Source organism: Macrosteles quadrilineatus, unplaced genomic scaffold (genome assembly GCF_028750875.1).
Source record: "Macrosteles quadrilineatus isolate MER2022 unplaced genomic scaffold, UCM_ALF_1.0 Scaffold_2__2_contigs__length_208266976, whole genome shotgun sequence".
In the NCBI taxonomy this organism is placed as follows: domain Eukaryota; kingdom Metazoa; phylum Arthropoda; class Insecta; order Hemiptera; family Cicadellidae; genus Macrosteles; species Macrosteles quadrilineatus.
In genome coordinates this window covers 202,355,640-202,427,728 of record NW_026542595.1, presented here as the reverse complement: position 1 = coordinate 202,427,728, position 72,089 = coordinate 202,355,640, and the positions used below count along the sequence as shown (strand labels likewise).

The 72,089-nt window shown below is 31.3% G+C and overlaps 5 protein-coding genes across 5 annotated transcripts; 3 read left to right on the top strand and 2 right to left on the bottom strand.

The window, feature by feature from the left end:
- Nucleotides 1-26,319: 26,319 nt before the first annotated feature.
- On the top strand, nt 26,320-30,380 carry LOC128985291 (peptidoglycan recognition protein 1-like). Its single transcript, XM_054404682.1, has 4 exons — nt 26,320-26,332; nt 27,454-27,703; nt 29,767-29,894; nt 30,224-30,380. The coding sequence occupies exons 1-4, from the start codon at nt 26,320-26,322 to the stop codon at nt 30,373-30,375; spliced, it is 543 nt and encodes a 180-aa protein (XP_054260657.1). The 3' UTR covers nt 30,376-30,380.
- Nucleotides 30,381-32,776: 2,396 nt separating this feature from the next.
- LOC128985290 (peptidoglycan-recognition protein SC1a/b-like) lies at nt 32,777-34,641 on the bottom strand. The gene is made up of 3 exons (XM_054404681.1): nt 34,398-34,641; nt 33,702-33,832; nt 32,777-32,901 (listed from the first exon to the last, which is right to left on the bottom strand). Exons 1-3 carry the CDS (start codon nt 34,598-34,600, stop codon nt 32,777-32,779), a joined length of 459 nt encoding a protein of 152 aa, XP_054260656.1. The 5' UTR covers nt 34,601-34,641.
- A 320-nt stretch (nt 34,642-34,961) lies between these two features.
- On the top strand, nt 34,962-42,612 carry LOC128985289 (peptidoglycan recognition protein 1-like). Its single transcript, XM_054404680.1, has 4 exons — nt 34,962-35,021; nt 35,906-36,171; nt 37,110-37,237; nt 42,365-42,612. The coding sequence occupies exons 1-4, from the start codon at nt 34,962-34,964 to the stop codon at nt 42,610-42,612; spliced, it is 702 nt and encodes a 233-aa protein (XP_054260655.1).
- A 9,280-nt stretch (nt 42,613-51,892) lies between these two features.
- LOC128985288 (peptidoglycan recognition protein 1-like) lies at nt 51,893-59,789 on the top strand. The gene is made up of 5 exons (XM_054404679.1): nt 51,893-51,977; nt 52,433-52,486; nt 57,732-57,965; nt 58,883-59,016; nt 59,611-59,789. The coding sequence occupies exons 1-5, from the start codon at nt 51,943-51,945 to the stop codon at nt 59,787-59,789; spliced, it is 636 nt and encodes a 211-aa protein (XP_054260654.1). The 5' UTR covers nt 51,893-51,942.
- A 207-nt stretch (nt 59,790-59,996) lies between these two features.
- Nucleotides 59,997-63,392, bottom strand: LOC128985287 (peptidoglycan-recognition protein LF-like). The gene is made up of 4 exons (XM_054404678.1): nt 63,385-63,392; nt 62,551-62,799; nt 61,624-61,757; nt 59,997-60,132 (listed from the first exon to the last, which is right to left on the bottom strand). Exons 1-4 carry the CDS (start codon nt 63,390-63,392, stop codon nt 60,008-60,010), a joined length of 516 nt encoding a protein of 171 aa, XP_054260653.1. The 3' UTR covers nt 59,997-60,007.
- Nucleotides 63,393-72,089: the final 8,697 nt, after the last annotated feature.

The window sequence follows — 72,089 nt, the reverse complement described above, 5'->3', positions numbered from 1 at the left end:
CACGGTACTTACTATTTCACTCATAAACCTTTTTGTGACTGACAACCTAAAGTTACCATTTACCACATCAAATAGCAACATGACAAAACCATCTATGAGCGGAAGAGGGACGGCTACGTTAGTTTAATTTTGTCATCCAGTCCAATGTATTTCAGCTACTGACAATCAAAGCCATTGAAGTGTAATTAAAGAAAGGAAACCGATTCATACTTTAACGTATAATTGTGCATAAACAATATATTAAACTTAGTTTTACAGAAACTATGGCCAAAATCAACCAAAAAGACACGTGATGTTTGAAACAATACTAACCAAGCAACATAACAATAGTAAAAAATGTTCAGGATTGCCAAAATTCAGTGGTAAATTTTACACTTTTATTGACGATAAATATAGATGTAGAATATTAGTGTTGTGAAAGAAAATCCCAAATTCTACTACTAGAGAAGCCTGCTTCCTAAGTAATGGACTAATATCTAATTTCTTTATACAAATATAGTCTAAAGAACCCAATGAATAACTAACCACTTTTGATCTAGTGCCCTAAGAAATCTGGAATATTTGCAAGTGCTGAATAAGAAATTCTTTTTTACAGGATCTGATTTAGATAGTATCTGATACTATCAGATTTGTTTACAATGTGACGTTAGTTTATGTCATCACACTTGAAGGTCTAATAGTTTAATATAATTGTGGACACGACTCTTTTTCAAAGGTAATATTAGTCAATTAAGAACTCTTTGCATTGAGAACTTCCCTCGAGCTATTCTAGGTAAGGAAACGTTTTTTTTTATTTATCATTCAGTGAAATAATCATGAGTCAATTTTATGTAAATAATTTTAGAATAGTATAGGTATGTATCTAAAGTATATGGCATACAGTAAACGCAATTATATCTGTCGCCAGACAAAGATTGTTCGTACACCTCGGGTTAGAAATGTATGAGAGTAACAATCTTATACTAAGCCCCGAGGAATTCACTGCTTGATATAAATTGTGCAGTACAATAAAAATGGAACGGGATCGTAGGGACAGAATCGTGATACTGTCTGGACACTGTAAAACCGTAATGTATTTTTATCAGTGGAATTGGAGTATGTGAATATTATGATTAAGTTTTACAACAAACATTTATGTATTTTAAGATTCTTTTAGGCCATCATTCTGCACTTTACATGAACATTTCACTGTGTTGTCATCATGTCATACGAAATATTCCTTTTTAATTCTTCCATACTTATTGCTTACAGTTAAATTAATTTGGTGTTACGAAATGTTAAACGAAACCACTTTTAAAATGTTTTATGAATATAAAGAAATCGGTGGACGTTTCTTATAATGAAGGAATCTTTTGAACATGGGTTTTCAACTCATTATTGCTATTATGAATGCTATATATTACCATAAATAAGAATTTTCACATTTTATGTCTCATATTTTCACTCATACAATCCAGTTGGGACAAGGTATAAGAAAATATAATGTTATTCAAGTCTTATGTAGAAATGCAGTATTCTACCATATGTGTATTGAGATTTTTCCATTTCAATATATCTCATGTACATGATGTATCCGATTTAAAAAATTCAAAGGTATCAACCCAAATAACTTGTTTTTTCTTAGATAAAGACTATTTCAGGAACCATTTAGTTACGATGGAATATAAAAAATTTGAAACAAAATTTACTATTTTAAATGTTTTCTGGTTTGTGTTAGTGGTATGGAAAGACTTTTCTTCCAAAATAGGTTCAATGTGTACCTTAATCCCCTGATAGTGAACTTTTCCTGCAATATTTAAAAGTCCCTTTGCCCTTTCATGGTAAACAACTTTAAACTAAAGTCGTTTATATAGACAAGATAACTATGTAAGATTTGTTATTTTATAATATAGTATTCTATTATATTAAACTTTAAATTTAAGATTTTTTGTTTTTACTCTCTAGATCTTCTGGTATAAATTGTAAAAGAGTCCTGGAGTACAGCCTTTGTCCTAGGATGTGAATACCGGACAAAAAAGATCTATTGCTAATAACATGTTTACATTTTATTGAAATTCAGATGAAATAAAACTCAAAATTAGGTAAATCACAGTAAAATATATTTAAAATTCACATTTAAATATTTAATGCTACGTATTACTGAATTGCCTGATCTTAGTGTTGTTTTACTGGGAATTTAAACCATGAGCATTTGATGTCATTGCTGAGCTTAGAATTGCCCCGACATGTCAGTGTTGAGTGAGTTATTGGGAGAAAAAGTCTCATTGTTGAACAGTCCAGTCATGTGTCAAACACGAAATTGCGAGGAATTAAGCATTTTTTGTGAAACATGTATCCACATGTATCCAAACTCTTTTGGTAACAGAGATGGTATGCAGTTTGTCTAATGACCAAACAAGAGCGTTGAAATATTAAATATTATTTAACAGTACAATATGTTTTACATGCTATGGGGAAAACGATTAAATATTTGAAATTTAAAAGTAATTATCGTTGACGTTTTATAAAAAATATAGAAACATTGCATATGATAAACTAAAAAAAATAATAATATATTAAAGTAAATACTTTTTTATACCAAACTATACTTCACCTTCATCCTGCTTTATCGTTGTATACTTGGCAACGAAAAATTTAAATCGTTGGATATTCATTATAAAACGTGATTTTAAAGAATAAGAATTTAACATAGCTATTATAAAGATTTAGAGTTAGAATTAAGTCATGAGCCATTTATGAATTATAAATATTAAGCCTTCAATTTGTAATTTTTTAAAAGAACAATGATTGTGGTTACTCCATTACTAATTCAAGGTGACTAAAGTATTTTAAATTAAGACTGTTTTAATTAATTAACTATCTAAATCTCGTGATAGCCTTATTTCTGATAGTTCAGCTATCACCAACATTTTTAGAACTATCAATATATTTTACAAGGCTTGGTGACAAAATTAAATTTTTAATTTTGTAATAGTTTTGAAATATTGATCATGAGGAAATTTTACTGTTACTTATCTGTCTTTTGAGAAAATGTTGTCAAATTGGTTCTGTGTATTGATTCAATGATGCCGTGAAATTTTCAGAACGAATATTATTATCAAAAGTTTCTTATTTACATAAGTTTTAATTTTTCCATCTTTTTGACCTTCATCATATTTCTATCAAACCAGGTCTAATAATATCTTCGTTTGGTTAATGTTATTTATTTATTTAACGGACAAACCATAATATAACAAGATCATAATACAACTTTTATATACAACTATAAAAGGTATAGTTGGTAAGGTTTGTAGTTATAGTTGGTGTTGTAGTAATTGTGGTAACCCAAGATAAAAAAAATACTGCCATAAAAACTTTTTAATACCATAAATGCGTTAAACAAACACTGGAAAGAATGATAAAATTAACTAAGGTAAGAATCAGAGAAATTTAGTTAAAATAAACTTAGCTCAGTTTTTTTTTAAATAAAACTCGATTTAAGTTGGAAGAAAAATAAAGCATGGATGCTGGGGAAAATCTGGTTTTGACAAAATATTCTGTTCTTTATTGATTTAGTTTGACCAGCTGGTGGACGTAACTTGTCATTCTGACATCATAAGCTGTAACTTGTTGACATCTGTTGTGACGTATGAAGTAACAACAGAGCTTTCTGAATGTCAATGATTATTTAACAGTTGGTTTTTTCTCTTTTTTGTGAAACCGTCTGTTAAGTGTCAATTGGTTTTATTTCCCATCCATACCGCTGCACATAATATTCGTTTTAAAGTGAAATTAACACTTTTTAACACGAATTATTTTTTTAATTATTTATAATTTGATATGCCATTAGTAGGATTGTTACTACAATTTTTATTTTTTTTTATGGAATACTTACAACTTTTTAGTAGTTATATAATTTCTTAAGGATTTACAAAAACCTCATGTATGATATGCATTCTATCTTCAAATAGTTTATTTTTCTTTATTACAAGAATGAACGATTTTAGAAATTGTCAACATCATGAACCTTCTACAATCGACCATTCTCCTTTTAAATTGTTTATTTGACAGTAATTTTATGTTATTGGATTCAGCACAGATAGTAATGAATGTGAAGGAACATTTCAATTTAAAATTGTTTACTATTCTCAATTTTTTCAGCAATGGGAAGAGTTAACTTCATTTATACGTAAACATCTAAAGAAATTATAGATGTAACTAAACTATCTAAGAAACATTGTATACACTGTTGTAAACACTTGTTATATAAGGTTAATTACTTATGATCTAATTTATTTTGAAAGTAAATTTTATTTAACGAGTTAAAAACTAGTAAAACACACTAAAACTGTTATTTTAATGACAAAATACCCCTGATTACGAAATACCAAATACAAAAATTCAAACTAATAACTTTTAACAATAGTCTATATCGAATTTATTATTTATTAACTAACTGAACTAAGTAAAAAGGAAAATAATTTTATCTTTGAAGTGAATATAGTCAAGTACCACACCATCAAATGACGTAACAGCTGGTTGTGTTGCTGAACATCGTTAGTTGTCACATATTACCACATAAAATGTCATGAGTTATCTTACAACACCAGATAAGGAGTTTTATGGTTGTGCAGAAGTGTGTTAACGTTGTATAATTTTCCAGGGTAGTCTTTGTAGTGTTTATCTGACTCTGATGACAACCAACTAACGACATCATAGCTTTCTTCTTTGAACATAAGCTACTATTCCTTTTACCGGGGAAGCGAGCTGGTCTAGTGGTTAGAGTGCGGGACTTCAGTCCCTGAGGTCTTTGGTTAAAATCCCGCAAAATCACCAATGGATTTTATCCTTGTGATAATTCCGCAAACCCTAGGTCTAGCCTGAAGTAATGTGAAACAATCCTGGCTCGTGCCTAGCATCCTACGACAATAGCAATTAAAACATTTTTTTCAATAGGGCTGAATCCTGACATAAAGTATTGGAAAAACTCTGTAAAAAGGATTTGATTGTTTGATAATTTCGATTGACGTAGAGACTGACGTATGGACGTTTCACTCTGACTTTTCACTCTAAAATTTGCAAGCTGTTACTTGTTGACATCTGTTGTGTCATATGAAGCACATGAGAGTTTTGTGAATGTAAATGCAAATTCTACATTCGGTTATATTTGTAGCTTGGGAAAGTTTAGGCTGTATGTAAACTGTGTTAAACTTTCCCTAAATTCTGACCATTTTTTAAACGTTCGTTAGTTGTGGATATAATTTTTTTTATTTTATTTAGTAAGCGAGAAACCTTATTTATTTGCTATGAACTTAATGTAAGACTAAATGTATGCTAATTTGCAGTAAAATAATGTGGTGTTTGTTAAATTTGACAAAAGGCCCAAATAAAAAAGTAATTACATCAATAAATTATTTAACCCTAAGATAAAACTTTTATTCACATAAAAAAAACAATTAAAAAAATACAAATTGGTCGGAAATAAGAGAATGCTGCATATTCAAAAAAGTATATTTTAAGCCCATGGTGCGAGTTACATATACTAGAAACCTAAAAGTTATATCTTGACCTTATTGTAGAAAATGAATATTTGCATTAATGTTTGTAAAATATACTATTCTATCCCACTCTTTTTTTGTTAGGATCCTTATATGAATATTGATAAAATATACCGTACAAAAACCTTAAATGGTAAACATTAAAATAATACCAAGTTTTCCATAAGATAATTCCTAGCATATATTAACATTTTCTCCCAACATCTTATTATAGTACATATAATAGTAAATTCGGTAAAGATTAACGTTTCCTAATAAATTACTTTAAGGTAGTGTGTGTGCTCCAAAAGAAACATCTGTTAAAACTGAGCTCTTAGTTACTTGTATCGATGATATATACTTCGAAGTGCTCTAAGTTTGACATGATTAGGCCCTAAATTTACAGATGACCATAAACAATAGAAGTTTGTGATTAGTAATTCCATGTGATTAGTTATGGTACTTTATGGATTCGTCAAACCCAAAGAAAATCCCAAGGCTATATCCCGATAATTAATAGCATGTCTCAACATGGATCAAAATAATCCTTGTGTGCTTTTTCAAACAGGCTCTTCAATAAACGTGTCCCTGTTCTTGACCTCCCCCCCCCTAAAGTACCACCCACTGTTCTAGTATCGTTCAATGAAGTTGTTTGAAGGCTATATACAAGGCCAAAAATAGGTTCTTTGTGTTGGTATTTATTGACAAATTATGTATAAAGTGGTACTTGTTTTATTTTCATTTATATCGTTGGATTATTGGTTAAAGATTAAAATAATATATTTTGTCGATTACAGTAATACAACTTATAACCTTTGGTGCGGAAATGTGTAATGGAAAAATAGAACAAAACTAATCATGGTTAAAGACCAATATTTGTACAAAATGTTTACATTTTGTGTGTTCTTGTTTAAAAAAATTTCTCTCAATGTCAAATGCTAGTTATTTTCTAGTATATAAACATTCTATACTAGGTTGGTGAGTACGAATTATAATTGTCAATCAAATCATATTTGGCACATTTAAGTTGCAAGTAAAAGGCATAAAAAAATTGAATAGTTTTTTATGAAACTCTAATTTTACGTCTTAAATAGATTAAAACCTTAATTCCATTACTAAAAAATCTTTTCGACAGGAAATACAGGTTTTATTTCAGTTATACGAATGTACGCAGCTATACTTGAACAACAATAATGGAGCTATTTGATCAATAGATAATCATATCTTTACCTTTTTAGCTTTTGAGACACATTTACATTTAACATAAATAAATCATGTAAAAATGCTCGTATACCGAATGCTTATGCAGCTAGTCAATATTCTACAATCTGCATTTGTAAAACACCATTTTAATGTTCTAGACCAGTTTCTTTGTACACCTTACTTAGCAAGTCAGCTTGTGTTCCTGACTTGAGAAAGGAACTGAAGTGCGATGTAAGCAGTTGAGTTTCACTCGATGAATACAGATCAGACGTCGAACTTTCAATCGTCAAAACTTCTAAGTAATTTTCTTTACAGAATATGTTCATAACTGAACTATAAGAGAAAACATAAGTAATAACCCAAACGAAAATACCCGATTTCAGTGAATTTCCCTATGTAGGCCTATTAAGGAAGTAGCTATTGCCGTAGGTGGCATTGTAAGACCTAGGTACGGGACCGATTTACTTTTTCATTTTTATGTCCCCAGAGGCCAAGAACACAATTCGTAAAAATATTTATATATGTATGTATATATGTGTGTGTCCGTGAACGCGATAACTTGAGCAATTTTTGTCAGATTTTGATGAAATTTGGTTTAAAGGCGTAAGGCGGGATAAACTTGAATGATCTCGCAAACCAGCATGATCGGACCATGGGAACGGGGTTTTACGGTGGGTTCTGTGGGGTAAAAATGGGTTTTCTCATTTATTACCCTTAATACACAAATTTTCCCAATTTCTCTTTAGACCCTTTTAAAGAGCTTAAAAAACAAATAATTTAGTATATCAAAGTGTTTTTGTACGGTTATTAGTAACAGGGAATAAAAAAAATTAAATTTAAAATTCCCATGTTATTCTTATGGAGAATGTTGTACATTTTTTTTAGTTTGCTTGTTTATGAATACATTTTGATCAAAATTGGCCAATTCATTTTTTTTATACTAAGCTATTATTATTTTACAAAAAAACAATTTATTAGTTCCCTTGTAGCAGCAAACCTAGGTACTCGTTAAACATAATGTTATTTAAAAAGATTTAAGTGAAAATCAATTTAGCCAAATGAAAATTCGCTTAGTTGGCAGGCTCGCTGCGGCGAGGGTATTTAGGTTTTAAGGGATTTCAAAGATACTCGACTAAACATTACATTTTTATGGTGCAAGCATATTTTTATGCTGTGGCAAAACCATTTGGATATGTTTTTATATAATGGTAACGAGTTGTTGTGTTAATTTTCCATGAAATATTTCTTTTGTTAGAGAGTAAACTTTACAGTATGCATCTTATTTTTGGCTTATATAGTACCCGGACTAGCCGCAGTAGACAAAGTTAATAATTTTAGCACATACCCAGTTGTGACTTTGACCAAGTAAGATGTGTTTATAAAAGTAAATATGGGCACATTTAAGGGTTACCGATAAAACATACATTTAAATTATATTTAGCTGATCTTCAAAGAAAGGCTCTGAATAAATTATTTAAATGCGTATGTCCAAACCCCCTCCCCACTACACACTGATTCAATTAATTTAGTATTATCGGTAATTTAAGCCAAATTAAATATAACTTTATAACAGTTTGAAGCATCTCCTTCAGGTACTAATTATTAGCTACCCGTAAGCTATCTATATCAAACACAAGGTGATATGGTTGATTACAGATTGGCCAACACAAACATGTGGGTGTACATAACATCAATCAATGCCTTATCTACACAACAGCTGATGACATTGATACTTGGTAATCTCGCAGGAAACAATAATTAGTTTTTATTTTGTTACATTTTAAGGAGGAATAAATAAGATTAAGATTACCTATACCTACTGAAGAATGGATTTAATTTTATGTTTGTACTCGTATAATAAAAATAATTTTGTTTGCTCCTTCCTAGAACACACAAATAACTATATTACGATACCTTATTTATCAGTATAAATATTTCTTCCCAGCTAAATAAAAAAACAACAATAAACACCTTTTTAGTAATAACAGTATAAGGAGAATGTGTCTGAAAATAAATTTACTATCAATTATGATCCTACTTAGCTAAAAAATTGTCTCGTACGCCATAGCATAATAGCTTTGAAGTGTGTTGTAACAACCAACGGATAAACAATATGGATTAGCTATATTTTTTAAGCCGGAAAAACTTTTTAAATAAGTATAAACCTAAGTATGTATAAGTGAGTCAGTATAACACTAAAAAAACCTGTAGTATGCTATCGGAAGTCTACTATTAATAACGACACAACCAAAGGGCACTCATCCAAACATACGTTCGAAAATTTGAAATTGGTTGTGGTAAATGCCTTCGAGTTAATCTACATGGTAGAATATTCGTCATAAGCACAACAGTAAAAATGCATATTTTCTATAAATCACTAACGTTAGAATCACTGGCGCTGCCCTTGATATGCTCTTTGATTGTTACAAACTGTTAAATAAAGAAATCCTTACGGTGGTAGGATAAATACTAACAAAATATACTCTATAGTTAGTTATTTAATTAATAAATAATGATTTATCATCGTGATTCTTATTTATTTTCCTACAGTTACCTAACAATGTACATGTACATTGTTAGGTAACTCTAATTACTTTGTCTCACTCCAGATTTGCAACGTAAAGGCACGAAATAGTGAGCGCGTAACATGCAGACAAGGTCGCATGCGCGCGAAATACGTTGGCAGCACTGGCTGTAAATCAGCTGGTCAGCTGTTGTACCGTTGTATTTGTCACAGCATTAAATGTCATATTAAAAGTGTACTTCTGTGTAAAAATATGTTACGTTTCTTTACCAGTTTATTTGTTTTATGTTAACTGTAGGAAAAATATAATGTGCAACTCGAGTGCAAAGTGCAATCGCCTCACTCGAGAAACCATTAGTTGCACAAATAACTATTTCCTCTTGCTGTCCCAGTTTTTAAATATACCAAAAAATTATAACAGTCTATCATATTTTTATTTATGAACGTGTTTGTGAAAAAGTTTTAAAATCTAAGTGTTTAATCGTATTCTTGTAACCCTTTATAATCTTCCCTCAGGGAACTTAAACATCAAGGGAACAAATGCTACAACTGTTTTATAACACCCAAGACAATGCCATGGTTCTTTCTCTTCGTTCTTGTTCCATTTTTATTGTACTGCACGATTTATATCAAGCAGTAAAATTCCCTAGGGCCAGTAGAAATCTCGTTACACTTATATGTCTCTTTCACAAGTACTTTTGAGTCCAGTGGAAATGCAGGATTTTTATTGTATAAACTAAAGTTTTATACAGGGATAATTATTAAACACGGTAACAGAAATAAAAATGTTTAAAAACAAAACTTTGCCCTCCTGAAACATGTGTACGTCTTTTTGTGTTTAAATTCTAAAACATAAAAAGTCAGGCAATGCACTATTTTGAATTTAAGGTCGAATACTAGGTGCATTTCCTAATATCTCTTAGGTGGACATTTTATTATATGTTTTGAGTCTAACAAATCTTCGTAGGTAAGTATGGTTTTCCATGTTTCAAGTTAGCAATTTCAAATTTAAGTAACATTTCTCCATTCAACCCAACTTAACTGGCGTATGTGAGACTTTTATGACATAATAAGTGCATATACATCTTTTGAAGACAAAACTATTTAGCATATTATTCACTTAATGCTTTGGTGTTTACTGTTATTTACAGCGTGTAAAGCAAAACTTTAAAGTTTCAACACACAGTTTAAACACCTCACACAGTTTAAACACTTATATTCCAAGTGATATGTCTAATGGCTTATGATCCCATAGGTTAGAGCATCTTTTCATATGGGAGGCGTTGCCTAGGAAAATCAGACTGATGAAAGACAACTTTTCTATAAGGTTAGATTAATAACACCACAATTGTTTTGCTTTATTCTTGTTAATGTAGATAATAATTTTATTTTGGGAGCCAAATAGTTACTATAACAAAACGTTATAATTATTGAAAACGTTTACATAAAATTTATATGTATCACTTTAATAACATAATATATATAAACCTTGCATATAATAAATGGAAAATGTGGCTTCAAAAACTGTACCTCATACGGTTATTTTGCTGACTTAAAGTGCAAATTGAATATATTTCTAACCTCAGAACTCAATAATATATTTACTTTTACCTCAATCCAACTAAATGTACATTACTTAGTTTCAACTAAATAACTATAGTTTTTTATCTTAGAATTGCCCATGTTGTTAATAGTTTGAATTGAATATAAATATAAATTATCGGGTACCACAATAAGAAAAGAAAATATTTTAGAACAAATATACCAACTTTAATTTTGAGGCACTTATGTCAAGCGTCTAGTAAACACCTGACTATGCTAGATATTATATAGAAAACCCTAGTTATATTAATAGTGGTGAGCTACTTTGCTCTTTTATCTGAGACGAGTTATGACCCTCTACCAGCGTGTAACAGCCAACAGCTGCCTACGTCACAACAACATCGTAAGTTGCTTCGTTGTTCCACATAAAATATGACATTTTATGATAACAGGAGATCAAGAGTTTTATGCGTGCACATAATTGTGTGTGTAAAAAAAAAATTTATAATGCTACCCAGTAAGTAAGTTCAGGTGAAGCGTTTTCATTTTAGTTTATATGAAGTGAAAATATCTTATTTCCTCAATACATAATAGTGTAAATCAAAGCCTATGTGCCTTATATGAGGTATGTATTAAAACAATAAATTTATATTTTTATATTAATGGTTTAGAATTATAATATTGTTCATCAGTATATTAAACTATTGTTCTTATACTATAAATTTCGGTTAAATCAAAATTCCACTAAAGTCACCAATGTTTTTTTTAAACCACAAAAAGCACATAAATTTTGTTAAATACAATATTGTTTTCTAATGGTTTCGTCCAACTAAGGCTTTTCTAAGAAATAATATTATTGTTTGTACACGTTTATGAGTTTTTTTTATAGAAATTGTACATGACAGTATACAGCACACTTAATATATGTTCTAAAGTTTTTAGGGTATTTATTAGGTCATAACGAAATATAAAGGCATAAACTTAATTTATAGCAACGCTTTCTAAAGATTAAGTACAAAATAGATATATTTTTCAACTGTATGATATATTTTTAATGCTAACTTTTTTATGGCCTTTTCAGATTGGATTTTGAGAACATAAAATTCTATGCATCCTGAATCAGATCGTAAACTTGACGTATAGGTTCAATAAACGATAAACTTCATGAAAGCCAAGATCTTGTCTTTTTTGGCAAAGCAAATGTATGTACACATATAAAACAACCAATAATTTAATGTTAAGGACACTTCAAAGAAGCAAATAAAGTATGTAGGTTTATAATTAAATACTCTCATAAAAATATTGCATAAAAAAAAAATTACAAAAAAGGTTTCTGTACAATAATGATATATGAAGTGTTAATAAAAGTATTGATTTTAAAATCTCTCCCACTCGACTTAAGTTTGCAAGGCATTTGGCAATTTTAAGTTGTATATTGTCAGACTTGTATCTTAAATAAACACTTGGATTTTTCTTTGAGTTCACAAAAACAAAGGTAATTTACACAAACACAGCTTAAGCATCCACCCCAAGAACGTCCTTCTGTATAAATCTCCACTAAAGGTAATCAAATGTTTCATACAAATATTCTTACTTTTGCAAACAAATGCATGGGTGGTTATAAAATCTATTTCAGAACTTCATTTAAGGCGATGGAGCTTTGATTCATAACACAGGAGTAGAATCTAATAACTGTATTTCCGGAATTAATATAGCTCAATGTTATCCTTGTTTACTTCTGAAAATAGACTATTCAATAGACCTGTCTTTGTACTTGACATACATAGATTGATAATATTGGCTTGTAATAACCATCAGAGTGTTTGAAGGCATTATATAAGGTCAACTGTAAGTACTGTGTCAAGGATTCAAAGGTTAGGATCTTTCAACGATAATGAAGGGTTTCATCCACTTGTGATCACAAAGATGCAATCTAAATATAAAACCACAAAATTACTCTGAGTAAAAGAAAAAAAATATTTACAAAAAAAAAATTTTTGGATTTTATTTCAGGAAAATAAACGTGTATGAATTTTAATCAAATTATGATTCATGGCATTTCTTTCTTTGGCCAAATTAAATACTTTTACTACAGTCGTAATTTACCAATCACAATAAATTCGTTAAACATTGGGTTAGTTAGTCTTATGAACATTTCTTAAGGCTATCTATAAGCACATTAGGTTTTTGAGTCAGAAATGGGCAGAATAACTGTCTTACTCCGAATCATCTAGCAATTTGCTTAATCATATTTATTGTGATTAATATATCTGTTAATGATGCTTCCAAAAATACCATTTAGTATTGAATTAAAATGTACTCAGAAAATAAATTTATAAATTATAAAAAATAGTTTTTTATTCAACCACGTATCAAAATATGTAACTAATTATACTAAATTTGAAATTAAATACTTTCCTGTATAATTGTATACCCAACATTATTTTACAGCTCATAAATTTACTCTTAAGGTATTCTCAATCTTATAACTTGTACGAACAAATTCCATTTTTAATATAAAACTACAAATATGGTTTAAACTTATGATTTACCCTTCATATTGTTTAGGAAACCATTAAACAGGTTTACATTTTAATCGATATGCAAGGGTGGTACCGCCATGCGCACATTCTAACGGCAACTTGTTGAACTACATTTGTCAACAAGGTGGCCGGTTGAGTTGAGGTTATTGGTTACCGATAGATTTAATAGTGTTGTTCTGACTCTTTCTCTCTCCCATTGAGAAAAATGGAGCCTGTTCAAGGTGCAAGGATTGAACTAGTGGCTCTTCTAACTTCTGAGAGGCTTCTACAAGCTGCTTGGAAAGATGTGACGAGGATTCTGCTAAAGAATACCAAGGATTACGGGAAAACAGGGAAGAACCAATGAACAATGAAAAATATTTAATTGTATGTAATTGTTGAGGCACAGGTTGCACGTATGTTGAATGTTTTCTTTTAAATATTAAACAAAATTTGAGTGATTGATGTACAATTTACAATAAGTTGTGGCAAGAATTAAAACGTTTATGAGAGGGTTAGGATTCCGGCGATTAAGCTTAAAAAGTAAAATTTTGCATTAATTGTTCCTTGCAAAAATAATATAAAGAAATTTTCAACATTTGATTAATCCTATTTTGAAAACATGTACTGTACTGCTGATTCAAAAGCAAATTTATCTAAAACGTAGGAAAAAAAGAATACAACATGATTTTTAGTTAGAACTCAAATTAATGTGATTTAAACAGGTTCAGCTTAGAGATTTAAACTATATTTTTATTATAGCCAATTGAGTACGTAAAATATTATTTTATCAAGCTTATCCATGTAAATCTAACAAAATAATTTAGTTCAAATATTTTAATGAATTAATTTATGTACTATGAAAGTAATTAATTCGTTGACAAGTTGTTATTTTTGTAAAATATATGGTATGATTAAATAATTAGTTTCTAAAAATAGTTTTATTTTACCTCCAGCCAATCAAATATCAAATATTCGAATTTTAATTTTAATATTATTAAATGCCCTAAAGATTTTAAATGATGATGAATTTGTATTTGAACCTTTTCGTGTGATCAAAGTTTTCTCATAGTTTATGAAACAGAACTTGTAGGAAATATGAATGAGTTTAACATATTTGTAATACGTTTTTAAAATAATCGTCTATCATTCTATAACAATGTTGTCATAAATTCCTTTGTTTATCAATACAAGTAGGGTGTTAATTGTTATGCTGGACTTTGTTAATTGTTATGCTGGAATTTATATCAGCATAGAAAGTTACCTAAGGTTCTTGATTCGTTTGAATTAATCTTCTTTAGAAGGAGTGTTATTTTAAAACAGTTTGATTAGTTTTTTTATCAACATATTTGTTAGCCTTTAATTGAAAAGAAACTATTTCCGTAAAAGTTAAAGGGCGTATAAGAAGCATGAAAAAACTCCTTAACAATGTTGCTCGGATCAAGTATTTTCAACATAGAGTATTAATGCGTATATTCTGTTTTAAATCCTGTAATGATGCATCTAATACAAATAATGGCAGTTATCATTTTATGAACTGTGAGGATTATGCAGACAAAAAATACTGACCTTGGAAGATTATGGTATGGAAGATATGGCGCATGCAACAGGTACTGCCTTTTTCTAATTTGAGAATTGCTCATGGATCTTTTTTTGAAAACCCTGTACTTGCTCCTGATACATAATATCGATTCGTTTTAATATAAAACCCCCTATAAACTGCACCAGTTTAATCTTTTGATAGATTCTCTTTCAGACCAAAAACAATAACAAGTTTCATGATTATGAATTTAAATTTGACACACATTCGTAAAGCATCACATGATTCAAATACGCCTTGGAATCACTTTTATTTCCAAACGTTCTTACTCAATGTATATGTATGTTTCTAATAAATAATAAATTGATAATTACGATCAGATTTACGTAAATTTGACCTAGAAACAAACCTTCTTTGCAAGGATGAACTAATGAAAAATTCTCCCAGACCAACGTCACGTTATAATTTTACAATGTTGGAATATGATGATTAGATTTAAAGAAGCAAGCAAGAGAAGCAACAGTGTGTAGCGTTATCTGTTAAAAGCAGAATAATAAATTGTCAGAGTTTGTAAAGTGGTCGACACTGCCACCAGTTGCGCCACCTGTCTCGACGATACCTCCCTCTCTCTCTCTCTCTCACTCCCCCCTATATTTTTGTTTCTCTTTCTTACTATCTTCCCCTCTATCGTAGTCGTTTTACTCAGTATCAACAATACACGAAATTTTAAAACAAAAAAATAGTCTAGTAAAAGATGTTTTAAAAGTCAGTCGGATAAACGAATAAGTGTCATTATTATTACTTAATTAATTTATCAGTGGAATTTTAATAAGATAACACTACTTATGGGGAAAATGGTCCAAATCCCTCAAAACAGCAAAAACTTTAGTTGACACGGGTAGGAGTCGAAGACGATTTTTACTCTGCTAGCAACACACCCCAGTTTTATCGCTTATAAAAAATATAACAACTAATTTCTCATTCTTAATTAATTTTATTGTTTACATTTTATGAGTAAAATAGTCTTAATTTAAGATAAATAAACTATATTACAATCGACTTGGCGTTAACTGTGAACAGATTAAAAAAAGTGGATGGAAAATTCAGATAATATTTAAAAAAAATGCTTAGTGATTAGAATAAAATATAGTATGATTGTGAATTAAATGTTAATAAACTTTATTAATACAAAGAATATGCTGGTAGAATTAAATGTAAAGTTTTAACTTCAAAATTTAGCAAATAAAAACTTTAAGTGACCTAAAACTATAAAAATACAAAAAACTAATGTTTGTACGAAAAGTAATTAAATAAAGTATCAATTCAAATCCGCATGGTATTTATAAATTGGAAAAGCTGTATAACATGTTTTGATCTGTCCTTAGGTCAAAACAAGTTTCGTTTTTCTGTCGATAACTGTGTTACCGTAATTCCAACGAGAGATCGTAAAGCATATTCAATTGTAATGGTCGGGAACAAAACATTTTCCAAAAGTGTATAATTGATTGAACCACTATTCAATTGAATACGAGTTCATTTGCTTCTCTTTGGTTTGCCAGGCGAATGAATTTATCGGTTTTCGTTCGAATGTGAATAGATCAACCATTTTACTCGGGTTTTGCACTAAATTAGATTTTGTAAGTGGATGTTCAATGTGTTGTTTTAATAGCATTGTTAGTGAGATAATTTAATTGATAGTACTACACTCGTGTTTAATTTTTGTGCTTTGGTAAAAATGCAATATGCTGTTGCCAATTAAATTGTGATAGTGCAATAGATTTCATATATTTGAAAGAAACGAGGAAAAAGTAAATATTTTTAAGAGTTAGTAAAAAAAATATGTACTCATTTAATATACACATTCATTTTATAATACTGTTGAATAAAATACCCTCACTGCAGCGAACCTTTATACTAAAGATATTCCAATTTGTCAGATTTTTACCTAAAAATGTCCATGAACTAAACATATTTATTTCTCATTTAAATAACATAAGATTAAATGACTAGGTTTGCTGCTACTGGCAAGGTAAAAAGTGTTTTTGATCAAATGTTAATAGTAGTATGGAAAAATAAGAAGATTTTCCAAATTTGATCAAAATATGTCTATAAACAAGCAAATTACAAAAGCTTTCTTTTATTCCAAAAGAATCTCATGGTAATTTAAAACGTACATCTTTTTTAACATGTTTCTCCGTAACCTTTAATTGTACAACAACGCTTTAAATATACGATTTTCTAAGCACTACATGATGGTTGGATTAAAAATTTCCAAGGCTTAAGGGTAAAAGTTAAAAACCCCATTTTTCCCCAAAAGCCCATATTACCCTGTTCCCATGACACGATATCACTGGTTCGCGAACCCATAAAAGCGTATTCTGCCATACACATTCGAGTTGAATGTCATTAAAATCGGACCAAAAAATTGCTTGAGTTATCTTTTTAATGGATATTTATACATTTACATTGTATATCTATATTGTATAATGGCCTCTCGAGGTAACCAAGTTAGTAATACTCTGGTTACATTACCACCGACAAAATGTTTTTGTTTATTACACAACATAGTAATAGCGTAACCATGACCCCAGTAAGAGTTTATAGATATATAATGAACATAGTAAAACGACAACGTAACGAAATTTGGAATACAACTTAAGGCAAGATACAAGATACGGCAAAACATATTTAAATATTAGTAAAGAGATAAAACACGAAAGAGGCATTAACGAAATGAGCACGTATTTAATTAGTAGCAGCCCTTTTCTTTGTGAGGGAAAATAAAACAAATTACAGTCCTTTTACGTTAAACAAAATTATTCTGTTCAAACAACTGACAATTAATTATGCTTCGGAAACTCAGCTCTATTTTAAGACCAATATATTCTAAACCTATTGATACTGTGCGTACTTAATATTTAATAGGTGCTTTATCCGTGCTTTGCAACGGTATGATGACACAGAGGAAGAGCATTACTATTATTTTTCAATCTAATTTAATAGACAGTTAAATAAAAAAATACTACATGTAAATTAAACATAGTTGGGGCCTGAAACAACTGAAATAATATGACATATTAACTATTTGAAACTAGTTATTGTCGTTCTTATAACTTACTGTATATGCATTAGGGTTTATTAACTAATAGAAAAAAAAATTGTCTTATACTTAGGTAAATATGTGAAAGAAAATTTGAATTAATTTGAGAAATTGTTTTGTTTCTTTATCTGGTTCTTTGTGCGGCAAATTCTAGCAGCACTATATACACTTAAAAGCTTCGTTTTACCCCACTGTCGTAATTGCGTAGTGTGCTGTTACCTAGTAAACTTAGTCTTTGGCACCATTTTAATTTAAATAATTAATTCGTCAACCTAATGATTCAGAACTTTTTGTATTTATTTTAAGCAAATCAGTAACTAATTAAAAGCAGCAGTTAAAGTGTGTGTGAGCTTTGTACAAACAGGCGTAATCTGTTGTAAAACACTGGATTCTGTCTTTTGTCCCAGAGTCGACAAAAGTTAAACACTAAATCCACCAGATGTTTGTTGCTGCGTTCAAAGTAACAGTCTTTTGAGTTTAGGAGCTGTAAAAGTAAAGTGTGTGGCATTGTTCACAAACCGACAAGACAAAAGCATTGTTTCATCTGTAATTAAACCCCTGGCAGATTTTTGTTTTACGAACATTTACTCGCATTATCCTTCAACTGTAATGTAAAGTTTTATTTATTTGTAGGGCAATTATTTGAGTTGGATTATAACCTTTACAACCTAAGTAGAGATATATATTTAATAGTTTAGATACTTCCATCACAGTCTTATGTGTTTTTTGTTTTAATGTTTTTTTTACCAAATCGTCCATATAGGAAATTAGCTTTTACTGTAGTTTTACTTTTTCGTTTTTATGTCCCCAGACGTCAAAAATGCAATCTGTTCAAATGCATATATAACGTATGTCCGTTAGCACGAAAATTCCAGTAAAAACCATCCGATTTTGATTTAATTTTTAAAACGTGTAAACAAGCCAGCACGATTGGAATATGTGAACAGGTTTATGGGATATAAATTGTATTTTTCCATTGTTCCTCGAAGGAAAAATAGAAAATCAATTCCTTTTATAACCATTTTGTAGAGCTTTAATAATCTAATATTCTAATACGTTGAAGCATTCTTGTATGCCAACCGGTTGTAAAGGAAACTAACAAAATACTTTACATTTATAATTCCCATTATGTACTTATGAAGAAAAATAAAGTAGATAATCCTAACATAATAACAGTTTGCTGGCTTATGAATAAATTTCTTTCGAATATGGTGAATTGGTTTTTTTCATACTAAGTTATCAACGTTTCAATAAAACTACTCCTTATTACCTTTCCTGTAGCAGCAATCCTATGTACTCGTGAACCCGCAGGTTTGCTGCGCGGAGTTATTATTTTTCAGTTTTAATTCATCCCAATTAATTTTTGTCTTATTCTAATTCCCTCTGACTTCTAATTCTGCAATTGCCTATTTAAAGCGAAGATGGTTGGAAAATGTGTGTAGAATTAGAACACTATGTTTCTGACTTAAATCTGCAGTTTTTTTTTGCCAATATCGTTAAAAACCAAACACAATGATCCAAGCCAGCTGGATCCGGTATTTAACTAAAAAAAGATATTATTTTGCCTATTAGGGATTAAGCTAGCGCTTTACTGATATCATTGACTTTATATCTCTACGTAGAGATATAAAGTCAATGCTGATATCTAGGTAAGCTTTATTTTCACCTGGAAACTATTTTTGAACGAAAAATTGATGTACAGTACTTGTAAAAATAATCTGAATGCTTCTTTTTCCTTCCAATGTTTTATAATTGAATTATACTTCAGACGCTCCAGTGCAATCGTATCATGTAAATATTTCTTTATGTAATAACAAGTATAAAAAAGCTGATGTAAAGCAGTGTAAATATCAAAGGCATGAGGTTTACATAGTTTCTTCATTTCAAAGAGCCTTTTTATTTTCCCTGTCATGAGTGAAATTTATTCATAGGTTTTCTAAAGCCATCAAGCTTCACAACTCATTAACATAACATTAAAGTTAACCATATGTTTTACTCATCTCATGAAATCTCAAATATATTGCAGATTGCTTGAAAAAAGTTGCATTTGTAAAATTGTACCTAATTAACTCTTTTAAATATAAGTAAATATGAATTTCGAAACCAAGTCGTTGTACCTAGCTTAGTAATTAATTAATTTTCATCAATGAATTACTAACATGGGTAAAGCAAGTTAGTAAATGTATAATACTTTTCACTGCATCTTGAAACTGCAAAGGTTTTAATACCGTAAAAGAATCCACGACAATGTAATAAATTATTTATATTGGTTTCACCAGGTTTTTACCAAAACACCTAAAACATTAGTTTTGGATTCACTTTCCCGGAAAGAGTAACGTTAACAATTTACAGTTTACAGAAAAAATATCTTGTTTCCAGAATTAGAAACTCAACTAGTTGGTCTCAGTTGCCGCAAAAGATAAAAGTGCAATACCATCAATCTGAATAACAACTCAACTTTTGGCTCAACAGTTTCTGTTGGTTGATCGTAAAACTTGAAACGTTAAGCTGAAGGGCAACGGCTTGAGTTTGCGTCTCGTTGTATTCAAATGGGCTGTTTGAATACTTTTAATTACTTAAATTGAGAAGATAAATTAATTACATGAAATACTCGCATACAAAATTAATGCGATTGAAATATTACAAATGTTATTAGTAAAATAGTACATTATTGGAAACATTTGTTGTTATTTCTCTAATGAAATTGCAAAATTGTATTAAGGTTAATTCACTTTTCTTGTACTTAGGGTACCTATACCAGCCTTAATTTAAATTTAAAAAATGAACAGTATTTTATTTATGTAAAAACTGATAGCAAATAGGGCATGTGTAGGAAGGTAAAGATGTGATCCCTGAGAAAGGTGAGTTTGAATAAACTGTAAAGGGAATTAATACTTAATATTTGGGCCAAAAACAGAACATAGCATTGAAATAATTTGGCAATGCTAGAGTACGCGCACAGCCACCTCTAATACAGGTAGAGGTGTATTACGCTCCTTTCACACTATACGTTTTCGCTCGTGCGGTTATTAGTCGTATTTGTTGTATCGCATTGGAGCTTATGGCCCCTTTCACATTATACGATTACCAACCGTGTACGATTTTGACCCGCGTAGCGACCGTAGGTGCATACGGTTGGTATCCGACTCCCGCACGAGTAATAGTCGTGTCTACTGCTAGTGGATCATGTAACCATATGGCCCTTTTCACACTACACGGTTGTTAGTCGTGCGGGAGCCCTCCCCGAGTGCAGTTCGCAGCGTTTTTGCTATATAGTTTTTATTTCGTTTTTCAGTTTAATTGTTTGGTTATTGAGTTTAATTACCTGTGCGCACTTTATAGTATTATTCAGTTGTTGTAATTAGTTTCAGTTGTCCTAAAGTCACAGCCAGCATTTCAACTGGTTGAATGCAATTCCTGAACGTCATATTATTTCTTTGAAGATCACTTTTCAACTTATCGTGCAATTCGTCGAACGATTCTTTCGACATACGAAAATAGTAAAAAAAACATGGCTTCATCGTTCCTCAAATCTTCGAATAATGTATTAAACACACCCACTTCCTCACGTCTTACATTTATGGGATGTACCCAGTGCAGACGGCCGCGTTTATTTCTTTTCATGTGTCTGTAAATAATTAGCGCAGCAATAATTTGCTCCCGATCCATACTCCACAAAACTTTCCACTAAAGTATCAATGAACTCTGTACTGGTGGAGTGGGGGGTTTCGATACTCGTACGATTACAAATCGTATAGTGTGAAAGCAACAGACCCACGACCGTCTGCCCGCACGATTAACACTCGTACGAACGAAAACGTATAGTGTGAAAGGAGCGTTAGAGGTGGCTGTGGTACGCGTCGTACCAGTTGGTGTCAAGAAAGGGATTTAGCTTGCTACCCAGGACTAAAAAGCTCACTTTACAGTGGCTGATTGACATGTACCTGCGCTTAGAGGTGGTACCCTCCTACAGTACATAAGATATTACCTAAAAAGCCTGGGAGCGGATCGATATTTAAAGATTGTCGATTACTTGTATTATTTTTTACAGCATAATTTTTTCATATTTTTATAACACCTATGTCTTTAACTAACTTTAGAGTTTCTTTGATTGAGGTTTAGCTGTTTATGTTTTCGTTCTTTATTTCTGTTTATCAGTTGCAGTTTTTGCTCAATTTTGAGCAAAAGGTTTCTAGTTGGTTTTAAATCCAGACTGGAAATATTATTTAAAAAATCGATACACTATTAAAATGTTAAATTTTATTACGTTATTTTCATAGAAGTAATTAGGCTGCATAGTGATTGCTTATAGACAAATTCATGTTTATACTCGTAGATTCAATTATTTTAACTTCAAAAATACAAATAAGTTTTAATTATAAGTTTTTATAAAAATTATCGTTATTTAAGCAGAAAAACCAACGTTTTTTGCAAGTAAATGCTATTTATGCAATACTAAGCGTAGGCATATGAATAACACTCCGTTAATATTAATCTTTGTTTGATAACCACCCAAAATTACCGTACAAAATTTGCTCATAATGCGAATTTGATTTACGGTGGCAGACGTTTGAAAAAGATCACCTTGGAAAATGGATTGATATTTTATGTAAGAGTGATGTTTTTAATATGACTCTTCTATAAACTATGTACTATGTGTGTAACTATGTGTGTATGTAAGTTGATACTAAAATTACATCGTCATGAATCATTTACTGCTTTGAAATATTTCCTCCTTTGTATATTTTATTTATTTAGAACAAGTTTACGTGTGTTTTCATTAGTTGGTTTTCTGTTTTAACGTACGCAGAATTATTAAAAAAGTACTATCTCCTTTTTAACATTTAAAATCATATCAATAATCATCAGCCACTAAATAGCTATTTTGGTTGTAAAAAAATTAAACCATCTAATATGACGTAAAGTTCAAATTATTATTTAAACCTTCAAAGAAATTCCCAGCTAAGACACATTGTTAAACTGTTATAAAGCTGGAATGCTCGACCGTCAGTGGTATATACAGCTGTAAACTGCTGATTCTCTTTTGTTTTGAGTCGACAAAAGTTTAACAGTAAATCCAGCGAATTCTAGTCCCTTGTTTAAAAGTAGTCTTTCAGTTGGGAGTTGTAAAGTGTATGGTATTGTTCATTAAACCAACAAGGAGACAAAAGACTGGGGTTTTCTTTCTTTACTCTCCATCTCCATACAATATTTCTCTTTTATCATTTACATGTATTGGGTTCAAGTGACACCTATAAAATATTGAGTTGTTTTCTTTAATTTATAATGATGAATATTTTATATGTTTTTATGTAGTGTTAATGAACCTAAATTGTAATTTAAGGACCTGGCGAGTCGGTGGTTCAGTCTGTAGCAAACGAGGATTCCGGGCTTGAGGTAGTGATGTCGTGGGTTTGGGTCCTGTTCCTGCCACTTCTATTTGCCAGTACAGTTCGCCCTTGTACTTTACCGGCTAACCCTTTGGTTTGCTAGAAGGTTACTCATGCAGGCCTCAGTGGCTATGTGAAAGAGATAATGCAAGGTAAAAAATCTGACAACCTAAAAAAATCCTTTATATAGCTTTAATTTAAATCTATAGCAGAACTATTAAATAGTCTTTGTTTCTGCTTCATCAAACATATGACGATTACCAAATTAGATATACGATTTAAAAGCAGTCACGTAATAATTATAATTCCAAAGAAATATTTTAATTATCATTTACAAAATGCCACTAGTGTTGAAATTCAAAAATTATAACGTTTTTTTTGGAAAAACTTTCAAATGTGTATCTTTTTTATATGACAGGGATTGAACTTGTCTCCCTCGTTTTCCAATCAAAAGCGTTAATCACTAGGCAAGAAACACATTACATATTGTTGGCGATTTATATTACTTTCACATTGATAATTAATTTATAAAAATATTTATAAATTTATAAAGGTATTGTAAAACCAGATATTTTATATATTACAGTTCCGGGGCTACAGCAATGAATTTTAATAATTTATAAACATGATATTTTTTTACTACTGAAATAATCTCATAGATGTAATAATTATGATGCTATAAATGGAGTTAACTGCTTTCAAAAATGTAGCAGTTTACTTCTTGACGGTAATAGAAAAGCTCCAACGCACGACTTTAACTCTGTTACCCTGTATCAGTCAGTAAAATGATAATTGATTCACGCAAACTCAGTTTATTAACCCAGTGAACACCATTAGGAAAATCACATAAAGCATTCGGTACAAAGCAAACATCATCCTTATTCAGATTGGGTTGCTGAAATAACTCATCGGATCTCTCAAAGGTCTGTATAAGCTTTGTAAAATGGTTGATCTATTCACGTGCACCCCAAACCAACAAATTTATTCACCCGGAAAACTAAAGTGGAGCAAATGAACACAGCTCGTTCAGTTCTGGCCCTGTTTACCTGTCAGAGGGTTATATAGTTTGATTGCTGTAGTTTTGTTCTCTTTATAAGCTTGTTTTTCCACTGTTCACCGATGACTGTATAGAAACATAGTTTCTGCGTTAAGAGATTTTTATAAACAATATCTTTATTTCCTTCTACAGCATAGTTAATATCCTTTTGTTTTAATGTTTGATTCAATTTATCTTACAATACTGTATACGTATTTTTTGGAGGTTAGACTTACAGCATGTGGAAAAGAAATATTTTTGCTTAGGGTCAATATTTAAGGTACGATGCAAAGTAGTTTAAGTGAAGAATGAGTAGAATATGCGTGTAGAATGAGATGCTTAGAGTGGTTTCGCTACTGACTATGACCAGATATTTCTTTGGACAGAAACCAATATTAAAACCCCCTTGATACCTAGATCCAGTATTACTTGATTAACTGTTTTTTTGTTTAAAGATGATCATATTTGTATAAAGCTATTGAAAAAAAGGAATGTAAAATGTGATGTCTAATGAAATTATAAGATTTCATGACGTAAACTAAGAATAATTGACCATAACCAAAACAAGTATTTATTGCACCACAAGTGAACTAATGGTAAAAAATTCAATACTTGAATATTTTCTACAACCGAAGTGTACAAATGCGTTAACAGCTGGCCTTACTCCCTAGGGACTAAAATGCTTTTTACTCCCTAGGGAGTAAAGAAGCTACTTCAGACTCACAAGACGTGTAATAAAAACAGCTGTTTTGCTGCAGTATGACGACAGCTACATTTAAACAAAGGAAGATAATATTATAGACAAATATACTACCGTACATTTCATCACATCACCAATCCCATTGACTTCATTTTTACTGTTTCGAGATTTATTTTGTTTCTCAATCGTCGCTAGATCCAGGGATAAAAAGGCAGCAAGATCAATCTGCCTAAACAGCCCAACTTTTTGGCTCAACGTTCTAGTTGGTCGATCGTAAAAGTCAGCCCATAAACCAACTTCAATGTGGAGGAAAGTAAATGGAATCTGATACAATCTATGTTATTTCCTATGCTTTTATGAGCTTTTTTAATATGTCCACACTATACAAATAATCTTACATTATTTACCACTCCGATTTCATAAATACAATTTCAAGTTTTTAAGGAATTCTAATTTTAATTTCGTGGATAAAAATGTTTTTAATTACTGTAAATATTCCTCATCCAATGTTTAGCAGTAAACGTTTTATTCTTGTAAATTGACTTTATTAATTTGTATAGCAAGGATTACGTTTATTGGAGAATGTTCGCGATTTTAATAGAATTTTAGTAAACTATTTACATTAGTGCATAGCTTATCAACTTAATGTGTTTGACTGAAGTTTGGAATTGGTTTAAACATTATAACAAGTTGGTTAGTATGCAAAATTATATCACCATCCTTTTAGATAAAGGAGTTAAAGGAGTTCAAATACTTAAAAAATTCCCAAAATACTGTATTTTATTGATTAACAACCTATACTTCTTCCATACCTTCATCGTTTGAAAAGCTTGACATCCCATCTTTATTGATCTGTATGTATTTAGCCTTTGTAAAATACAACTTAAATACAAACACGCATTTTTTTTTTAATTTTGGCTTTATTTTAAACAGTTTGTTTGTATATATAACTCTTTTGTCATATCCACCTAATATATTATTGACTTGGGGTTTTAAACAGTATTTGGAAACAATTACCTTTAGTTGTGTTATCCATTGTTAGATTCGTATAATTGAAGAAAATACACAATATAAGATAAGACAAAAGAACAATGTATAGTATCGTAGTGTAAAATGAAATCGACCTCGATAGGGTCTTGAGTAATAATTTATCTCCAAGGGTTATGGTTGGAAGATTATCTTAACTGCAGCAATACTGTAATCAGTATATTGACGTCTTTATTAGTAATCACCGTGAACTTAAACAATGGAGGAGCCAAGTAAGTGAAAAATTTGTTTTAATATAAATAGATTGAATCACGCTTAGCTAATTTTTAGAAAACAAACACACAACAAACTTGCAAAATGCCATACTATTTAATATTGTCACGGTGATCAAAATATTAGTTACAAATTAGAACTTAAGTAAAATTCTTAAAATTTCCTGGTTACTCTTCAAACCCTATGAATAAATGTTTGGTGTATTTTCTATGGCGTGAATTTGTAATGGGTATTCATAACGATACTCTAAGTTATTTAAATAATGTAATATTGTCATGAAAGAATTGAAAATCTTTTCAATATTAAGTAAATAATACATATTAATATTTACAAATACATACATGTTGCTGTGAAATTATTACTAATGAGGCAATAGTACACTTACATATGTAATATCATGTACAGTAGAACCTTGATAACAAGACTCTCTTGGGGATTGTAAAATAAGACTTATCATCAAGGTTGACTTCTTATCGAGTTTGTAATAACATGTGATTAGGGGTAAAATAATGTTAAGAGGATTTCAAAATGACACTTGTTATCAAGGGCGACTTGTTATCGAGGGTCTTCTTATCAAGGTTCCACTGTACTTTACTTGGAATGATCAGTCGATATTTTTATTCACAAATCAACATAAAATATTTTTTATACATTTAACGTTAGGTTACTTTTGAAATCATCGACACTTTCTTGCATTGTTCGTCTACGTGCCATATTACTGTTTTGTAAACAAATATAACTAGTTTTAAAAGGAAGCAATTTCTACCTTTAATTTAAATGCCACTAGCATTGTTTTTTATTGAAATGACTCCTACTTTCTTTGTTATTTACATGTTTTTTTATTGTCTTTTTATATACACGTAACAACCATCATTTTACACGTTTCATCGACAATTCCATCACTCAAGTACTTATATTCTCCTTATGTTGCTCAATTCGTTTATTCTTTATTTGCTTACTTCTATTTAAAAGTTAAATAGGAGCTACTCTCTCTTTTTAATTACCAGCACTCAGCAAAGAAACAAAATCAATTTTACCGCAACTCCCATTACTGTCCTCCACACATTAAATAAAATTATAACTTATTCTACCCTAAAATTCAATCATATCCACCCTTCAGCTGCAGTAGTACCTGAACCAGGGGAAACACTGGATATAATCTCCAGGGCGGATTGGAACGCTGTGGGTCCTCCGGATGGAAGAATGATGTTAGCCGCTTCAGTGTTACTGTTTGGCCACACCAAGTCATACGTGGAGAGGTTGAGAAGGAATGTACACAACTTTGACTGCAACACCACAGACAGCAACAAAGAGAAAATGCGAGCGATGCAGGACTTTGACAGCAGATATTTCGGCGACATAAGATACAGGTAGAGCTTTATTGCTCACATGACCATCAAAATGGATAACCAGCTGTAGAGTTTAGTTTTGTAATAAGTGCATGATTAACTAACACTTATATAAGAAATAACTCATCCTCAACTGTTTGATAGTTGTATATTTTTCAATTTCAATTCAACAACAGTATATGTCGTTTTAATAATTTCTTTTCTTTAGGTTAACTTTTGTGAAAAACATAAGACAGTTTACAAAACTATGATGAAATAATTATTCTAAAACTAATGGTCTGTTATTGCTACAACTTTTTTAAAGTGGCAACTAAGTAAAAAGACGAGATGGACCAGGTATTATTATTTAATTCTTATTAGAAGGTATTCTTATTCTTAGTACAATGACGATAATAACCAATCATTTCAAAGCCTATTGATTATAGGTGGATACATGATGGTCACTTAGCAATAAATGATGAGTTCAACACTCATTATAACACACTGATTGCAGTTTATGTTTTTGTGTTGTAACGTCATGAGCATTTTACATGTCTTTTTCAAAATAAATTCCTACTCATGTCATTTATATTTTTGTTAGACAACTCTATTAATTTATATCCTATTGCCATATGCCGTCTGGATCTACAATCGACATTGCCTGGAATAAACCAGTAACCATATTAAAAAGCAAGCCTCATAACCACTTGGATACCCAGACAATATAATAATAAAATCGTAGTAAACTATTGTATAACAAAATGTATACAGCATTGAAATAGTTATTTGTGTAACTAGTGGTGAAAGTGGCACTTTGCTGCACACGAGAGCAATGTTTACGCACGAGCCGCAGGCGAGTGTGGAATGATCTCGAGTGCAGCAAAGGCCTTTTTCACTCGTGTTACACATTATATTTTTCCTACAGTCACTATAAAGCATATCAATAATTAGTCTTTCAAACACTATGCAACACGTTTTTAGGTTCAGCTGGCAACACAAATGGTGCCCTAGAGAAAGTAGTACCCGCGGTCCATATCACTCCGCGATTTTTCCTCGGCAAGAAATGTGCTCCGCGTTTTGATAATATAGTTCCGTATGTTTTTGTAATTTGAAGTGGTTTCCGCGCCTAAAAAAATAAAACTTAAAAGGTATTTTCTTGTTTATTAAGATCGTAGGAAGGTTTTAAAAACGTTTAAAAGAAAAGTCCAGAAAGTTCAGAAATACCGAAACTATAAACACGAAATGACAGGTTAAATCGTAGTTATAATAGTCAATCAGCTGCTCATAGTATAATTATCTTTAAGTGGTGCCAACCTATTTCCAAGCGTACACGGATTACGTGCATAATGGAACCACGCTGTTTTGTGTTGATTCGTTGGAATCCTGATGTGCGGCAAAGTATAAACCGTACGGCAAAGTATAAATATGCAGCAATTAGCAGCTTTCTGTACTATAAACAGTACAAGGAAGCCAACTTTGTCGGGTGACTGTAGGAAAAAAATCTTTGTATTCTTTTACATTACCTAGCGTTATAATTGCTAGAGCCAAAAATTGACTTTTTCAATTAGCTTAAGTACATGAAAACCAGTCAAAAATAGACTTCTGTGTGATGAGCATTATTTTTCATTGTAAACCAACAAAAACAAAGAACAACAATTTCCTATATGTTATTCTTAGTTTTTTCGCTACTCATCACTTAAATAAATTAATCACAATTTACTAAAAACAATGTGGAGGTATATTACAAGTTTTCATCAGAACCCATCTTCAGCCTCTGGTAACAACATATCAAGTAAATAAAAATGATTTATTTAAACAATATTTAAAATTTGTTGTTAATAATAGGTGAATTTCATTCTATAACATAGATCTACCCTAAACCATAACAAATAAAATGTCTTTTGATGACGATGCGATATTATTTTAATAGATCAATAGTATTTTCCTAGGGGAAATGAGAGGGCGAATATTATAGTAAAAAATATTGCAACTACTATCTTCGAAACCAACTTATTTTTGCTCTAGAGTATGAAAGTTTATCTTTAGTATATGTTGAAAATACGCTTCTCCATCAGTATAACGACAACTTATTTAACCTGTTTCAGTTTTCTAATTGGTGGAGACGGTAAGATATATGAGGGCCGTGGATGGAACAAGAGTCCCGCAGTACCGAAAAAGTTCCATAGTCTCGAGGACAGGAGTTTATTTATTGCCATGTTGGAACCCCTTCCAGGTAGGACTAAACACTTCATTAATAATACAGTATTAATGATGAATACATTCTACACTTTTTTCTAAAAACTGCTCATCCATTATCAAAGTGTAGTGTATTTTATTTGATCTTTTACATAACTACTAATTTTACCTTGTTTTGTTTATTGGCTTTATACTTAGGCCTATAGACTAAAGTTTTTTTTGACCATGCAAATGTTTCAGTTTTAAACTGAATAGACACATAAAACAATACAGGTAGGGCCATGCAGTTATGTTTTCAAAGCATCTTGTGACCTTTTTACAAAACAAAGGTAACTCTATTTCTCAAAGTAAGTATATGTTTTCCAGATAGATCAGGTGTCCAAGAAATGCTGAATGCGAGAAATAAACTCATCAAGGAAGGAATCTCTCGTGGGTTCATCAAAGCCAACTGTTTAGAAGTGACAGTGGGTAATAAATTGTTTTGGTCTCACTTTAGATCATTCCTTTCAAGAATTTAAATTAACGTGTAATATTTTTCTCTTAGTATTAAAAACTTAAAATAAAAGATTGATTTAATGCATTGCCTGTGTTTTATTTTTTGTGGACACCACGGATTATTAAAAAATTGTTTTTACAATTTTATTTGAAAGACTACTGTACTACATTTTTGGGGTAGCTGAGACGCTACGCGACAGAATCCCAATTTAATTCAGCGATAAGTCAATTCTGGTGACTCTTTTATTTAATAGTACAGTTCGTCCAGGTAATGAATGTGTTTACGCATCAATTTACTGTATATGGTCTATTAACCTATCACAAGCATAAGTGTGGGGAGGGCAAGTGCAATACGTTGTCAACGTTCCAATAAAAAATATATACGCATACTCGTTTCTTAGGCTCTGAGTTAGCACCTTTTTCAATAAAATTAAATACAAATTTTCTCATAAAGTGTTACTATGTGCTAGTAGATAAATTCTTTGTTATAATTAAAGCATAACTAAATTGAAATCATCTAGCCAACTTACTTTACATTACTTACATTTGCAAATTGCCTTTCCGTTACAATAATTTATGCAACTCCAAGATGGCTGGGCTGCGAAACGACCAAACTAAAGTAATAAGAAGCAGAACTGAAACAGTTAGAACAAACCAAACAGCGAGAATAACAGTAACACAAGTCATGGCTGGTAACTAGCTTCAACTTTTAGTCATTACACATCTTGCGGTGACTAGCTTGGCTTTGACAAGACCTCAACCCAACCTCACTTGTGTCTATCGTACCTTCTCCACCATTCGTTCGCAATATCTTTCGTTTTAATATCCTATTAAAGTCAATTAGTTTTAGTGAATATATTTTACTAATTACGTTAACAAGTATTTTTGTATGTTAATTGCTTTCAATCTGTAAGTGTTTTCATTTTACACTTAACTTAATACTTGGCATAGATGGTTGTGGCAAAATAGTCGTTATGATATAGCTAAAACCATTGGCTGTTGGTGGGATTTGAACCTTGGACCTAAGCATTACGATTTATACTGAATCAGATGAGCTCAATCCTTCAGTGTATACGCAAAAGAGCTGTTTTAAGGAATCACAAACCCTTTAAGGGAATGTGTCCTTAATTTTATATGTTTGATTTTAGGGATCAAATGTGTCCCTCTCCAAGTTGCTGCACTAGACCAACAACCCCCACCCCTAAAATCAAATATATGCCTAATAAAAAAAGGCTGGATTGTAAACATAAAAAAATAATCTTCGTCCATAATATAATACTGTAAGAACCGTGATATGTACAAAGTGATTAAAATTAGATTTAAAGTTCATCAATTCAATATATTTCAGGTGCTATAAATACGTTGAGATTCGTTTTTCTGATTGCTCAACGCTGTATTTTTTATTATTTATAATTTCCTTAATTAATTACAATTCATCTATCTTCATTTTGTTTTGGACTACTGAATGTAGTCAGCTCTAAACTGACTTCCAAATCGATTGAAAATAACGTTTTCTTGTTATTATTATTATTTGAAGCCCTTTATTAATTATGATATTAATCTTAATTAGATACTTATGTATTTTAGACTACCCTACAAGTTCAAAATTGACATCCATGTTGATAAATAACTACTTTTCCTGAATAATATTGCTAAACGACTTTAGAGTATTTTATCGATATTTTTTCTAATCAAGTTAGGATGGATTCTAGGGTCATAAAATAAAAACATTCTGGGAAATAGTGAAATAATCAACTTTTACTATTTAGTCGTTCAGGTCATTATGAACTATAGTAAGTTTAATTCACATAAACCTACTTAACAATTTGTTGAAAAATTTAAACAAACTGCTTCTGCCAAGCTAGAAGGGGTTAAATATTTCGTGTACGCAATTTAACAACGATGCAATTTATTAACTATAATAACAAATGATTATCCATGATATGTTAAGGTTAAGCATTACCCTACTAATAGATTTTGCGTGTGAAAAAAAAACAGTTAAATTGAAGATGAATAGTTAGATGAATAAGCAATTTCTTCAACTTAAGTTACTTTTTGCATTGACCAATAATGCGAACTTTTGCTAATATCTCTCTCCATAATATTGGTCTGTGAATTCCTCTTTGTTTAATGTACAGCGAATATTTTACAAATAAACCCTAGGCTGTAGCAGGAGTTTACTTTGGTTAAAATACGTACCAAAAATATAAATTATTTAAGGGGAACACTGAACTTTTGTTGTGTTGTGTGTGTTTAAAGAGGCAAGGGCATTTTTTACTTCACATTCTAAAACTAGGAGTTCAATGAACAACCTAAGTTCTTTATGAAGGCTTACACACAAGTTTTAACCCCCTCCTTGGTTTGCAGGCATGTCTAAGATCTATAATTTACAATTTGAAGTGTAATAGTGTGTGTTTTTTTTTTTCAAAATAAATCTTCCTTTATAAAGTATTTATCCAAAATTCCATTCTCGAGGGCCAAAAGAACTAAACTGTTTGCCAATGAAATCATCTCAGGTGTCACGTCATATCTTGGGGCTTGATCTGGTTCTGTGAATACATACATTTATTAGTGTACGATAATTTAAATTTATTTCAAGCAAATAGGAAGACTAAACACTACACCCTTGTAACCATGTCGATGCACAGATTGACTTCAAACAAAAATTGTCAAGCTACCTAATTCACTTACAATGGTATAAGTTTAAATAGTCTCCCAAATCACAGTCATCATGAATGAACACATTTATATTCGCCATTATACTGTAAAATGTCACTTAAACTAAGTTATATGATTTCTATTATTTTTTACAATTGACGCAGGAAGCCATGTTCAATGAGGGATATAAACAAGGCAATCCATCGTCGACGTAAAATATTCTATTTTCATTTGAACATTCTATTTTCATACAGTTTAGCCGGAAACATATCGGATAACGTTTGATGAAGACCCCCTTTCCCTTCCTTACTGTAGTACCGTTACATACATTGTCCAAACAATTTATCCAACTACATAAATATATTAGAACAAAACACTACAATTGAAAAATAAATACAATTCTGTTGGTGCAAGATTATTCAATTTCAACTTCATCTTCAAGTTGTTTTCTAGGCCACTTTATGCAAATCAAAATACAAAGGTTACACTACTTTCAGACTGCCTATTTTGGTCCTTTTGAATCCAACAGGGTGAATAGGAATAAAAGGAATCCTGTTGGACCACTATAAATAGGCAGTCTGCAGGTATTGTAACCTTTTTATTTGGATTTAGATTTCTTCTCTTTAATATCTGTTTACGATAAAAATAGTGCATAAGGTTAATACTGTAATGATATAGACTAGAAAGGTACCTTTTCTAAAGTTTCCAATATAACCTATATACAATGACTTTGGGATAAGTCTTCTATAGTCGTTTGAAAGTCCTGGTTGATAGTCCCATCCTCTGCCCTCGTAAATGCGCAAGTCACCTCCAATGACGAAACTGTAAACAATATTATAATATATTACACATGCGTAATATGACACATAAAAAGTTTAAAATAACTTTATTATTTATTTTTAGTTGTGGCTTATACGAAGCCAAGCAAAAATCGTTGTCATATTTCATTGATTAATTAAAAATTTCCGTTAAATTGCCGTAATTTCCTTGTGAAATTTATATATATGTATAACATCTTTTACTTTATTCCCAATTCAAAATTATTCAACTTTAGCTCTGTCCCTTAGCAAAGACTATGTTTAATAGTTTTTTTAAGTGTATTTACTTGGTTGGTTTTGTGAAGATAAAGTAAGAGCTTTAAAATAACACCCATTTGTTCGATCTTTACTGGTCTTTCACTTTTCATTGTCACACTAGCGATTGGAAAAAAAATAATAAGCAATAATACTACTCTATTCATACGTGATTACGTTTACTATAGACATAATTTTATAATGTATAATTAAAAATCTGTTTCTGCAACATGTTTGTTCAAGTGTTAAATTCTAAGTTTCTTTCCCGTTTCAAAAACAACTTACTAGCTATATTTAAAATAAATTTAACTTACTTAAATCGAATATCTGGACATGCAATCATATGAAATCTTTGAACTGCTTGAATTCTTCTCACACATTCCTCATAGTTTAAACATGGTTCTGATCCTGTGACTCCAAAGTATACATACTTTAAAGGTGGGGTTATAGGTACCTGCCACTTTGGGTTTAAGGCTCCCCAAAGATGACGTTTTATTATTGGGTCCTCGGCTAACATATCGCTCTATTCTAGCGATTTTACAAATTTTTACAGTTATAAACCATTTTCTGAGATAATGATATAGCATAAACCATTTAAACTCCAAGTAAGCATATCAACTACACGTTTCAAACCTTACTGTTTTTGTTTACTCTTTAATCGATGCCATTCGAGAAATAACAAAAGCAACCGTTTTGTTATCAAAATAGTAAGCTTATCGCTATAACTGGAACGATACGATAAAATGTTAGGCGTACAAGTATGGAACATCAAAAGCTTTCTTTATTTCCTGCCACTTGTAAAGTTTTTTTAGTTAGCTTTAACTAAAAGTAATCATGAATTATTTCTTGAATTAATATTGTTTTTATATTCATGTGAAATGGATTTTGAGGATTTCTTAGCAAACAAGATGGATATTTTACACCTTATCAAGCCACAGGTAGTATTTTATCTCATCTAAGTGACATTTTAACGAAATATAGTCTAACCATAAAGGGAGTTGAGAAAAGAATAACCATTCTTAATTAGGAGTTAAGGCTAGTAGACTGAAGGCTATTTTACACGCATTTAGATTTGTATTTTTAATTCAGGAAGTTAGTATATACAACATTTGATACCCTTTTAAAAATATTAACGAAATAAATAGTTATGACCTTGTAGTGTTAGTCACTAATATTTTTTTTCACTTCAGCTGTTTTGTTTTAAGATTTTTTAAGTTGTACATGGTTAACTAAGACTTAAATACTTAGTTACTATTTTCAAATTTTTCTCAACACTACAGCAATATTGTTGGTTGATATTCAATGGATCATTTGGGTCACAAAACTTATAAATTATCGATGAGTAACAAAAGGAATGAACATAATACTGCTATTTTTAAATATGGCTTCAAATAAGCTAAAACTATTTTTATGACCATGTCTATGTTATAACTAATAGTTTAAGGCAAATTTAGGTCAAACAAATATCAGGATTTGAAAGTTGATGATGGGATAATGCTGCATGTTTCAAAGCTACAAACTTGCCTTAATCTAGTTCATATTTTAATTTCTGTCTCTGGTGTGACAGACTTCATAAAAAGTCCACATGCATACTTGAAAAATAAGGTACCCGTCTTACTATCAACTAAAAATCACTATTAAGAACAACCATAAAGTATAATTTTACACAAAAATAGTATGTATGTAATCAAAATGTCCATCTTTATATTGAGTTCCATCTTTGTCCATCGTTGGATGATACCATGATTAGAAACCCTGTTGGAGCTACTAGACATATTTTACAAACAAATAAACTTGCCTACTATAAGCAAATCACTTTCAGACGGACCAGAAGGCCGCGTTCGCAGCTAGTTTGGCAATGCAACGTGCCTACACTCCCCCGCCCCCCGGAATAGACTACCTCTACCGTGACGACTGGATGGCGTTCCCTCCAGTTCGTAAACAGCTGTTGATGACTCCGGTGCGTCATCTGAGGCTGTGCCAAACTGGCGGGAAACCTTGCGAAGACAAAGACGACTGCATCGCTAGAGTGAGGCGAATACAGGAGAAGCACGTGGTGGCGGAGTGTCTGGAGGATATTGCATACAAGTGAGTGTAACATTCATATCAAGCTTCGTAACAGTAAGAAACAGTTGGACCAATTAAAATTGAGCCTTACATTTGTAGATACAGTTTAAGGATCGACAGAAATTAAAATTGTAATTGTGGCTCGCTGGAGTGAGCCAATAAGGCAGAAGAAACAGAAGAGACGATAAGTAAGTATTTACCTTCTTTTACATTCAGAGAACAATATTTTTAAGCGAGAGTGATTAAAATTATATCGAGTCTTAATTTTAATTTCTGATAATACATGGATCTAAAGTCTCAATAAGTTTATCACCTAGATATTAGTTTACAGTTTTTCATTGCAGTAAAAGTTTTTGTAATCAAAGAATAAAAAACAGTTTATAGTACTTTGCCACTTTCTTGAAAAGTATTTTCTAAGTATTATAACATTGCAAGTATTGTTGTTGGTTTATTACTGTTTGTATTAAGTAAAAACAATAAATAAAGTATTCAGCTATTATAAGTAAAATTAAATTATTATTACTTTACCTATAATTTCATACTATTAATTCCCCCCACATATTTCAAATCGAAGAGGACCAGAAGATGTACTTAGACTTAACGTATGGTATATACTAATGTTTTAGTATACAATAAAGTTTAAATTAAAATAAAAAAAAAAAAATATTGACGAACTATTTCAAAATTTTGCCGGCACATTTTTGATAACATTATTTTATTGAATATTAGTTTAAGCAAATAAATAAAATAGTTAGTAAGCTTTATTTTATTTCTAATTAGTAAAAGTAAAAAGCATACTCAGCTAGGTAGTGAAATTTGAAAGTTCGTTAATAGGCAAACAGTATATATCAAGTCATAGATTCTCTGTCTGTTATTTACGTAGTGGAATAAATAGTGGTACTAATACATAGTATTTGCATGAAATATGCAGTCCCGGCTTAGAAAAATAACATTTTCAGTTTTTTGGTAGATCATGAGGGCAGAGTTTACGAGGGAAGGGGGTGGAACGTACAAGCACAAAGACCACCAAAGTACGAATATCTGAAGTATTTCTGCTTAGACATCTGCTTGATAGGGAATTGGAGGAGTAAGTAAAACAATGAATTTGCCAATAGAAAAATATGACTAATATAATGGTTTAAATACCTTCAGTCACCAGTTCAAATTAGTCGGCTATTGCGACCTAGGTTTCGGCACGAAGTTGTACCATCATCAGGCGGGCCAGTTTTGAGTCTTCAGTCCAATGGACGTCGTTGAGTTAAAACAAATAAACAGTTCACGACATACAGTACAAACACGCACACGAACACATATAACGAATAATACCGGTATTTACAGAAGGACGACATTATTGTAAGTTCACCGGCCGCGACGGGTGACATCCAAGCCACAACTAACTGGAACGTTCAGGTGGTCTATCTGACCTTTGTCCTCGGTATTGTTTTGAGCCATGTCTAGTAGGATGCGTTAGTGTTGCTTGGGTTTCAATTATTTTGTTAAAAATTAAATTGGAGCTGTGGTGGATTTGGTCGTTTAGTAGGTTGTCGGCATCTACTTTTAACGATTTGTAGATATGGAACTCTTCTAACGTGTCCAATAAAAATCCTTTCTTACAATAGCTGAGAATGGAAACGTTCTCATCTAATTTTCCCATTCTATGGTCATTCTCAATTATATGTTGGGCGAATGTGGATTTTTGTTGGGTGAAACGAGGGTTTGGTTTATGTTCTTTTAACCTGGTTGCAAATGATCGACCTGTTTGGCCGATATAATAACTTTCGCAATCACCACATTTTAACTTATACACCCCAGTTTTAGTCAGTTTCTCATTCTCGCTAGGAGGTTTATTCGCAGTTATAAGGCGTTCTAATTTATTTGAAGTTCTAGGGGCGGGTAGAAGATTGTGTGGTTTTAATTCCTTATTTAATAGGTTGTGTAATCGGTGGCCATATTCGATCGGAATGTATTTAAGGGGCTGTTGGTTCGGGTTTAGATGTTTGTTTTTGTTTTTATTTCGTTGTTTTTTAATCAGCCTATCAACCATCTTACTTTCATATCCATTGGATGTCGCAATATATTTTATAGTGTTTAATTCTTTCTCGTAGTTTGTAGGTGATAATGGCACTGTTAAAAGGCGATGAACCATGCTGTTATAAGCAGCTGTTTTGTGGCTTTGGGGATGGTATGAGGAAGCATGTATCGTCTGGGAGGTTGTGGTGGGCTTTCTAAATATGTCAAATTCAAAGCTGTTATTATTTTTCTTTATGGTGAGGTCGAGGAAGTTTATTTGATTGTTACTTTCTATTTCAAGTGTGAATTGTAACTTCGGGGCTATACTGTTATATTAGTTATTATAACCAGTTCAGGGGCAATCCAACATCTTATGATGTCGAAATTATTAAATGCTAGTCAAGCAAAAATTGCCAGCCAGTACGAGAATATCAAGTTGAAACTTGCATATACAGTTCACAATATCAAATATAACAAAACCTGTCTCAGACATGATTTAACACCGAACTATGTCCAGATAAAAGTAAAATCCAAGACATTTGCAGCCAAAAAGGCAAAAAAATTAGCAGAGAAATCCTGGCTCAAAACGGAAATTAAATCATTGTACGCCAAAAAAAGTATGTTAAACACTTTGATGTATAAAAAGTATCTAGAATTAGCCAACTCACTTCACCCCATTCAACTCAACAGTTTAATATTGAAAATTGAGAACAGAACCACCCCAAAAATAATTAAAAAGAAAAGGCAACAAGAACAAAAACTAAACCAGCTAATGATTACACAAAAATCGTCTGTAGAAATTTTCCAGGTTGACTTTAAGTTCTACCCCAGAGTAGTCAATTATACAAACATAGTACTCGATGACAATGAACTGAAACTGCTCGAAAAAGGTTTTAAATATAACATACCCAAACAAACTAAAAACTCTATATTTGATGAACTCATTAATGCTGAAGCAGCCATAAAGTTTATAAAAGACTCTGACTCTCGAAACCAACTTCGTTCTTTAGTAAATAGAAAAATAAAGAATTGTCATGATAGAGAATCACACGCCCAAATAATTAATCAAAAACATGCAGATGTTCCTATTACAATGAGTATAAAGGAAAAATTAACACAAAATGACGCTATAATGTTGAAAGCAGATAAAGGCAATTCCATTGTAATTATGCCCCAATGTGATTATTCTAGCAAAGTTAATGACTTCATCGTGAAAAATGACATAAAACCTATTAACAAGGATCCTACAACAAACTATAACACAGCTATAAAAAATGCATTAAACAAAGTTAAGGTTCTATTTGATAAAGATATAGTTAAATCCATTAAGACCATGAATCCCAAAGCCCCTACTCTTAAAGGTCTTCCTAAAATCCACAAAAATGACATCCCAATAAGACCCCTTGTAAATTACACAACTGCACCTAGCTACAAATTAGCTAAAGCTTTGGAACATCAACTACGTTCACATTGTGTATTTGACAATAGTAGAAGCCTGAAAAATAGCCTTGAACTCATCGATAAGATAAAGGACGTAAACATAAACAACCATTACATCCTGGCATCTTTTGACATTGTCAATCTGTACACCAATGTCCCAGTCAAAGAAACTATAAAAATCGTCAAAGAAAATTTAATGAGAAATGCAACTTTACAACCCGAAGCCATCGATGAACTGATAACTCTACTTGAGATAACACTGCAACAAAACTATTTCACATTCAACGGAAAACCATATGTACAAAGTGAAGGGTTAGCTATGGGATCACCGTTATCCGGCATCTTGGCTGAAATCTACCTCAACCACATCGAAAACACAGAGATCTTTTCCCAAAACAACAACCACCTAAGTAAAATAGTTTTCTATCATAGATATGTTGACGACACATTGGTGTTGTTTGATGGAAACACCCGGCAGCTCCAGATCTTAAATAACTACCTTAACAGTATAGCCCCGAAGTTACAATTCACACTTGAAATAGAAAGTAACAATCAAATAAACTTCCTCGACCTCACCATAAAGAAAAATAATAACAGCTTTGAATTTGACATATTTAGAAAGCCCACCACAACCTCCCAGACGATACATGCTTCCTCATACCATCCCCAAAGCCACAAAACAGCTGCTTATAACAGCATGGTTCATCGCCTTTTAACAGTGCCATTATCACCTACAAACTACGAGAAAGAATTAAACACTATAAAATATATTGCGACATCCAATGGATATGAAAGTAAGATGGTTGATAGGCTGATTAAAAAACAACGAAATAAAAACAAAAACAAACATCTAAACCCGAACCAACAGCCCCTTAAATACATTCCGATCGAATATGGCCACCGATTACACAACCTATTAAATAAGGAATTAAAACCACACAATCTTCTACCCGCCCCTAGAACTTCAAATAAATTAGAACGCCTTATAACTGCGAATAAACCTCCTAGCGAGAATGAGAAACTGACTAAAACTGGGGTGTATAAGTTAAAATGTGGTGATTGCGAAAGTTATTATATCGGCCAAACAGGTCGATCATTTGCAACCAGGTTAAAAGAACATAAACCAAACCCTCGTTTCACCCAACAAAAATCCACATTCGCCCAACATATAATTGAGAATGACCATAGAATGGGAAAATTAGATGAGAACGTTTCCATTCTCAGCTATTGTAAGAAAGGATTTTTATTGGACACGTTAGAAGAGTTCCATATCTACAAATCGTTAAAAGTAGATGCCGACAACCTACTAAACGACCAAATCCACCACAGCTCCAATTTAATTTTTAACAAAATAATTGAAACCCAAGCAACACTAACGCATCCTACTAGACATGGCTCAAAACAATACCGAGGACAAAGGTCAGATAGACCACCTGAACGTTCCAGTTAGTTGTGGCTTGGATGTCACCCGTCGCGGCCGGTGAACTTACAATAATGTCGTCCTTCTGTAAATACCGGTATTATTCGTTATATGTGTTCGTGTGCGTGTTTGTACTGTATGTCGTGAACTGTTTATTTGTTTTAACTCAACGACGTCCATTGGACTGAAGACTCAAAACTGGCCCGCCTGATGATGGTACAACTTCGTGCCGAAACCTAGGTCGCAATAGCCGACTAATTTGAACTGGTGACTGAAGGTATTTAAACCATTATATTAGTTATTATAACCAGTTCAGGGGCAATCCAACATCTTATGATGTCGAAATTAGAAAAATATGAATTTGAAATTACGGTAAAAAGAGGTTAAGTAAAGTAATCATGGTCAAGGTTAATTGATTTTCATTTGTTTATATGTGGAACCATACTAAGCAAAGCAGTTTTTTAAATATTATGTTAAAGGCAAATCTCGCTATTTATGAACATGTTACGATTCACATATGTTCGTCCATGCATGCAGTCCAGTTAAAATGACGCTATTTTGTCAAAATACTTTAAATAATTAAATACATAAAGATTTCCTTTCAATAACTCTGTTAACTTAGAAGATCGGGAATGATTCCATTTAAGAGAGTTTTGAATAATAATTAATAATAACATTTTGGGAACATATAAATTCAAATTTATTTTAAAAATTGATATCTTACTACACATTGTATTCTGCTGCAGAACAAAGAATAATATTACATTAAAGTTTGCAAGTTGGTTTAACCCCAATTATGATAATTGTTATATAGGTGGTTACGTATAATATTAATAGAAAATTTTATGGCTGTTAAAGATATTAAATATAGCACTTGATTTTCCAAATTGAATTTCTTCCAAAATTTCTCAACTTGTTGAATTATGCGTAAGTATCGTTATCATAAAAAAACTCAGTAAAAAAGACAACGTGTACGTACAAAATGGTAAAAGTTAAATCTACACCAGTATCATATATTTACTATAAATTTTACCTTAGGATTTTATGGTGAAGTAAAAACTAAACTATTAAATTTATGACAGTAGAAGTCACAGTAACATGCCCTCTACCAATAATTTCTGTGAATTCAGTGAAGTTCTGGGTTCTTGTATAAAAAAATATTATAGCATCGAGTTTTTAGCTTAACATTTGAGTGTGATAGCTAAATTAGACAATCCGTACACTATTTGTTTAAATATTATACTTTTGTGTGAATATTTTTATCGAGTTTAAATGAATATTTAAGTACTTTTCTAGCTATTGCCATAACCCGTTCAGTTAATGGTGTTCCAATATCTGTTATAGAAAATCCAGTTCCTGATAAGGCTATCAAAGCGGTCGGTGACCTTAAAAAATATGGAGTCGCGTCAAACTACATCGAAAAAAGACATGTACTATTAGGATACAGGGAGGAAGCGATAGTTAAAGAAGAAACGAAAAGGAAACTTAAAAATAAAAATAAGACAAAACAGGATGAAAACGTGGAGAGTAACCTTGGAAGTGAGTTAGAAGGTGAATGGGAAACTAATGATGAAGATGAAGAGTCCATATAAACATATTTTTCTTTTAAATACTATATTATTCATGTTATACTAATTAAATCATCAGCACTAAGAACTACTAATTACCCGAATCCTTAAAACAATACATAGAAAAATACGTTTAACATGTACAATAATTACACAGTATTTAATAAAATTATGAAGTGGTATTTCTTGTAGCTTAGTGACCTTTTTTCCTTGCAGTGTCTACTTTTGCAGTAGATTGTTATTTATGTTTTATGTTTACATTGTATAACTTATATTGGTGATATTGACAGTTAATAATGAAATATATAATTAAATTTAAAAGTTCAACAAGGCCAATATATAATAATATATATTTACGTTGTATGTTTACTATATTCCAAAAACCAATAGCCACTAAACAAAGTACCTACTAGACTTTTAGCAAAGAGACATTTTAAACAATTATACATTCAAAATTAATTTTAATATGAAAGCAGTATACAATTAACATACTATTATGGAATCAGTAGAAAAAAATATTTCAAAACAAATCAAAAATACAACAACAAACAAATAAACAAAGTAAAAAGTATATAAAATGTAGTTAAACTGTTTAAGGACATTCCTTATCGTATTTAAATATTTTAAGCATCTTAGTAGAATTTAATACCGATTTTACTTTACCTAATGTGCAACGCAATAAAATACATCGGCAAAATCCTTGAACAACTGTTTTTGTTTCACAGTAGTTAATATGATAACAAATAGATAAATTAATATTGTTATGAATTATATCAACGTAAAGCAGTACAGAGATATAACGAAAATTAAGTTGTTAATTTGGAATTTTAGATTTTTTGCAAGATTTTTATATTTTTAGACGTATTCATTTTTAAATTCATTTTAAGATTACAAACTTATTTATTAGTCAAAAGCACCGAAACTCAATCTATTCTCAAACAAAATCAAAAACTTAAAACATATTCTTCTTTGCCTAAGTAAAGGGAACAAGTCAAGTGGAATATTGTCTTTCTCATTTGTCAACTATGAAATGAGATGTTTAACATTTGTTGGCTACGGAACATCTAATTTTCGAAAGAAGTTCTTAGGAAAAGTTTTAAAGATAAACGACATTCGACTCTGTTAAGAGGTTGTGTAAACTCAAGCCTGTCGTCCCAGACAAATTGAACAGAGTTCTTCCCTCCTTAACTATATCGAGGAATCGTCTCTATGTATCACAATTACTCAGTTAGTCCATATTATTCAGCCTTGGAAAGTGAATAATTACTTTTTTTAAGTGTATATTCTCATCGAGCCTAGAACTTGGAGAATCTAACCTTATGACCGTTTTTGTCGTACTAAAAAGGTTAGTCATAAATTCGTAGATTTTTATATGGAGATTCTTTAAACTTTTCTCAAAGTTCAGATTTTGAATCACTTAGTCACGTTATAACAAGTATGTAGTCTTCCCCTAATAACTCTTATGTAGGTATTTATGTACTTATTTTTATGAAGCTCTTAGGTATTTTTGTGATCGTATCGTCGTTTTTGCAGTTTGTTGGTACACGGATAAATTAACTGCTACGCCTTAAAATAGAGGGCAAAATAGAAACAGTCACTTAGATTATGAGCTCAAATAAATTTGGAAATAACTCTAGCAATACTAAGACATTTGTTGCAAAGAACGTTAAAGTTTTCCGACCAATTACCTAACCACTAATATATTGTATATGTGGGGAGCGAGCTGGTCTAGTGGTAGGGCACGGGATTCAGTCCCTGACGTCCTGGGCTAATATCCCATCAAATCACCAATGGATTTTAGCTATGAGATAATGCCGCAACTTATATGTCTAGCCTTAAGTGATATGAAAACGATCCTGCGGTTTAGCGTCATAAGAAAAAATACACATATTTTGTATAAGTAATTGTAAAGACATTCAAGTTTGATTTGATCAACTAAATTATAAGTTTTTTGGCTTAGATTTTTTCCATTTTATAATCGTGTAAAATTTATACAGTATGAAGTAAACAACTCCGGAAAACATCAAATTAATAATTTAAAGTTAATTTATGAAAACTGTTCGTACCTAGGCAAAGATAAACCAACTAGCATCTTTTAAACGACAAAAGTGGTTTTATAATTTTTATCGGTATTTTTAACAATTTAGTAATAGTTAGCTAGTATATTAGTCATGTTGCTAAAATACACCTACTATTATTCTTCCATAATAGTACATTCCGTTGTATGAGAGTCCTGATAATTATTTATCTCATCACTTCATATCCTAAATAATACAACTAATTAGCAAAAGTATAAATAACTGAAAAAAATCAATATAACGAAATAAAATACACTTGCATAAATATAACGCCAAATACTTGCATAAACTAGACCTAATTAATAATGTTCTCCGTACATTAAATCACACTCTACAAAATAATAACTTAAGTATCGTATAAGAAACTAATAGAAATTAATCTTTTCCGGCTAGATTGTCAACCATATCTGATAGCCCTTCTCATTTTGTAATTCTTATCAGTTATCTAGTGAAAGTTATTATCCATAATGTTATGAAACTTCGTACTAGTGTATATTCCTTCGGAACAAAACATATTTCATTGTTCTTATTCTAGACTTAACGAATATGGAGATTGCTGATAAATTTAAGGATGATTTTCAACACTTGAGAAATCAATTCACCGAAGCGTACGGCCCTGCAGAATCGCCAGAAAATGATAAGGTGATGTAAATTTAATGTATACACAAAAATCTAAGTAGAAACCTAATTATAAATATATACTAACATTAATAAACTTTATTAATAAAATTTAATAATCTAATATTAAACCTTATAAATGAAATAATAAACTTACATCCATACAAATAAGTTAGATAGTTATAAAAAAATTGTGTATGTGCTACTAAGTTCTAGAATCATGGGGAAAGACCTCCAATTAAAGTCTAATCAATATCATATTGATAATAATGTAAATAGGAGAGTACCTGCGTACTCACAAGCTAGGAACTAAATAACTGCTTTTTGTGAACATAAAATTGCTAAAATGTACACCTACAGGATTCTTTCCAAAGACTTTGCTCCATAAAAAGACTATGCGCTTATTAATTCTTCACTTACCTCTTCTACTCTTTCACCTTATATTTTTATTTCTTTCATTCTACTTATCCTAATGAACTCATTACGCACTTAGTTCTTACAATCGAATTACCGTAAACCTTTCCAGTACATATCCCTAATGACATATTATCAAGGGCCTACAAAAATGTATGGATTAAAAACAAATACTCATTTATAACGATTTTATATTTTATTTTAGTCACCTGAAATCCTACCCAACGGCCAAGAGTTTGTTCATCGCAACCACTGGGGTGCGTTTGATACAGAGATCGTAGAGGGGATTGAGCCCTTGGACACTCCAATACCTAAAGTACGGCTGACTCACACGGGGGCAAATGCGTGTAACGACCTGAGGACATGTAAGATACGAGTGGCAAGGATACAAGTCAATCATATGTTCCACCACGGCCTTCAGGATATCGCCTTCAAGCAAGTACTTTATATATATTATATAAACGTTTACCAAATCTAAGACCTATAAGCGTTTGTGGGGTGTCCTAGGAAATGAGGGTTTTTTAATTGTTAGTCCGGGGACATTGAGCCCGCGGGAGTCCGGCACTACTGAGAGGACGTTGAGCATCTCAGTATGTGTATGCATTTTTAACTCCCTCCCCCCCAAAAAGAAAAATTGTATCTCGTCAAAAATCTAAGACCAGTAAGAGTTTAAGGGGTGGAAAATCTATGATGTTTTGTGTTGATTCAACGTATGAATCTGTAGTTCATATGTAAACGTGGAAGTCCTCAAATCCCAGAGAGTAATGATGTGGGTTAAGGTCCTGCAAATTAATTTATTCACAATTAATATTTATTGTTACTGCTTGTATGTAAAGGCTAAATCCTTGCTTTCCCCTCATGCAAAGGCTCGAGTTGCATATAAACGGAAAATCATGCAATACATAGAATACGTACACTTTTTCATCGTTTGGAAAAAAATATCGTATTGCATCTTTTTTTCCCCACCTTCACATCCTAGAAAGCTGTGTTTTAGCCCGGAACTATTTTAACATGGCAATATTTGAATATATGATTTGAACCCAAGACCTCGGGCTCTACCAGACAAGTTTGCTTCCTTGTATTTATAAATGTTGAAGTAAACGTGAATGTTGTATTCATTTTAATGAAAACGCTCACTCTATTTTTACCTATACAAAAAAACAAAAATAATAATCGATTTAAAAATAAAATATATTTCAGTTTAGATTTATCCAATTAAATTATGTAATATACACTAATTATAATTTCGAGTAACTCTCACAGTCAATGAAATACATGAAAATTATCTGATAATTAAATACCTTGTTGGCCTAGAATTGACCAATTAATTATAGTGTAAAGCCCTGTCAAGTACATGCTGTATTACACGATTAGAACATGTGATTGCACCAATTAAGTCACTTCTGTTAGTGATTATACTATAGCTGAGTTGCATTAGCACCATGATTATAGTTAAACGACTATATTGTATGTGACAGCCATCATGAGGGCCTGTGTATGACAGCAATGAATAAACCAGAATCTAGAAAATACAATGGGTGATTATTTTACAGTTTGATACTTAGTACACTAAACGTACAATAGTCAAAACTTATATTAAAAACTGCTACATACAAAACGTAAATGATTAAAACCACTACTTATATATCACCACTTTTTGTATTTAACGTATAAATATTGTCTCTTTCATATTTTTTATATAAAAACTAGCTGACCCGGCGAACTTCGTATCGCCTAAGTTATAGGTTTCCCCTAAGACAGACCGATGGAAAGAAAGTACCGTTACGTTTAATTTGTAAGATGATCTCGTTCGCATCGCTCAATCACGTCCTGGTTGAAGTTCGTTCGCTACGCTCACTCACCTTTGGGTTGGAGCTCGTTCGCTACGCTCACTCACCTTTAGGTTGGAGCTCGTTCGCTGCGCTCACTTGCCTTCAGGTTAGCTCGTTCGCTACGCTAACTCGCCTCCAGGTTGAAGTTCGTTCGCTACGCTCACTCACCTTTAGGTTGGAGCTCGTGCGCTGCGCTCACTTGCCTTCAGGTTAGCTCGTTCGCTACGCTAACTCGCCTCCAGGTTGAATCAAGATGATCTCGTTCGCATCGCTCAATCACGTCCTGGTTGAAGTTCGTTCGCTACGCTCACTCACCTTTGGCTTGGAGCTCGTTCGCTACGCTCACTCACATTTAGGTTGGAGCTCGTTCGCTGCGCTCACTTGCCTTCAGGTTAGCTCGTTCGCTACGCTAATTCGCCTCCAGGTTGAAGTTCGTTCGCTACGCTCACTCACCTTTTGGTTGCAAATTAGCTGTTGTCATAAATGTAAAAGAAATAATAGTGCTGCACCCTGTTGGTAATCCTTGTAACTTTAATGCTATTGAACATCGTAGAACAGAACCAACTTGTTTAATTGAAACAGCTGTTAAGATTCATTAATTCCATTTCTCATAAGGTTAACATGGGAAACTCCAGAGCCACTGGGGCGGAGCCCTTTTAAGAATTTCGAAACGGGAAATAGTTTACGTCCGATTCGCATACCTACAGAATTTACACAGCAAATTTCATAACGATCGGTGAAGTCGTTCCGGAGGAGTTTGCAGACAAACACTGTGACACGAGAATTTTATATATTAGATTTATAATAGTGACTAATACAATTTTTAAATTGATAATACTTAATTATTAATGAGGAACAAAAAAATCATAGATTTTTACAAAAACACTTTTCAAATATAGCTTGGCAACCTTAAAATATCTTATTTGGCTGTGGTAAAACAAATACCAAAATTTACATATTTTACAACAAAAAATCGACAAAAAAAATGGTTATAAAAATACTAATAATAGAGTGTAGATTTTTGTACCCTCAATGAAAATTCGTATACGGTAATTTAGGATCACCAACTTACTTTTGAACTTTTTTCAGTTCTGTTCGTGTTAATATGACGGTCAAATGGTACTCTAGCACAAGTTAAGACAGTTTTTTCTTACTAATAATAAGTTGATCCATAATAACTTGTGCCTATCAGTTCCTCTTTCTCTGGAGGGTGATTTAACATTTCGCAGTTTCCTGATAGGCCCGGACGGTAGAGTCTACGAAGGTCGGGGATGGGAAAAACAAGCCGAGAGGGATGAAAGGTTGGACCACATAGGAGACGACTGTCTGGAGGTTGCATTCATCGGTAGATATAAATGTGAGTATCAATTATGGGTCTTAAATTTATCACTTTATAAACATTATACAAGGACGAAACTTATATTGATTTACCAGCTATTTTAACTAGTTTCTCACATTCTGAGTATTTTTCTTTTGTACCGTATCAAATACAAAAGTTGTGTTTACATTTTTTTTAAAATAATACAGTAGTAAATACTATAGTTGTAGCAAACCAAGTGTAATATGACTGTTATTAAATGTGTTTGGTTTTAATAGAACAAATTTATTCACGCTATAGTCATACACACCAAAAACAACATTGGTTCAATACAAATGTTACAAGGTGCTTAAGAAGACATGTTTGTAAAATCAGAAACGTTTTTAAGTAATCATAAACTTTTTAAATATTGACAGCGTATTGTTTAAATGTTTACATTCAATCTCAATACAGGTCTAAACTAGACTATAAAAATTGGATTACTTCTTGATTAGGATTGTAAGTGTTAATTAAAAGCCCGAAAGTACAAAAAATGTCAAATAACACTTGTAATAGCATATTTATACGTATATACTGTTTACTCACAAGACGGTAAATACATATAAAAGATGGTAAGTTGTGATCGATTTCGGTTGGACACTCCATACCGACCAACATCAGATTTGTCTATTGGGTCCGATGATAATTGGATTGTACAATAGAAATTGATACATACTTACCATATTTTACATGTATTTGCCGTCTGGTAGGTCAAAGTAAGTGTAAATATTATTACAAGTGTTATTTGACGAATTTTCTGTACTTTCAGGTTGAAAGTTTTGGCAAAACTTAACTTCAGCACGGTCACGTTAGTTTTTGTCATTGTTCCTTCTTGTGTTTTGTGTTTATTGTAGCCGTTTGTTTATCTTATGTTTTCGAGTCTCGTTCGTGTCTCGTGCATGTTTTATTTAATGAACTCTATTAACGTTCTTCAAGTGAAGCTATCACCTGACAGCGTTGGGAATGGTTATGGTTCAAAATAACCAAAACTAGTTTCAAAACAGCAAAAAATTATTACTGCTAAGCAGGTACCGTAAACTATTTTAAAACCCTTCACTAGCCGACTGTTCATAAATTCTAATTTGTTCTTAAATGGATTTTGTGTATTTTGTTTATTTTATACCTTAAATCCAAAACGATGATGTATGAAAATTTAACACACATGACTCATTTTAATTTGTATATTCAAGAATTTACTAAAATTTTACTCATCAGCCCCATGGGCTACGATCCAATAAATGATACACTAAACACTTACTATTTTCAATGAATTAAATACTTCTTGATCAGATCAATCACAATTTATTTTATAACTATTTTATCGTACACGTTTCAGGGGAGCCCCCTCCTCCACTTATGCTGAGAACATGTCAAGCTTTCCTCAAGCTTGGAGTTGAATTAGAGTTTTTAAAAGCTGATTATGAGTTGATAACAAGATACGCGCATTTGGGAGGATCTGGAGAGAACGTAATTGTAGAACAATCTTTTGAGGAAAAAATTGCCGCTGAAAAACGAAGAGCGGATGAAAGAAGAGCTATAGAAAATCCAAGAAAGCCTCTTGAATACTACAGCTATTTCACTTAAAATCTAAATGTACTTTATGTTGTAGATAATTTCCTGTGTGAGAACTTCTTTTAATAAATATAAGATCATAAAATCATGAACGAGTTATTGAGAATTTTTCAATTTGTAATCGGTCATGTAAAATGTTTTAATTATATTTCGACTCTTACTATTGGTTTTTAAGTTTATTTTTCGTTTATTCAATGAATTAACATATATACTTATATGAAAATGAGTAGGTGTTAATTTAATGGTAAATACGTATCATTTATTTATATAGGCACATCCCGACTGGACATTCTCAGTATAGTGTTAAAAATCCTCAATAACAAGTTTCGTTTTAAAATAGCCTTGAATTTATACCACTCTTAATTACATGTCTTACAAAATTTGATGAGGATTTAACCTTGATAGCAAATCTTAGTTTAAAATTGCCTCAAGATAATTGTTATCAAGTTTCTACTGTCCTTACATGAGGCCAGAGACATGGACTTTGGTGTAGGAAACTCGGCAGGAAATTGGATTCGTCTTCCTATGTTTGTGTTTGAGATATTTGACTAAAGGTATTTTTTACAAAGGCTTTTCAAACAATAAAGTTTTCTAATTGTAATACTCATCCAGCACTACTCTCCCCTATAGTAGGCCTAGGTTGTACTTGTTGTGCAAAAGCTGGATTTAACTAAACGCAGTTTTTTTTATTATTTAATTAATTCAGATTGGAGTACTGATACTTTGATAAAAAATACGGTTACTTACTATTATTTCAAATTTTACATGGTATTATCTTTTTTCTTTTTTATTTACCAAACGTGTCTTTTAAGTGTACTCTTAGTGTAGTTTAATATATAACTAAATACCTTCTTTGTTATTATTTTTTACTTCTTTTACTTATGTCCCATTTTTAACTTCTAGCACGCTAGGTTCTAGCCCAAACCGGGTTTAAACATTACTTTGGGCTAGTCCTAGAGAATTGGGGCACTATAACATGAATAACATTCATTGGTGATTGGCTGGATTTGAACCCAGACACTCAGGCTCCGAAGCTCCTCGCTCTACCATTAAACCAAATCCTTCCCCACTGTTAAACTAAATACTCAGGACTACTAAGTACTAGTCACTAATAACATCTGCAATTCACCAATCAAAAATGACTAGGGTTAAGGAATAGAAGTATTTATTCTATTGGTAACGCAACACCATTGACAATTGGAATAGTCAAAGGTAACCGTAACACTAATGACACGACACTACTCGATAACCAAATAGGTTTTTTATACATTTACTGAGTTGGTAATAATTATACTATCTCATGGATATTCTGATAGTATAATACAACCACTTTTGAAGATAAGTTATCTCTTATTTTTAAATAAGTGAGTAACTTCAGTGGTTCTTAACCTAACTAAAATGTAAATGTATATGTGAATTGATTTGAAGGAATGATTTTATTCAATAAGTATCTAATTTTACACAGGGGATTACATTAGCTACCATGACGTGCTATTTAGGAACAGAATCATCTAAATGGTATGAGAGACTTTCTTTCCTATGTTTAACATTGAAAACAAAATTAGTATTGTCTTTATTTATTTAAGAGAATATCTATCAAAAAGTTTGGATTTCGATTATTATTCCAAAATTATATGTTGTTATTAGGATGAAATATCAATAAACTTGTACCTTTGGACGAATTATAAAAATTTATCATCATGCACAAATATTGTATTTATCAGTTTGGTAATCATTTCATGTGTAGCTTCAGTTTATTTTCAAAATATTTGTTCTAGAGAATTAAGTTTACCCTTACTTTATAGCCGGTATTGATGGCTGTGCAGAAAGGATAAAATATGATCGAAAAATGGATGAGTAAATAGAGAACATAGAGTATCATAAAGAAATTTTACACGAACGCTTGTTTTTTTTAAATATAGCAGAGGTAAAATTAAAGAACAGTTTTGTTATTGCTGAATTATTTATTTCAGTGACAGAAAGTTATTGACAGTTACCTACGTCCAACAACCAGAAGAAAAAGATGGGTAAGTCTGCATCATTATGAAAATGTACCATATAAACAATAATCTATAACAAATTAAATGTGATATTGAATTATTTTACGTTGTTCGTGTATCCAAGTTTAGTAGTACAATTTAATGATGATTAGTTCAAATTCAATCAAACTATCATAATGTTCTTTAAAAAAAGGGCACAGTTTTATATTTATTTTATAGTTTTTAGTGCAAAATAGTTACATTTAAAACTGGGGCATAAATCTATAGAAATTTATAGAAAATTCAACACGTTTAGAATGCTGTCTGATAAACATAACTCCCTTACAACAACGTTTTGTACTGGTAAAAGTACATTAACAATTTAGATTAGTAAAAGTCAATGTATCCAGGTATGAAAATTTAATTCTTTATTAGGATCCGTCCCACAGTCATAAAGCCTATGGGCAATAATATTCTACTGGCATAATCTATATACAGGGTGAGTTTTAATTGTCCCCCCCCCCAAATTTTTTCTACATTTTTTCAAATATCAATCCCAGACCACTTCCAAACATTGTTGGGTAGTAAGTACTTCATTTTGACAAGGTGGTCATTTCCGGCCGCCATCTTGGATCCGCCATATTGGATGCAAAATATTTTTTTAAAATGTAAAGGTGGGGTTGTGACCCATTATTTCGAACTAGATTTTTACCCTGATTACAATGCCGCAAACCGTTTTTAAAAATCTTGATTCATTCTAAAGTTATGAGGCCTTTTTAAAACTTTATTTTTAGCCCATTTTAACATTGTGCTTGTACAAACTAAGACCATAATCTCAAAATAGTGCTAGATAAAGATAAGTATACACTACCAGTCATTGCCAACCTATTTCCACTTGGTTATGAATGATGTATTTTTTTCGACCGCCATCTTGGATCCGCCATTTTGAAATGGGATAAATTATTTTAAATATGAAGGGTGTGTTGTGACCCATCATTTAGAACTACTTTTTTAAGCTAAACACAATGCCGCAATCCATTTTTTGTTATCCAGTTTTATTTATGAATTATTGCAATATTGTTGTTAAAAACGTTAATATTTCAAAATTAAAATATTAAAATAAAAAATGGACCATGGAATTGAGTTCAGCTTAAAAAAGTAATCCGAAATGATGGGTCACAACACCCCTTTTATATTAAAAATAATTTATCACATTTCAAAATGGCGGATCCAAGATGGCGGCCGAAAAAAATACATCATTCATAACCAAGTGGAAATAGGTTGGCAATGACTGGTAGTGTATACTTATCTTTATCTAGCACTATTTTGAGATTATGGTCTTAGTTTGTACATGCACAATGTTAAAATGGGCTAAAAATAAAGTTTTAAAAAGGCCTCATAACTTTAGAATGAATCTAGATTTTTAAAAACTGTTTGCGGCATTGTAATCAGGGTAAAAATCTAGTTCGAAATGATGGGTCACAACCCCACCTTTACATTTGAAAAAAATATTTTGCATCCAATATGGCGGATCCAAGATGGCGGCCGGAAATGACCACCTTGTCAAAATGAAGTACTTACTACCCAACAATGTTTGGAAGTGGTCTGGGATTGATATTTGAACAAATGTAGAAAAAAGTTGGGGGGGGGGGACAATTAAAACTCACCCTGTATTTAATACACAGTTGTAACACTGTTTTCTCAGTAATTACTGGACCGATCTACAAGATTTATGTCTCAAATTAAAGGGGATAGTGTGTAGATTTGCCGAACTTCCTTAGAATTTACGTTTTTTCTAAGGGCTACGACCTACAGCCCTTTAAAGGTCGAGTCAATACAATTCTTATTGAAGAATATAATACACAGTTTATAAATTATTCGTCAGCTGTTTAATGTTTGTCAGACATTTGTTATTATTTTTATAACCTCACTTTCAGTATGCAAAGTAATCGTGGTATGCAATTATTAAACTTGGAGTTTCTGTTTATAAACACACGATTTTGATCAAGGAAAGTGTATTTGTTAACTTATTTTTGAAATGTTTTAGTTGTCCTACAAAGTGATCTGAAGGAAAGTGGTAATTGAGTTTAAGTTTGAGTATGGAATGTGAAATAATACCCATAGTAGGGAACGGAAACTTATTGTTTTGATCAATATAATTTATTCTCTACGGCCACCAGAATAATCATGGGGAAATCCGCTTGCAAGTTGTACATATAATTGCTAATGAGTGGGAAACATACAAACATTTTATAGTAGGTGACGAATCTTACTCAAGATCAGTGTTAGACGTTCAGTGGTACCAAACTATACCTTCTCGAGATGGCCAGTACGCTGGGATACGTGGAACTACAATATATCAGTGAATTTTTTTTTAAGTACACAGGGATGTTGCTTGAGAAACTGTGACTTACCAGTTGGTTCTGGAGAAGAAGTATGTGACTTGATGTTTAATGGCAATGTTGACTCGGGTCATTATAGCGTTATAAAACTTTATAATTAACCCCAGGGTGAGAGAAGTACAAAAATAAAAATAAAAGGTAATCATTAACCGGGCGTAAAGATACATACAGAACGAAAAAAAACATGTAGAGAACCATCGAACTAAAAAGGTAAAGAGCAGTGATGGTGTTAAATGTGCTCTGGAAGTCCAAAAAAAAAAAATACCAACTCTTTTGAATTGGGGTCGTTAGATTGGATTTGTCAGTACTTCAAATCTATGAATTTCGAGTCAGAACAGACTAACTGGGACACAAAAATGTTTAAGTTTTCCTGCAAAGTGATCTGAAGGAAAGTGGTAATTGAGTTTAAGTTTGAGTATTGAATGTGAAATAATACCCATAGTAGGGGACGGAAACTTATTGTTTTGATCAATATAATTTATTCTCTATAGCCACCAGAACAATCAGAGGGAAATCCGTTTGCAAGTTGTATAGATAATTGCTAAGATTGGTAAACATACAAACATTTTATCGTAAGTGATTAATCTTACTCAAGATCAGTGTTCGACGTCCAAATTTTACCTTCTCGAGATGGCGAGTACGCTGGGATATTTGGAACTACAATTTATCAGTGAACTATACCCTAACTATATCTGTTCGAGTAGGCCTACACAGGGAAGTTGCTTGAGAAACTGTGACTTACGATTTCGGTTCTGGCGAAGAAGTATCTGACTTGATGTTTAATGGCAATGTTGACTCGGGTCATTATAGCGTTATAAAACTTTATCATTTACCCCATGATGTGAAAAGTACAAAAAGAAAAAGAAAAGGTAATCATTAACCGGGCGTAAAGAGACATACAGAACGAAAAAAACATGTAGAGAACCATCGAACTATAAAGGTAAAGAGCAGTGATTGTGTTAAATGTGCTCTGGAAGTCCAACAAAAAAAAAAATACCAACTCTTTTGAATTGGGGTCGTTAGATTGGATTTGTCAGTACTGCAAATCTATGAATTTTGAGTCAGAACAGACTAACTGGGACACAATTATTTTTTCCTTATGTTGTCACAAGGGTAAGGTAAAATGAACTCCTTATCAACATTTTGAGTTTATGGAAAATCTTATCAACAGCGACTATAAAAAAAGTATTAAGGGTCAAGAGACAAAAAACAAGAGAGTTAAGAGTTAAGAGTAAAATATAATACAAATCTGCATTGGAAATGGCCAGTTCTAAGTCTCACTTGAATCAACATATTTCTGGTAGTGGTAGTCTACATAGTTTTAAAATCCACGACTCCTTTTCCATCAAATTGGACCGTTAATACCCTCTAACATTGAACAAAGTAAGCCCAACTTTATATATACGACGTAAACACAGCTTTTACTCACAGTATAGGTAAAAGATTCGTGAAATGCGACCAACTGCTGATGCGTGATTTACATGTAGGCTAAGTGACTATCTTTATTCCATACAACAAATGTAATGAAAAAAAAACGACGAATATAGGAATATACTTGAGCAAATTATCTAAATATCATAAATAGCTGCTTATTAGGTTATCAGCATTGCCCAGTTCGTATACTATTTATTTTTCAAATGAAACTCGAATTAATATAAAACATTCATTTGGTTAAAATAATATATCGGTTTGATTAACATAAAATATTTTATACAGGCAAACTTTCAGTTCTATTTCATGTAAAAAATTAAACAACCCCTAAATAAAATACAAACATAAACAGTATTTGTTAATTATTATTTATTTTATTGCCGACAATATTCCCGTGGTGGAGCACGGGCGGTTAACTAGTGCTTAACAAATGTCCAGCTGATACCAAGATAATTTCTAGGTAATATCTAACGCCTAGATCATGTCTAGCTGATGCCTCGATAATAACTAGCTCATGTCTAGCACATGTCTAGCAAACTTCTAGCTTATATCTAGCAATCTCTGGCTAATGTCTAGTTAATGCTTAACAAAGGTCCAGCTAATGCCAAGTTAATGTCTAGCTAATGTATAGCTAATGCTTAGATAGTGTATAGCTAATGCCTAGGTAATAACTAGCTAATGTCTAGCACATGTCTAGCAAATGTCCAGCTAATGTTTAGCAATGTCTGGCTAGTGTCTACATAATGTCTATTAAACATCTAGCTAATGACTAGTAAATATTAAGCTAATGTCTGGCAGATGCCAGGATGATGCCGTGGTCCAGTGGTTCAGATCCCACCTTGAGCTGTAGGCCCATTAAAGGATGATCTGGTCTTTTAAGTGAAAGAACTTTTTATTAGTTTTATTAACGTTTTATTAGTTTCAGTGAAGCAGTAAAACAACTCTGTGTTTTTGTGACCTATATTAGAATATTGGGCCGAAATTTCATATAGTCTTAATGTAATAAGAATGAAATTCAAACACAAAAAAATGGACAATCACCGATCGATATTCATATAAATTTATGCTCACCTATAAACGCAAATGTAAATTATATCCGAGTCTTAGCTCTTATTTATAATTTGCTTGTTCCCATGACTCGTGTCTGTAGCTTGTGACGTATATGTAGTTTTTACACAACAACTTCCAATGCGCTGACTACACTGTTTGCTTGATGATAGGACAAACATATCCTGAAACCTAGGTCCAAAGAAATATCCTCAAACGAAAAATATCCTGAAAAACTACCTAAATTTATTCAAACGACTGAAGGTGATTTTAATCATCATTAGTGTGAACCAGATGGGGGCAGCGACCACGTCTCATGTTTTCAAAAATACAATGAATAAAACTAGGATCACTGAGTCCACCCCTACAGTATATCTAAAGAAAATCTAAACACGATTTTATTCATATTTCAGCCCCTGTAAGTACAGCCAAGTGGTGGGGGATGAAGGTATGGAGATGATCCCCAGATGGGCCTGGCAGGCACCTCCCATACCAGAGACTCCAGTACTACCAACCCCTGCAACTCTGGTGCGCATAACAATAACAGGTGGACAACCTTGCAAAACATTCGACAAATGCTGCAAGGCACTCAAGAAGATCAGAACTGTGACGAAGAGGCAGAAAGGGATCGACGATGTTCCTTTTAAGTGAGTTGGATGTAAATTTAGTTGTTTTTTAGTTATTTGTAAGAGAAAGAATACACTTAAGTTTGAGGTAAGTGAAATCTACCTATTTTGGATTAATAACATTTGATGGTTCCTCTTTTTGAGAAACATTTGAGTTTATTTAATAAGGAATAAATCGTGTGTTAAACAAAAATTATCCTGAAATTGTGTTTGAAAATAACAAGAACATGGGTTATCAACTAATTGGTCTTATTAAAAAAAAGTTATTAGTAAGACTATTTTGTAAAATGTGAATTTGGGGCAAATTGTGTAACGTAAACAGTTGAGATTGGAGTATGAGTTTACTATTCTACTACAACTTGTTTTATAAAACCCCACTAAATTTATAAAAAGTAATATTTAATATAAGACTTTGTTAGTGGAGAGAGTTGTAGCTACCCTTTACAAACTCTTTACACAATGTAAAAATGTGAAGTGAAATCAAACTAAACTCGAAGCTTTTGTTAATTTATTTCATAACAGAACAGATTTTAATTTATTTCTTCCATTTGAAGTAAAAAATTAAACTATTTGTTATTGTGAATTGAACAACTGCTACAATTTGAAAAGCTTTTGAAGAATTTTCTTGCAAGGAGTAATCAATAATAATCATGTTCAATATTTGATTAAAGTTAAGTATTGATTAAATATATTGCCTAAATACTATACAGTATCAAATATGCACACGAAAATCGCTTGATAAATTGATTAGTATAAATAACTTACCAGTCCTAACTTTGATTATTTGAAGAACATCTGTAACTAACACATCTTTATCTGGCAAACCCATGTAACTTAACCTATTCGCAAACATCACAGCTGGTGTATGCAACACTACACTATTCTAATGTCTTCAATTGTTTTGTTTTCTAATCTGAATGCAAATTTCTGATTGGCAGTTTTATGATTGGAGCCGATGGTCGAGTCTACGAAGGAAGGGGGTGGACGTTAGAACCCCATAGAGACATGTTATTCGCTCCAGAGCTCATGGGCAATTATTTAGAGTTTGCATTCATTGGAAAATACGACAGCAGTAAGTACAAGAATATTAATACTTGCTAATAATGTGTTCATTGAAACCTATATACAATATTTACTCTATCAACTGGTCAATGTAGTTTGGAGAGGAACCAACTAAACCCCTTTCTAAAAATAGCCAGTGATTGTAAGTAGTTATTTGATTGTATAGTTTGCAATGAGGTTTTACAGCAAAGGGGTTTTAAGTGCAACATATTAGATTGTAAATAAATAATTTGGAATATTCAGTTAATGGAAATTTTTTTGTTAAGGGTGTAACAGATAATACTTATTTAATTTGTGGAAACCCCATTTATATGGTTATAGTGAATATAGTGGCTATACAGTACAATATAAATAAGGTACTTTGGTATTATACCGACCACACCTAAACCTAACCTAACCTAAGGGTTGACTATGTTTTAGGTTAGGTAAGGCATATTTTGTTAATTAAACCAATAAAAACTTTATTTGGAAGTCAATTTATCGCGGTGTGGTCGCTATAGTACTAAAGTAGCATAAATAATTTTAAAAACAAATATTTTTGTCTCCTTATCATGTTTCTGTATTTTTGTTTTGAAATTAACAAAGAATGTTTTAAATCTTCCAGAACACAAGGAGCCGTGGGCCTGTCGTGGTACAGCAAATATGCTGCTAAGATATGGAGTAAAGATGGGCTTCATACACCCAGAATACCACGCTGAATATGACTACCAAGACAAGGTGTTCGACTACTTCAGAAAGCCAAGAAAACTCAATAGATGGTTTAGACCTCACACGACCAGATAAAAACACGACATTTAGACTTCAAATTTAAATACAATTTTATTTCAAAGCCATCCAGCGAGTTGGAAGAAAAAGACATTCTCTAAGAATATACAAACCTTAAAATATGTACCTGCAAGTTATTGTTTTAAGAAAGGGTGGTTGTGGGGTTTTGCTTTATACATGTTTATTAAAAACAATTGAAGAAATATTTTTTTTGGTCTGTACAACAAATCATACGTTTACTCCTGAGAATCTTCTAAGAAATCTTGATATTCTGTATAATCGGGCTTAATATTTTTATCAACAATAGAATATTTGATAAATAATTTCAAAGTTGCTTGATAATCATCTGGAGGAGTTGAAACTGAAATACACCAAACAAATACAAATTAAATAGGCTACAAATTAAAACAGAAAAAAATAATCGTGTACTTACTACTTGTATAAATATACATTTAAACAAAATTTAGATTTTGGTTATAAATTTATTGCTTTTAGTATCATTAGGTGTTGAAGTTTATCACAACAAAACTTTTTAGAAGTTTTTTTTACTAATTGTCCAAACAAAACATATTATAAACAAACTATCTATATACTATTAATTAAGTAGTAAGTAGTATATATACTTACATACTACTCACTCATAAACTAACTATATTATTTAGAAAAGAATAAATTAAATTGAACAATAATATTATTTATAATATACCTGTTAACTAAGCTTATCTAATTTTCAAAAGAATACAATTATTGTACCTAAGTTTGAAAGTTTTTTTCAATCGTATGCACAAAGATTTAGTTACCAAAGGTTCGCCAATTCAATTTTAATAATTCGTGTTCGTTTTATTTTTATTTACAATGTTTTTCTTTGTGTTTGTATTAGTCTATGCTGCAAAACTGTGGGGAATAAGATAAACAACAGAAATAATCAATAGACCTATTGAAAAGAAACAAATATAAATGTAAATTTGATCAAGTACGTTGCTTCTGAAAACCCGGTAAGAATTCGATTTTGGATTCTAACGCCACGTTCCAAAAACTAAAATCTTACTCTTAACTGCCTTAATATTTGTACAGTTAATTCCTTTGTCGTTTAACGTTCCAGTTGTTCTCTTAATATTGATAAATATATTTTGTTGATGTAGAGAATATTAATTTTGTAACATATCTACTGTTATGAATGATACAGTTATGAAGCAAACCTTGTTAATAACGTAGATTTGGATGAATCGTAGGCCTAATAATAGACAATTTTTTCTTAAAATATTATAAGCACATATAAAAACCACGTTAACTCTCTAACAGTTCAGAAAAGTAGTTCGTAACCAAATAAAACCTATTTATTAAATTATACTTCATTTTACGTCCACCAATTTAGAAGTGACCATAAGCCATAGTTACTATGGCTTTTGGTCACTTTGGTCCGCTTTAAAGACGGTTTTGGTTACTCTATCCCCCTGAAGTAACATTTAATGGCACGCTTCTCCAACCTCATACCAACAACAAACTCACTATTACGATTTGTATGGTCAAATTCTTTATCCAAATAATTATCTGAATGTATACATGTATGATTACATCTAAATCAATTCAAAGTACAAAAATGAATAAAATTTACTGAAACTTTATAAGATCCGCAAATACATTTCACGACTCGGGATTAGTAATGTTGATAGCACGTCACTCCCAAAAGAACTAAATTGCACGGTGGACATGCAATTGAGTAAAATCTTCCTTCTTATATTTCGATTACAGCTTGGCAATGTTTGACATTTTACATCACTCTACCATTCTTATTGAGCCTAATACATTTGTACATAGTGAAACCTTCCTGAAATACCATTAATGTACTAACCTTTGTTGAAGTCGCCCAAATACGCTATGTCGACTACAGACTTTCTCAAGTGGTCGCAATACTCTGCAGACCTGTAAGGTAGATAATTCCACGTCCTTCCCTCATATACCCTGCCATCTCCTCCTATCATGTAGCTAAGAAAATTACAATTGAAAATGTTTAGTTGAAGCCGTAACAAATATGTACTTCAAAGAAAAATATTTTATGTATAAAGATAGATATGGCATAGCTGTGAGAAAAGGTCCCATGATACATATGTTAGGCAAAGAACATATTTTAATTTTAAATTCTGTACGCATAGTACAGAACTAATGTGTCACAAAAATTTCAAATTATTGAAGTTAAATTTCTATCATCAGCTTTAGTGTAACAAAGTAAATTAATAAGGATGTACTTAAAATAACACTTAGTAGATTATACATAAAACTGACCACATTAAAATTTAAAAATTTGGTCTAATTATTTACTATAAATTTCTTTTATTGATTTATTATTTGAAATAATAGAAATCACTACGTCATACTTTATGAATATTTAATTAAAAATTAAATCTCTCCTTTGCTATTATATCCAGTGTCATGAAGATGTTACGGTTTGATTAAGGTATAAAAAAATGAGTTGTCTCGATATTACTATACAATTTTGGGTTATACAGTCAACAGATGCAGCAGGAGTGCGAAATAACATGTACATACATGAGTGGAACGTGCTATGGATAGGGATTTCTAGAATTTGAAAACCGCACTTATTAGAGAACAATTTTCAACGAACAAACGTCAACTTGAGGAAAACTACTTGTTTTAGACCTATTCATTCCATAAATAAAATTAATATTTTTTATGATTAAGACGCATGATTACATTTCTATATCCTCAAACATTGATCTTATATTTTGTTTAAATTAGAAATATTTGCTGGATGGTTTACTTGTAAGCGATGTCTTCAAGGCCACAAAACTTCATGTGGTACTTCTGTATCCTGCGGAGGACCTGTGCACACTCGGATACATTGCTGCACCTATCCTCACGCTCTCCTGTGGATACTATCCTCACATTGGATATAGGAGTAAGTTGGATACTTTCTTTGACGTAGTTTTGACCATCAAGTCCACCCCAACCTTCTCTGGGAACATACTCCAAATCTCCTCTGCCAAGCTTCTGGATGAATGAAACTGGTCTAGCAAAAACACAGTTTAAGATATAATTGTTGTTTGATAAAAATAATGCACTACGTGTTAGAGTGCTGAACCATTTTATTTTGGTTTGCAGTTATTCTCACCGTATTATTATATTTTATAAACATTATTACCGAGTAAATCACTTGATAAGACACTTAAGTATTGTTTTTACTTTTAAATCTTGTACCTTTTTGCAATGTAATGATTAATAGATTGTCCAAGGAAAAATATAAATTTAAATATTGATAATTTTAAATTGAACACAAATAATTTATATTAAAATTTTATACTTTAATAAGTTTACAGGATGAATAGCAAGAGATAAATTGTAGGACTTAATGAGAAATAAAAATAATACAATAAGTTTAAATTCTCGTAAACATTTATATAGTTGGCATACACCATAAGCAACATTACAAAGATTTATTGTGCTTTAAAGGCCAGTTCGTGAATATATTAATACATTCACTCATTATGACATGAAAACAAACATTAACAAAAAGTAGAAACAATACTTAAGGCCTAGTCTATAATAGTAAATATATAAAAATTGTAACACAAAGGAAGGTTTTACTTTGACTTACATTGACATTGTTCATAAGGATGATGTTTTCTCTAACTTATTCACAATAAAATCATTGTAACACCTTTTTCAACCACTATTTTTAACGAATTATATTTGTAATTGCACATGAACTTTGGTTATTATCCACTTAACAGACTTTAACTGAACTTCAACCATTTTAACTGTTAATATCGAAACAAACTAAAAAAAAATAATACTTACACTTATGAAGGTTATCAAACGAATTGTAGTTCGTAATGGTTCTGATAACACATATTTATTGACATGTCCATTATGCTAACTTATTCAGGTATATTTGGTGTAAAAATATTAATAATCTAGAAATGTACATACATTTAAGGTCCAACGTGTTCAAAAACATATGGCAAGTAAATCAGATTACGAAAAAGATAGTAAGAAAATAAAACGTTTATAGCTTGGGCAAAAGTTTAATTTTTTGCGTTGGTTCACAACACTCAGTATGTGAAAATACTAAGCATTCACCATGTATAATTACCTACCTTAATACCTACATGTGTCATTTAAACACAATTTTAATTCATTTGGTTCATTGTATGGTACAGTGTAGGAATAATTAATTTTTATATGCTTGTCTAGGGTAGTGCATAGTTTCTCATTCCCTTAAGGATGACTACCTGACGATCAGTGAACTCGTATATTCTATTAAAATTGAATACTATTTTTTTATTTATATTGGTTATAGTGTATAGCACTTTTCCTAATCATATAGTTTTTTTTTAGTTTTCAGCAGTATTTTGCACACAGTACATTATATACTGTATTTAACTTTGCCAGTATGATTTCAACATATTAAGAAACTGTTTAAACTTTAGCCCAGATTAAATCGTTGTAAACAAATCAATAAGTAAAGGCCTGACGACAGTTATAGATCTGTGTGAATTACAAGTGTCGATCACGGATGCAAAATGTATAGTTATGCATGTAAAGTATAATCGTAACAATCATTCATAAAAAAATAGGGTGAATTTAATAAGTTAATTATATTTATTTTCTTTGGTAAATACCTAATACACCTTCGTGGTTAGTACAACACAACGGTTTTTTATTTAATGCAATCATGGTTGTCTTAGGCGACTTTTTTGTTGTATAAAATAATGCTTACATATTTTTTTCAATTTTCACTGTACGTCGTACGTTCTTGGATTTTTATTTGTTTCATGATACATAATAAAAGTTAAAAAAAGAATGTGGGATGATCCATTCAGTTGTAATTGCCTTTGTAACCAGAATTATATGTAACTTTGTGACAGGTATGTTATTTTTACTAAATGTTCAGTCAGTAAAAGAAAAAAAGAAGAAAAAACTGATTCGCTTCGAGTACTGTATTTAGTATTTTAATAATTTATGATCTATATTTTTGCATCACACTTATCTATTGTACCAATGTTCGGAATTTAGATCCAACTCATTAAAGTGAGTCGTACTCAAAAGGTACTTAACAGCACTTAAAAAGAACCAATAAGTCACAAAAAGTACATGACATAAATACGAGAAGAAAAAAATATTGCAGAAGGCTCACACAAATTGAAAACGTTTTACGTGAGGAAAATTTCTTAAGGAAGTCAATAAATAGCGGAAGTGATAAATGGCGGGAAGAGAAGGATAAATGGCGGGAAAGGAGGGCTTTTGACTGGCGAAACCTTGTGACCTCTCAGCCGTGGAGTTAACGCAGCTAAAATCTTCCTGCCTTACTATTGTGGCCTGAATCCTTAATATACCTTCCCAGGTTAGTAAGGATACAAATAATAATTAAATTAAAACCAAATAAAATACGTGTGGACTAATTAGACATATTAACAACTCTAGTATCTTTTGATTAACTTTGTAAAGTTTATAAACAATTACTTTGACAATATTTAACAGATCTATTACCAAGCTTTGTATACTTTTTTCCTATTTGTTGGATCTTAACTCTACTTTAAAAATAATTTATCGTTTTAGTAGTTTTTGAGCAATAAGTGATTATGAAATAGTCACTAAGTAACAGAACTAAGCTGTCCAAGGATATACAAAGATAAGCAGAACACAGTGTATCTTAGAATCATTAAAGTTTTTCAGATGCTAGACCAGCTATCAAAACTCTTACCGTTGGCTTTTTTACATCCTTAAAAAGTTGAAACAATATTAATCAAGCCTAATTAGACCAATTTAAGACAAAGTAGTAAACAATTAGGGTAGGTTTTCTTGAAATTCGAGATGTAATCTTTTCTAGACTTTTTATTCTAAATACTTGTTGAAAGTAATTAAATTAAATACTACTATTTAGTAACCATCATCAGTTACTATGTAAAATATTAAATAAAATCAATTGCTATTTTCAATCAGAAAAAAATGCATTACATTCTACAACCACAGATGAAGAAGTAGGAGGAGGAAAAGTTTCGATGACAGATCTTTTCACTTAGAGCTGGATTCATTGCGCAAGGAAACCCTCTCATTTTTCGTAATGGTCAAAGCAAAATTGCCAACGATGTCTTACATTGTACAAACCAGAACACTTAAAATAAACTGTTTCATTGGACAATCGGCCTGTTATTGAAGATTTAGAATTACTATGTCCTTAATTTATGTAAGGGTGCGTTCCTTTCTTGTCGTAGAAATTACTAGTTCTAGTCCTTATTCATCAGAGATATAATTTAACAAGACTAAATTATATGTACGGACTTTATTATGTAAGGCCTGTAAAGGGAATTTTATTCTCCGTTTATTAATTGGTAAAATGATTATAGTAGATCATGACTGCCATATAACCATTATTCTAGATAGATATAGACGCGATTGTCATTTTAATAATAAAAAAAAACATAGATTCACGTGGTGTAGTATAATCACTGCGACAAAGTCTTATAGAAGAAATAGATACTAGAGGCTTAAACACGAATTGAAATAATTTATAATCACCAACACTTTTTAATGGTTATTTTAATATTTTTTTATGAACTGTATATTTTATGTCATTCTGAATTTATATTTTCAAACCTTAAAGAACACGTTTCTGATTCTAGTTTAGACCTCCTGAAACAGTCCCGACAATAAAACACAAGCACATCTAAAAAATACCCAAATAGTTTTGTAAGAAGTTTATTCTTAATAATATTATGCCTAAATCCTTTAAAAAAAAGTTAAATATTTGGTTTAAAACAGCGTAAAAAAAAACATTTCGATGTTGCAAATTAAACTTTGAACGTATTCATAACATAATATATCGTAGTATTAGTTTTCATTACAAAGCTATATTTTATAGCATAGCAAAAGCTAGGCTTATTTTATGAGTATATAAAACATCTTCATCTATTAAAGTTTGATTCAAGTAACAGCTGTGTAGCGCTAGTGAGTAATCTGATTAGAAGTGTCAACAAAGTACTAACAACCTTAGCTCGCCACCTCACAAATGAACGTTGTTAAATAAAACCTTCTTTCTGCACAGCTGGGGCTGAGAACTTATTCATTTAAGCAAAGCATTCATTGTAGTTTTTATAACGAACAACTTTTTTTCATGTTTTATAAATTTGTTTTGATAAGTAATAAGTCAATAAGTAATTTATTAGGCAAGATCAACATATACATGCATTAGCCAAGTCAAATTAGGAGTTATTTTAAAACTTGAATAATATTCTTAAATTGATGATTAACTTACCCGTATGTTTTATATATATGACGTCATTGACTTTAGGTACTGCACCAAAATTGTTAAAATTCTATAGATAGTTTGAGCTTTACTTTTTGACCTTCGGAAAGCAAGCAAAAGATCAATCAATCCATTCATTTTGCTAGAGGGTTTGTAAAAAAAGTTATATTACAAAAGTTTGTGAATAACAAAACATAAAAATATAGGGTGAAATAACCTACATTTGTTTTGAAGGTGTAAATATTAAGTATAAATACCTCCGCCGTAGCAAACCTGCAGAAAAGTACTTAAATAATAAGTACTTAAATACTGAGCGAATTTCCATTTCCCTGATGACTTCCATTTCCCCACAAAAATGTCTCCTTAAAATGTCACATTTATTCCCTTATTTAATAGAATTAGTTTAACGAGTACTAACTTTGCTTCTACAGTGAAGGTAAAAAAGGGGGTTTAAAAAAATGTTAATAGTTTAGTAAGAAATAAATGCATTTTCAAAATTTGATCAAAATATGTTCTTAAACAAGCAAACTACATCTGTTTATTTGTTCTCCATAAGAATAACATGACAATTTAAATTCAATTTTTTTTTCAACACAACCATTAGGCGCATTGTAACGCTTCATCAAAATAAATTATTTGTTTTTTAACCTCTACAAAATGGTTTGGAAAGTAGTTGGTAATTTTTGTTTTTAGGTCAAAAATTGGAAAATCCAAATTTAACCCATAAAAAACCCCCATTAATCCCTGTTCCCATAGTCTGATCATGCTGGATCGCGAACTCGTTTGAATAAATGTAGGTTTACACGTTTATATTAAATTTCATCAAAATAAGATAATTTTTTCTCAAAACAAAAAAGTTAATCGGTCCCGAGTCCAGATCTTACCACGGGTACTATGGTAATAGCTTGTTCCCGATACGGGAAATTTTCTAAAATCCATCCTGAAACTAATGAAGTGTGAGGAGACTGTGATTGGACCACGATTTCAATTTTAATTTTCTTCTCTGGACCTGATTGGACCAGAGTGCCACATTTATTGCAAAGATAATTCTGCGCTAAATAGCTTGACCTTGACCGGGATGTTGCCTGGGTCTTAAAAGAACTAAATGCCAAAAACGGTTTGAGCCCTTGGGGATTAAGTCTCATGTTGCTAGTTTGAATTAATCTCACAAGCATTTGCAGGTCTGGGTCCATAAGGGGACTGGGACATTTAGTGAGTAGTTTTATCAGCTCCAAACTCTTGCACTTCAGGCTGGCCTCCTGTGTGCGTAAAAGCATTTCACCTCCTCTTCCTTAAATAATAACAAAATGAAATGAAACTTTTGGACGCTGCTTAGTTTACCCGTGCTTTAATATCTAGAACTATACCATCTGAATAATCAAAACTCGAGCATAAATTATCAAAAAATTGGGAAGATAATAAAAAATTAGTAATAAAACATTATCTAAGTACAGTAGGCATCTGGTTCAACAGTCGTTTTCAAAAATAATAAGTCAGAAAATATACTTATTTTATAAAAAATTACTTGTTTATCTAAATTATATATAATAAAATACTTCATGAATATACAATTTGGTATTGTACAGTATATGTTCAAGTAAATTGTGGTATGTTTTAACAAAAAGATGTTTATAAAAAAAAAAATTTCGTGATTTCGCTTTTAAAATTTAGGGTAAACACAACCTCCTTAAGATGTTTAAATGAAATAAGAGTCTACTCGAGTGGAACTAAGCTTTCAACTTCAAGTCGAGTTACTAAGTACAAGAAAATTAAACCTAAGAGGCGGTGTTAACTTCTTACAATCTACTTTGCAGTCTGTTCCCTTGAAACCCATTGTAGGAGAGAAGTAAAGTAGTTTAGAAATGTTTCTTCCGGGAAAAGTTTGTTTTTAAAAACTTTAATTAGCTTGCACTTGTTCTAGTGGCACAGTAATAAGGACTGAAATGTATAGTAATATTAACATACTGTAAATTGTACGTATCCCAGATGAAAAGGACCATAGCGTGAGGTTTAAGTTAACCGCTATGTCACAAATGTTCAGTCTATTATCTTAGTTACAAAATATATTAACACCTAGGATATTTCCTTTCATTTATATTATCTTTCACCAATTGAAAAATATTACATATTTGACACGCATGGTTTAAATTGAACTTTGAATTGTCAAAAGATGCATTGTTTGTCAACATTACGGTATTTATTATTTTGTAAACATGATTAATGTAAATAAATATTTATTTCGAACCTATTACATTTTAAACTTTTCATCAACCATAATGGTTCGGACGCATGCATATTATAGACTCAGTTATTGCATTTCCTTTTTCAAATACAGTTTTAAGGGGCAAGCCACTATAAACCAAATCAATGACCCTAATTCAAGTAGAATTCCATAACATTTTTATCTAGCCTTTTATTTAAAAGAAATGGTAGCACTTAAAACAGTTTTATCTGTAGTAAACTTTAGTGGCAAGAAACCTCGGAACACCGTGTGGTCTATGTCATCTTATTCGGTCATTTATTTTCGCTGCCCTTTTAGTGACTTTCCGGTATGAAATATGATCACTTTTGTGTTATAACTTCAGTTTATTTCGACTGGATTGTGTTAACCTTTATTTCCAATGAAATAGTTGAATATTTTTAACTGTTATTATAATTCTGAAATAACAGCTTTCAGGATCATATATCCATTTCCATGTCAATGGTAATTTTCTGTTGTTATTGAAAAAATATAAATATGATGAAAATACAAAAAAAACATACTTTATGTAAATATAATTTTAAAGACAATATAACGAAAATTAATATAACTGATTCCTAATTGAATTTTAAATTAATAATATTATTGATACTACTATTTTTTTGATTATAGTTTGATTGGGTACTTGAGTATTTTAAAATTGTATTAAATTCATTGGTCTTATTTTTCATTTATAAATTACCTAACAGGCTTGATAGATAGTACCGTACAACTTTGTCATATGTAGCTGTTACAAACCCCTATGAATATACATTTGAGTACATTTACCCTAGTTTAGCTTCGTACATTCAAATAATACGACGGTAAAGTTCCCAGTTGCAATATTTTTAAATTTTAACACTTCCTCAAGATATAATGATTATAAAAATATATTAAGAATAATAATTAGATTTTAAAACACTTATAGCACCTAGTTAAAATTCCGAAAAAGCTCTTATAATATTTAATCCCCATTATTTAACTTTTAAAAGGTAATAAGGTGATTTATAAATCACGGAAATTTTAATTTTATGAGTAAAACAAGTTATTGCAAGTGTAAAGGTTTTATTTAATACCCGAGGAAGTTTGGTCGAAAATTTGCATACTACAGGAGCTCGCCGTGTTTAACTTAATATCAAAGTTTGTTAGGGTTCGTTGAAAACTTGGTGATTAAATTTAAAAATTACATTTGAATATCAAGGCTCCTTATTTGCAGTAGTTATTACGTAAAGGATTTTCAAGAGAATATTTTTACCAACAGGGAAAATATGGTCTCCTATCATAGTACTCGTGTTATTTTTAGTGATTTTTACATCTTTAATCTATTGGTTTCAATTACGTACACAATCATGTTTCAATCATTTAAGAAATACTTGAAGAATTGAAGAAACAAGTTTGGACAGGAACGTGCTGAAAATAGCTTAAGGAAGTCAATAAAAAGGGAATGTGATAGATGACGCTACGAGAATGACGTGGCCTCTTGGCCTGAGCAAAAACCCAGTTTAAGCCTGAGAGGTTAAATTTCATATGTCTGGCCATCAGAGCTTTCAGGCAGTTTCATACTATAATAATTTTGAATTCATGTATGGGGTTCTCTTCGGGAAGGTGTCACCTTGATCTCGGTAGATTGTCCAACGGCCAACTAGGAAGTAGAATGACAGGAAGGTTTGGGATTAATAAATGTAACCTCGACCACTACTAAAATCATTCAGAATCCCCTAATGATTCATTAAAACTATACAATTTGACGTGTCAATAGTAAGTGTTTAGCATAAGCGTGAAGTTAGAATTTAAAATAGATTGCTAAGATTTGGTTTAAACAAGGTAGGATGTGTAAATATATCGATAGAACAACGATTAAAATCGAAATACAACAGTTTGGTAAAAGAAAAGAAATATGAGGATTAAAAATATTAAAAGAAAATATACATTGAATATAAATACAATATTATTTCTTATATAGCCAATACAATGCAATTACAAAGATAAATCCCCATAGCAGTATATTTACAAGCACCAACAGTAAAAAAAAAAAACAATAACATTGATGAATTAATAATAGATTTTTAACCTTAATAGTTCCAGTATGAGTTCAATGGCCTTAAAAAGTTATCAAACTGCTAAATAGTATGTCGGTGTGCCACATTCCAATTTTTGGTTCTTCTAGCACCCCTCTGGTAAAATTTTAGTTATTTGTTTTATAATTTCGATCAAAGGGGACTTCGGACTTATATAAAGCTATCCAATTTGACGGGCCCAAAATTTGCATAGAACATGGGTGAGGCATGTTTATTTGAATTTTGTTGTGACTTTTTTAAAACGTTAATTTATTCTGCTTACAAAATAGTTAATAACATCACAGTGTTGTATTGAATATTTCAACAACTAAAAAGTAAATATTTACCAAAACAACATAAACAAATAACGTGTGAACATGTAATTAAATAAAACATATGTTACTATTGTCATAAAGAGTAAAATTACAATAGTTACAGGAGGGTTATAATTTTACTATGAATTAACTAAGGAACCAATTTGAATCAGACAAATTATTTGAGAGTACACGTTTCAAGGTAATTGTTTACTACTATGAATTGGTTTACAGTATATGCGTAGAAAGTGTTATTTTTGTTAACTGCATTTCAGTCCTGCTAATGTGGTATGGTTGAAATACATATAAAACTATACTGTATATTACTGTATAGTTACATACTGTATATTAGCTCGTAGAATATATAGTCAACAGTTCAAACAGTGCACTGGTAAAAAACTCCATGATTATCGTACAAAAAAAAAAATGTGAAATATTATTTTT

Excerpts from the sequence above, each read along its gene's own strand:
- LOC128985287 (XM_054404678.1), bottom strand. Across the intron at positions 61,758-62,550 it reads CTTGAAGACATCGCTTACAA|CTACATGATAGGAGGAGATG; the intron begins GTAAACCATCCA and ends TAATTTTCTTAG. Across the intron at positions 60,133-61,623 it reads TTTGGGCGACTTCAACAAAG|TTTCAACTCCTCCAGATGAT; the intron begins GTTAGTACATTA and ends GGTGTATTTCAG.
- LOC128985288 (XM_054404679.1), top strand. The coding sequence starts at position 51,943 with ATGACGTGCTATTTAGGAACAGAATCATCTAAATG. Across the intron at positions 57,966-58,882 it reads ATCGACGATGTTCCTTTTAA|TTTTATGATTGGAGCCGATG; the intron begins GTGAGTTGGATG and ends TCTGATTGGCAG. Across the intron at positions 59,017-59,610 it reads CATTGGAAAATACGACAGCA|AACACAAGGAGCCGTGGGCC; the intron begins GTAAGTACAAGA and ends TAAATCTTCCAG.
- LOC128985289 (XM_054404680.1), top strand. The coding sequence starts at position 34,962 with ATGGATTTTGAGGATTTCTTAGCAAACAAGATGGATATTTTACACCTT. Across the intron at positions 36,172-37,109 it reads CTGGAGGATATTGCATACAA|TTTTTTGGTAGATCATGAGG; the intron begins GTGAGTGTAACA and ends TAACATTTTCAG. Across the intron at positions 37,238-42,364 it reads CTTGATAGGGAATTGGAGGA|AAAATCCAGTTCCTGATAAG; the intron begins GTAAGTAAAACA and ends TATCTGTTATAG.
- LOC128985290 (XM_054404681.1), bottom strand. The coding sequence starts at position 34,600 with ATGTTAGCCGAGGACCCAATAATAAAACGTCATCTTTGGGGAGCCTTA. Across the intron at positions 33,833-34,397 it reads TGTCCAGATATTCGATTTAA|TTTCGTCATTGGAGGTGACT; the intron begins GTAAGTTAAATT and ends TATTGTTTACAG. Across the intron at positions 32,902-33,701 it reads TATTGGAAACTTTAGAAAAG|AACCAGATCAAGCCCCAAGA; the intron begins GTACCTTTCTAG and ends ATGTATTCACAG.
- LOC128985291 (XM_054404682.1), top strand. Across the intron at positions 27,704-29,766 it reads TTCGGCGACATAAGATACAG|TTTTCTAATTGGTGGAGACG; the intron begins GTAGAGCTTTAT and ends AACCTGTTTCAG. Across the intron at positions 29,895-30,223 it reads CATGTTGGAACCCCTTCCAG|ATAGATCAGGTGTCCAAGAA; the intron begins GTAGGACTAAAC and ends TATGTTTTCCAG.